This window comes from Beta vulgaris, chromosome 7, assembly GCF_026745355.1.
Source record: "Beta vulgaris subsp. vulgaris cultivar EL10 chromosome 7, EL10.2, whole genome shotgun sequence".
NCBI lineage: Eukaryota > Viridiplantae > Streptophyta > Magnoliopsida > Caryophyllales > Amaranthaceae > Beta > Beta vulgaris.
This window is the reverse complement of record NC_079208.1, coordinates 11231471-11303559: the sequence shown is the minus strand read 5'-3', so window position 1 is coordinate 11303559 and position 72089 is coordinate 11231471. Positions and strand designations below refer to the sequence as shown.

General features: G+C 38.2%; 2 protein-coding genes across 2 annotated transcripts; both read left to right on the top strand.

Annotated features, from left to right (window-relative positions):
• The first annotated feature begins 485 nt into the window (after nucleotides 1-485).
• On the top strand, nucleotides 486-10581 carry LOC104898683 (hypothetical protein). Its single transcript, XM_010685788.4, has 8 exons — nucleotides 486-749; nucleotides 5049-5229; nucleotides 5844-5893; nucleotides 6532-6619; nucleotides 6700-7391; nucleotides 7568-7780; nucleotides 7894-7947; nucleotides 9702-10581. Exons 1-8 carry the CDS (start codon nucleotides 735-737, stop codon nucleotides 9858-9860), a joined length of 1452 nt encoding a protein of 483 aa, XP_010684090.1. The 5' UTR covers nucleotides 486-734; the 3' UTR covers nucleotides 9861-10581.
• Nucleotides 10582-39626: 29045 nt separating this feature from the next.
• On the top strand, nucleotides 39627-41752 carry LOC104898682 (hypothetical protein). The gene has a single exon (XM_010685787.3). It carries the CDS (start codon nucleotides 39837-39839, stop codon nucleotides 41187-41189), a length of 1353 nt encoding a protein of 450 aa, XP_010684089.1. The 5' UTR covers nucleotides 39627-39836; the 3' UTR covers nucleotides 41190-41752.
• Nucleotides 41753-72089: the final 30337 nt, after the last annotated feature.

Sequence of the window (72089 nt, the reverse complement as noted above, 5' to 3'; positions counted from 1 at the left end):
TGGATAGTTATATGGATAGGTGGGATTGATAGTCATATGAGTAGGTGGAAAAAATTATGTGGGCTACTTGCATACATATGGTTTTGTGGCTTTTGGCTATAATTTTTTTTGACTATTAACATATAACTAACATTAATCATTACTCATTTAGCTAGAAGTGAAACATCAATATTACATAAAATTATGAAAACATATTATATTTAATATAGCTCCTCTTTATATAATTTGGTATGAAACTCAATCCATATCAATCTTGATTAATAGTATTTATCTTTCTATACACGAGTTGTTTCACACTATTGAGTAACAATTACAAAAATATCGTCGCACCTACCGCATGCTTAAAAAAGCTAGTATTCAATGATTCAGGACATCGCCCGGGCAAACAACTAGTTCCTAAAAGAAAACCGAGTACCGGCTATTACCTAGCAGGACGTAAATTTTGTAACAAAAAGACAAAGATAGGTAAAGAATCCAGGGCAGTTTTTCCCTCCTTGCTTGCTAAATGCCTATATCTCCAGACTCCAGTATCCACTTTCTCTCTCCTCCGTGTCACACTAATCGGCGGTCTGAAAGCCTTTTTCTGTTTCGAACATTCGCTCACCATTTATCCGTCATTTCCTAAGAATTCTCTCTCTCTCTCGCACACACAGTAGTCAGTAGAGAGTATATCACCTCTTATACTCTTAGCGGATTCCATTTTCATTCTTCCTCTGCTTCTCACTTCTCAGCTGATGATGATGAACGAGGTTAACGCTGCTTTCTCTGCTCTCTGAACTTTTGCTGCTGCTTATTTTTTATTATTTTGATTTTAATTTTTTAATTTTTTCGAATTGCATGATTCTAGTTATACACACTTATATGCTGTAATTACTCTCCGAAACTGCAATTTTTCAGCTGTTCTTCACCATTTCTCTTTTCCTGCTTTCGGAGTTTTTTTTTTTATCGATTTTTTTTGTAATATTTATGTGTAAGTAAATTTTTGCTGATATTGCCGTTTGTTATTTCTGTTTTTTATTTTTTTAATTCAAATTTCGTATATAGTTTTGTTGCAATTGCAACTTGCAAGTGTTCGATTGAATGCTTAAGAGTGTACTTAATTTTGTGCTTCGACTGTAGATTATGAGTTTGAGCACTTAATCTATCATGCATGAGGTTTTTCTTGACGAATTTTGAGTTTATTTTGCCGTTAACTGATTTGGTGCTGAGTTTTTATATTCTTAGGGCTGAGAAAAATGCTGTTGAGTACTTAAAAATGCTTCTCATCGTATTTGGATGTTTGTATATATTTGCAATGTGCATGTTTTCAATTTTACGTCCATGTTCAATATAGTTTAAATTGTCAATATGTAGAGAAATCTAGTTGGTGTGACTAAATCAATATTTTAAATATACTTTTGTTACATCGATGCTACTGCAACTATTCTTCTTGCATGCTTGTTTGCGTGCTAGTCTCTGATCGTTTTCACCAAATTTCGTGTGTTTTTGCCTTATTGGTGAAAATTGGAGTGTTTAAGTGAATGTATACATATTGGATTGTCGAGCTTCTGACTCAAAGTACATAGGGTCAAGTAAAGAGGGTATATCAGCACTCAGTTGATGTCTTTGTTTTGGACTAGTGTGTTTAGTTCCTACTATGTGTTGCCTTTTGATGGGAGCTTATTCCTTTCTAACAAATAATTTGATCTAAAGGAGGTCTTGGCAGTCATATGTTAGACCCTTGGCGAGACTATGAGAGGAAGCTATCAAAGAAATGATAATTGTGCAATGTTGTGTGGAAAAACATAGAATTGGTCAATAATCAATTCTAAAATTGAGAATTCTTGAATCCAATTACAATTCAAATGTTTGAAAAATATTTGGAATATATAGAACTTCTCAGCTCCAAATTTTTCAGTTGTAATTTGAGGACTACTACCTAGGCAACATAATTAATGAATATACAAAAATTTGTTGACAACAAAACCAGAGATTTTTTCTCCCTCTTCCATACCTCTCACCAATTCCCTGATCTGTTATTGATACAACAGTAGTCAATGCTATTCACTTGATCGCTGATCCATGGGGGCTGTATACATTGGTTTACTGGGATTGGAATTGAACCCAAAACATTTACTCTTACCTTTTCATTAACCATAAAAATGCCATGTGGCCCAATCCATTTCATCATGCAGTGCACATGTTGGAGTGGTTTATTGTCTCATGAAATTAATAATATGAATCTATAATGCATCTTAGGCAAGGTGATGAAAAAGAGGACGTAACCATGGTGCAAATGCGCTGTGGGAGAGGAGTTGAAGATAGGGAAGAGTTGATGAAAATGAGTGATATTAGGGGGAGAGAAAGAAGGTTTTATGTGTGTCAGTGGAAAAAATATTAGGATGATGGTCATTTGGAATTGGAGATACATTAGGTTTTCTCAAAGTGATGCTGACTTATATTTTCAGACCGTGTGTTGTAGCAATTGGCAAATATAAGATTTGTGTCAAATGCTATGCGTGAGATCAAATCTAGGTTCCATACAGATTGTCATATGGTACTGTATGTTTCCATATGTATTATGTAGTGGCCCTGCACATCTAAAATTTGAACTGTAAGAGTCCGTCAGAGGTCCTTTCTGATTGTCTAAATGAAAAGTTACTTATTGGGGAGGGAAATAGGTATAGACTGTATCTATGTACTGTGCAGGAAGTAGAACAATGCACCAGATTGCAATAAGTGTTGGGAAATGCAAAAATTTATACGAAATTTTATCTTTGATTATATTTCGTTGTATATGTGGCTTAGCATACAGAGAGTTAGTATGGTTAACTTATACAGTATAAATGATTATAGATATGCTTCATGTAGTTTATGTTCGTTATGATCTTGATATGTGTAGAGTGCTGATCTTTAGAGCTGGTTTCCACTTCAAGAAAAATTTCAGAAGTCCCTTCATGCCATGGTGCTTTATAATTGCGCTCTAATAGTGACGTGAGCAAATATGAAAAGCAATGTTGGATTGGTCGGTCTTCTAGACATTTCTGTTTGGTCATTTTAATAAATATACATAAGCATCAAGAACCATGATTTCAGCCTTTACAAAGAACATCAGTAAATATATGAAATCAACTAGCAAAATATATTTAGGTATAAGCATGACATGAGCACTAGACTATCAGATGGATCTATGCATGTACTTGTGTCTCTGATCATTGCCTTCATGTATTTTTTTATCTATGTCAAGTTTGAAAGCCTGTGATAAGGATCCTGGTAAAGACGCAAATGTTTATGAAAATGTGCTCTTGTGGCACTTGACCAGCACATTTAATTGGGTATAAGCTCAGTGTATCTGAGAATTCCAAGTGGTGTGGGGACAGGTGTTCATAAATGAAAATAAAGATACCTAGAACTTATTTCATGCTGAAACTGAAAATCGCTGGGACTTACCGTTAGTAATAGAAGATTCGGATTCGGTGTGCTCTGCTCTTTATCTGGGAATATGAGACGCATATTTTGAAGATACCAGGAAAATAACTGACAAGAGTTATGCAAATTCCTGCGCTTTTTTTAATTGTTAATTTTTGCTTTTTAACTAATGAATCAGACAAACTAAACTGAGGTTGATCAGAATACTTGGAGAAGCTCTGAGAAACTTCATTGAACTAAGAGAACTTATATCCTAGCTCTACTTGTCTGATTGAGTGAATGAATTACAATAGAGGCTAAGATATACATACTAATACTACAGTTTAATGATTGCTCTGCTGTCTTATCCAATCACCTAAACTATATGAAGAATAACCAATAGGATCTAAGCTACCTCTAAATAACTGTACCAACTTATAACAAATTTTAACAAACTGTTCTTGAGGCTGTGATGTCCTGTGTGCTGTCCATGGGAAGCTTGTGTAGGGAGTTTAGTAGCTGATGTGAACTTGATGACGGGTCATTCTGATCCAGTCTAACATTAATTGTGAAGTTTAACCCCCAAGTAGTAATCTATACAAATATATTAAAAGGCGTGCGTCACAATGTATACATGCCATGTGGCACCTATGTTACTCCATTAGAATTGTCCAATGTGTACGCAAGTCATGTCAATTAAGTAAAATTAGCTTGCAACAAGATTTGAACATGTGATCTCTTGCTATTATACATGACACAATTACCATCTCAACCAACTTTTAATCATATGCTTTAAGTACCTACATTATTATATTTGTACCTTTTAAATGTTGAGTTTTCCTTAATATATTTTAATGGGAATAGAAAAAATTACATATCAAGTTCGAAAAACAGTAGCAACCCGGAGCAACTCCCGGGCCCAAATACTAGTTACATGTTCTAATACCAGAGAACATGAAGAGTCTCTTCCCTATAATCTCTCTGGACTGGGTGGAAAAGTTTTAGCATCTTGCATTCCTTCTTATATGATGAAGCAAAAGTTTTCTGCAAAAGGCAATGTAGTTTATATGAAAATAATTGAGATTATGTGGTTACTCGATTGTCTCTGTCGTATCTATATGGTTATATCTGCCAGGTAAAGGAGACTCTTTGTATCTAGTTGAAATGTTGCAATTCACGTTACTATATGGTGTTAGTAGATCTTATAAATTGGAAAATGGTGTGAATGTAAATTGTAAAGTTCTACTTAAGAAGAAGGTAAGTAAGAATAATCGAGACTATTTTAGGTTTGTTTATATGTTAAGCAATCCGAGCGCTCAATATCATTGCTAATGTCACTTATATTCAGAGATTTAACTTTTAATAACTACTTCATGTGCTTGGGAAAGCTGTAAAGGAAAGCAGTTCTTGCTCCTCCTACTATATGAAATCTTATGATTGTAAATTTTGGCCTAATGTAATATACTCTGACCTTTTCCATGAATTGATGTTTCTTTATTGGTCACTTGAGCAACAAAAAGTTCTGATGCAGTCTCAGCTATTATGAAAACGATAAGGAAAACACAGATCAAAGAGTGCTCTTTATGTACTTCGTCCACGATCATTTTGTCTTACTCGATTGTTCGGTTTGTCACTGCTTCTTACCAATTCTTTTTTCCCAGGTTAAGGAAGACAATCATTATATTGCTGACTTTGGATATGGAGGCTCAGATTTTAGACATTTATGGGCTGAACCTGAAAAAGATCAAGCCTCTGCACTATATCTTGATGCAAGTTTTGAGAAAGCGTTCAAAATTGATGATGTATCGTCGGTATTCCATTATGAGCTAATTGCCGAAAATGGTAATGAGAAACAATATTTTTTTTTGTTTTTGTTATCATCTTCTTATTTTGTAAAACTTTCGAAGAGTTTGAGTTATATCAAGGAAGATGGAGTTCCCTTGGGTATTTACTTAGAGTGGTCCCTTTCCTTGGATTTTACTGATGAGGTTCCAGTGCCTTGGTCCCTTTTGGATGCTGTGTCATTCTGAAGACTCCTATTTAGCTTGCTCTTTCTACTGTATGCTTTGAGAGTGGAGCGTGAAATGCAATTAGATCCTTTTTTTAGTTTTAGTGGGATTCAGATTAATATTACTGATTAGAATAATATATGGTCCGCTCAGTTGGACTTGGAAGTGACTCAAGGCCATCATCAACTACGCCTCCTAAAACCTGTATAGGAAAATGAAGCACAGTTTCTGAATTTTTTGCTTAGTGCATTATAGCATATTTAATCAAGACTATTCGTGAAATTATCAATTAAAAAGAACCAGCGAACTGTGTAAATCTAATATCGTACCTTAATGGGTATCTCTGCTGTCTGTTCCCTTCTCCATTTCTATCTTGCCACTAATATAGTCCTAATCCAGTGATACTACACTATTTCTAAATTGCATGATTTCATGTGTTTCCTGAAGGTGGGCTGGATTCCTATATGACTGAAGGGAAAGGCGAACTAAGATGCAGTGTATGTCCCTATTTCTTCCCTTTTTTTGGCCGTGTATGTGTAAAAGCAATCATCATCAAATTGTGTGCTAGGGCTTGCTTTCATCTTGATATATTTCCTAGCATTAAGGATATAATAAGACTGCTTTATTGTCTTTGTGAACTCCTAAATTTGTCTTTGATATACTTTACATTGGTTTTTGAGTGAAAAGTCTTGGTTTTAACCTTCTTGCAAAACATTATTTGATCTTTTCTCTCAATTTTTTTTTTTGTTTTGATCTACTTTATTTTTTTATATCATTCTTCCTCTCCTCTAATTCCCCTCTCTGTTTTGCTGTTTGGTTTGGATGTTATTTGGATTCTTTTCAGAATTTTATACTCTTTCTGCTATCCTTGTTAACCCTGTGGTTTGTCTTCTACATTGTTTGCATGTAGCATATTGTTTTTGCATGTCGATTAAGCTGCTTTCACTTTGCAACTTTGAAGGTTATTTTTATCTATTGGTATGTGGTACTTTTATATTGCATTAATTTTTCTTCTTTTTGGAAAGCTCTGAACCACCATTAAATGTCTGTTGGATAAGGTTCTTATACATTGCATATTTTTTCTTCTTATCTTGTGTGCACATTGGTCTGTTTGTTAATGGAAGTGTACTTGTAGGATTTTGATGAAATTCTGCATGAAGATATAATAACCAACCTCCCTCTAGCAGTCAGTATCTCGCATGCATCTGAAGATCACTATTTGGGTATGTATTTGATGGTTTTCATAATAGTACTGAAATGAGACGGATAGATTACTCAAGATTATCCCTTATTATAATTTCAGATGTTGATTTTGCTAAAAAGGTTCCTGATCTGGATTGTCAATTCTGTGACGAGTGGAATGCGGATAGCTTGAGATCTGAGATCAACTCTCCAGGAACTAGCGATGAAGAAGTTGGGGCATCAGAATCATCCATTCTACCGCCCCAATGTCTTAATGATCAAATTGTGAAAATTACTTCTGATGAAATGCCTAATGACTCTGGAGGCGACTCTAGATATCAGAGACCAGTTGAGGACAAGATGGATTTAAAATGCTCACTCCTCTGTGATATTCAAGATGCTCAGGATACTAATGATGTTCGAAATACTTTGGAGGTTGGAAGTTCTTTTGCTTACGAAGGAAAGAAAGCACAATTTTGTATTACCTCTGTTAAATCACCATATACTTCCATATGTACGCATGATGAAGTTGGCGAATTGAGTCAAGGCACTAAAGAGGAAGATTTTTGCGTGGATGACCTGTCACCTGACAGCTGTGCTGAAACTGAAATAGTCAGAGTTAGGCAAAGGAGACTGTGCAGACCACCACAGAGGTATCTTGATGGATCGCCGTTGTTAAAGTCAAGACTTCATAGGGGAAAGAAACCTCCTACCAGCATGCTGAAGGATGAAGATCTTGGAGCTGAGTCTCAGAATAAGCATTGCAGGAAGGGATTGGAAATAAAAGCGTCAAAGACTTGGGCAAGAAATTTGGTATGAACCTACTTCCCTCCCGCATTTCAGATTTCCTACGCCTTCATGGAAATTTAACTGCAACTTACCCCTTCATTCAAATTTTGATTCTAATTCACCAGGAACTTTATTGCAGTTTCTTTGTGCCTGTCGCTTCTGCTTTTAGCCTAACTACTAACAAGACATGCTTCATGCAGGAACATGAGACAGATGACGAATATGAGCCTGTTGAGTCTAGCTTTAATATCAGAAAATCTAAAAGGAATGACCGGAGGAAGAACTGCAAGCCCTGGACATTGGATGAGGTAGTAGCATTAGTTGATGGTATGTCTAAGTTTGGCATAGGACAATGGACTGCTGTAAAGAAAGCCTTCTTCTCATCTTCACGTCGTACAGCTACTGATATCAGGGTAATCTGTAGTGCGTGATCTAGCTGTTTCCATTTGGCATCTTTTCCTGTTTATAATGGTTGTCTTGTTCTTGGCTTGGGAATTAACAGCTGTTTGTCGTGTGATCTTTGCAGGATAAGTGGCGAAACCTTGTAAAGACTAAGTGTAGAAGTTCAAACGGAAGAAAGGTTTGGTTTTTCATGCCTGTGACTTGCAGCCATTTTGAACTGTAGATAAAAGATGGCTTTTCCTGACTGAAGCTTACAGTGACATGCCCTAAGTCATCATTTTCTGATTATCTGATCTTTATTAACTGTACTGTTGAAATACTTTTTCTTTTTTCCCACATCTTCTGACATATAGCTTGCATTAATTATCGTCACTGGATGCAGCACTTTCGTCTAATGCTTCCAAATTCTCCGGAACCCGATCCTCCACATATCCGTCTTTTATGATAACCCAATCTTTCCTGGAAAAGATTGTATTGGTTTACCTTTAACAAAGGGCGCTTACCTTTTGCTTATGGAGAAGGGAGATGGGAGAAAGGATAAAGGGGTGAAAACAAAGGGAAAAGGGATAAGTGCCCCCAAGAGGGAAATAAGAGTTGAAAACAAAGATAACGATGAAATTGGTGGTGGGTGTAAAGAATAACTATTCATGCGGGCAGGTGGGTTATTCGTTCCTAGCCAAGAAGGAACTCGTGGTTCTAGAGGGAGAGGGAGAGAAGCGAAAGAGAGGAGGGATTCAATTTTCCTAGTTGGGAAGGGGAGCAAAAGGAATTGGAAGGATTATTTTTCCTTCCCTTCGTAATAAAACCAAATCCTTCCATTGTTGGAAAGATTTGGAAAGCGAATGCAATCTAACAATTCCCTATCCCTAACCCCTCCCTTTTCGAACATTTCCTTTCATCATTAATATCCAAACAAAATGTAAATCTTGTCTATGGCGACAATTGTGCACTAGTCCAGGGAACATAGGTTGTCATCCTTCAACGACAGAATATCTGTATGCTTTCTAGTTACTTGTCTTGCATGTTGGTGAACTTACATAGACTATCAATTTACTTTGTAGCTCTTTCCTGTACATGCTGAAGTAGAATTGCCGGTTTTCCTGTTACAGTAGCTTTTTAAATCAATATATGCACATAGTTTCTAGGTTCTTTTAGACAATTTCCTTTTTAGCTTGTCATTTTGAGAAAATCTTGCTAGTACAGAGACACAAGTCCTTTTCCTTCAGTGATCCCAAATATTTGCTTGACCCTACTTAATTACTGTTTTTAAGCAGCTGGATGATGTGGATGGGTCTGAGACCCCATTCAAAGTAGTGGAAAGGGACTGTAAATAATACATTCCTCTTCCTAATGTTTTCGCTCTTTATATGTTACTTTTGAATGATTCTTTTTTAAGAAATGACATTGAAAATTGGGGGGGGGGGGTGAGGAAGGAGGATAATAAAGATAAGGAGTACCTTAGAAGCAACCGTCTCACACAAAGGAGGCTTTTGCTTGGTTTTCTTGCAGCAGTCCTTGAAGGAGAAGTTTCTCCCGAAGTGGAGATGCGTCAAATTGAAAGCCAAATGTCTCACTTTGTGATTTAACCTCTCTGAAAATTTTAAGTCGACCAAACTCCCTTGTACATTCTCTCTCATCAAGTCTATTTGTGGAACCCTTATCATTTTAGATATTCAGTTTGGAAACAGCAGAGTTGGTTAATGTGCTGGATAAAGTGTTTCCTTGCACAATTATTTACAATTCTCCTAATAGTTTTTGGATTTCTCAAAGCATGTGTTAGACACAGTGACATACAAAATGGTTGAATTGGATGTGATACTACTATTGGCTTAAGAAGCTACATGGTTGGCAAATGTGACAAAATTCTGTTATAAATGAAATATGCAGATGCTTGTAAAATATAAGCCCTTTAACCTGTAAATTGTTTTGCAGGACGATCAGCAGAGGAATGGCGTACAACCGTTGCCAAAACCTGTGATAGAACGAGTGAGAGAACTTGCTAGTGCTCCTGTTGTGAAGTGTAGATCCAAGAGTGGGCGAAAACTTTCAGGCTCAAGATGCAGTGATATGACCCTTTTTTTGGCTGAGTAAGGCGGTTCATTTCATGTTTACTGGAAGCAGCATTTGTTGAGTAATTACAGCGGCAAAATTTTTGCAATTGTTGAACTTTTTCCAGATAAAATTGAATTGAGTGGTCTAAACTTCGACCCATATATCTTCAAACTGAGGTAACCATAGGCTGACTTATCAAGAGTTCTTAATAGCTTTTTGGCATTACAGAAAAACTAGGCAAAATTATACAGCATAGTTAAGCTCCTTTAGCAATCTACAGAGAAAGGATGTGTAAAAAAAAGTCCCGGAAAGTTGGGTGGTGCTATCATCTGCCAATTGTATGTTTCTAATCTTGTAAAGTATGTTGGAACTTGCCAAATCTGGGTTAGATTTCATGATGGTAACCGTTCTTATGCTGATGTTGCACAAATGAGCATCATGTATCTCCTTTTCGTTTTCCTCACCAGTCCACAACTCTTCAGACTCCAGGGACCTTTACATGTCCGTTTTATGCCATAAGCAGCTGTTGCTCGAAATCCAAACAACAGTAAGAAGATACTACTCGATATCGGGTAATTGATGTTAAGAATTGAGATTGATGCACAATATGAATTGGAATTGACCGATTGGGAGGTACTCCCTCTGTTTTTGTTTTTTTAAGTTTACCTATTTTTTTGGGTACATTTGTTGATGTACTAATTTGAATCTTAATATCTCTAATCATCTATAACTAAAAAATTACGAAAAGTTGATATTTGAATCTTTATATCTCTAATTAGATTTCAAATGATTATATATTTTCTTAAGTATAAATCACAAGAGATAAGCAAAGTCATGGTATGTGAGTAGTGCTAAAAGTTATAACGGGTAAACTTACAAAAATCGGAGGAAGTAATTTAATTAAAATTAAATTATAATATAAGGACCAAAGGTATTCTAGATAAACTATCTTATTTAATCGTAAGTATAAGTGTGAAACAAGCAACTAATTAATTGTTAGTTAAAAGTTGGGCTTGTTCGGTATTATTGTTGATTTTATTTTTTGGTTTTTTGTATTTAAAAGTGATATGATATATGTCCTATAATGGATAAAAATAGTCAAACTTATTAAAAATATGTTGAGTTCGAAAACTGCCAACTAAAAAAAAGGAAAACCACTTTGGTTTCTTGTTTTTTGTTTTTAGAAAAACTTAAAATAAAAAACGATAACGAACCAGTCCTAAAATATTAGATAAAAAATGTAATATAATTAAGAATTAGACATTGAAAATTACCTAATGGAGTGATTTAGTTAAGAGAAGTATGTGTTATATGCATCCTACCCATACAAAAAATTCTTCTCAAATTGGTTGATAAAAAGAAATATTCGATAATAATTATTTTACCTCAAAGTTCTTAAGGGATTCTAAAGAAATTGTTTTACTTAAATGGTATAAAATTATATATTTTACAAGTCTATATTAAGAGTTATAAGCGATTTTATTTACTTCAGTATTTTATTGTAAATCAAACTCTTTTTTATTTTATACTAAACTTTAAAAAACGTTAAGCTCAAAATTCTCAAATTAATGGTAGATAAAGTGGGCAGCAAGTCAGCAACCCTGAATTGCTTCGGATCATGCTTAAGCAAACTCCACCTTCATTTTTGTTGGAGTACAAGGTGACACTCAAGAGGGGGGTTGAATTGAGTGACTAAATTTAATCGCTTTTCGCAAAAATTCTGTTATGGCACTGTTGCCTAACACTGTACTATTCGCTCGTAATTCTCCAATTCGTATTTTTGCGAAAACTAAAACGTAACTAAATGTGAAATCAAAGATCAAACATCATATATAACGTGGTTCAATCTCACCTCTGAGATCTACATCCACACAAAAACCAAACTCTTTTATTATTTAAATCATAAAATATCAAACTCTTGATACAATAAGATTCCCCCACTACTAACCCTAGTAGTGCCCCCTAACACTTAACTCTAAGTATTGCAGCTCTCTATAATAATGAAATTACAGAAAGAAAGATCCTCAGAAGCGTGCTTCTTATTCAAGCAAATTAGAGGACAATTACAAACTTCGAATAGTTACTCAACCAAACTAGAACTCTGTGCTATACTCTGTGCCTTAGGAAACTGTTTTCATCTCTCGAAATCTCCGATTTTATTCTTTGAAAACGTGAGTTATGAAACTGAGTTTTAATTCCTTTTATATATACCTTATGGACTAACCGAAAATCCTTCTTAAGGATAGGGTTTTCTTTTACTCATAAGATTAAGGAATGAAACCTTTTCCTTTTAGAAAACAATCTTTATCTTCTTCATCTTTATCTTTTACTCTAAGAATATAAGGTTTTCTCAAATCAATGATTATCCAAACTTTGACAACCAATTTAATTTCCTTTTTATCTCATACTCCTTTATTTTCGAAATTCTTTTTCCAAAATAGTTTTCGAAAATCTTATTTTTATAAACACTATTTTAACTCGTTTTTTAACTAAATCCGTTTTTTTCGAAAACTCGTATCTATCATTTTTTGTTTTTTGGTAGTTTTTACTTGCTTACTTGTTAGAGGCTAGGGTAGAATGAAATTTCGCGAGTCGAGAGACTGGCTTGACTTAGCAACGGGAAATACAGACATCGAATCGTGATCTGTGTCCGCTCAGCTGGTACAGTGTTCAAAGACCAATCTGCTCTGGCATAGGACTAAGGAAAGAGTTGGATGAACTTGTTCAAAGACAAGGTCAAACTCTGCATTGATGAGGTTGCCTGAGCCGGACATCTAGTTTCGGAAATTTAGGGAGCTTAGCTCAGTTGATGCCTTTCCAGCCCTAAGTCTAAAGGTCAGTCAGATGGACCTGGGAGCGGAATCCTGGTACTACTTGTCACTAAGCCATGGCATAGGAGCAAGCTCAAGTTCCGTTGTTACCTAAAAAGAAAGAGTAGGTAGAGGAAGCTTTTTGCTGGCTCGACCAGCCCTTGAACCTAGCCCTCGGTACTTTGGTACATTCCTGACCTTACTTGGTATTCTCTTCAATCGGAGAAGAAAGTCTTTTTCGTACACCTGTAGAGCTGCTCATAGTCGGTATGCGGTGCTACTATATAAATTGAGTATCGGAAGGAGAAGGGAGCTCCATCATCGAGACTCCCACTCTTGGTTCTAGCTATTTGCCTTCTTTACCAGAGAAAGATTCAAAAGCAAATAGGGAGCGATCTAGGCGTCTGTGGACTTGGCTCGGAGCAGAGGTGGAAGCCAGTCGAAAGAACAATGAATAGAATTCCCTGCCATTAGATTACCTTATATCTGGTAGAGAAGGAGCCCAGAAGGCGCTTGACACAGCTTACTAACTCTATAAATGGAGGAGTCAGGATATCTCTTCTTCGTCGGCGATCCAGCGAACCCTTACTATGTCGAAACCAACTCACTAACTAGAGTTCTTTTTTCCGGGTAAGGAGATCCAATGCATTGGATTCGCTAAGATAACTAGGAGAGCTAGCGACTCTTGAACGATTATCTCCCTGATATAAATCCATTGGGCGAACTTTCTTTATCAGGAGCAGCTTTGCTTCCTATCTCTTCGCTTGCTATCTAAGGTGAGGTTAGTCTCAGTCCTTCTAAACTTAATAAAAAGAAAAAAGTGGGGGAATTTGGGGATGCTCTCAAGGAAGCTTTAAAGTACTTAGAAAGGCGGAGAATTCTTGAATTCAAGAACAAAGGCATTGCCACTAGATCTAATACATTCTTTCTAAACAATATTCATTCCAAGCCGTAAAAAGGAAGAATCTTCCAACGACTCCTCTCAGTCAGGGGCTAATCCTAATCAACTTGGTCGACTTACCTTATCTATGATAGAAGATTCCAATTGAAATACAGATGTTAAAAGGCAATTGATAGTGGTGAACGGTTTTATGCCCTGTATAGCAGGTAAGTGGATACGAACTCTTTGGCTCTCTCTAACCGACCTGGTCAATGGGACTCCCACTATAGAAGACGAAGACTAAGTCAGAACAGGATCTTTCCCTTAGCTGCAGTTGGGAAAACTAGAAATTGCATTACCTCGTCAAGGTATCCCCTGAAAGCAGGTTTTCACTATTTATGATGCCATCATGACTCGGGCTCAACTCCTAAAACAGTAGCCAGTGGGCAGACAAAGTAATCTCAAACCCAAAGCGTGTGAACTAAACGAGGTCAAAGTCCCCACTCAGGGACTCGACGTATCCATGCATGAACTCTCAGACCAACCAATAAAAGAAGAGTAGAGGAATGAGCTTTTCTATTGCTTGGAACTCTGACTCGTATGGGTTGCCTAAAGGCTCGAGACTCATTGGTCATGAAGAGGGCCTAATCCCAGGTTACTGAGTCTTTCTTTATCCCCAAGACCGGCCCACGTACCTTTCTATATTAGTAGCCACATGCCCCGTAGGAGCGGTTGATAAAGCTACAGCTACAAAAGATTGATTGGACACTAGTCCCCGTGAGAAATCAGTCCCAAAGAAAGCTCAATAGCTGCCATAGAAGACCTGCATCATTAATCTTTATTGCACTTTGTATTCGATGAAGAGTGCGCGACCGTCCGAGAAGACCTCCTTCCGATAAGAAAGTTCTATGCCTTGGTCTTGGCACGAAAGGCTCTATCCCATATGATGAGGTGACACTGTCAAATCTGGCTAGTATGAAAAGAAGTTTGTTAGACTATATGAAGCAGGACATTCGACTCCTGGGGTGTAATGCAAAAAGCTCAAGAGATATATTGGAATGTCTACAAGGTAGACATAGAAAGCAAGATAACTCTTCCCTCACTGGCTCTAAGCATCTTTCGTATGAAATACTACGATGCTGATAATTGGCCTATCCACATCCCAAATCAGAATGAAGACAGCTATCATATAATCTTGTACCGTGGTAAAGTAAGGGAGTCTATAGAAAAGGGCTTTCCCTAGCAGACGCTAACCAGCCTATATGGCGGATCAAGCGGATCAGGCATGGAATGCCCTTCTATTTAGTCCTCCAGAACTTTTTGCAGACAGAGGCTACATCGATGCATTCCTTATGAGTGATGAAGTGAGAGAGATGAATGCTCCTGCCGATTCTAAATAAGTTCTTAAAGTTCCATGCGGATAAGGAAGCAAAAAGGGTCAGATCCCCGAAAGAGGAACTAATAAGAGCTAGAATAAAGACAGCATGGGGAGCTAGACCTTCGCTTAGGAGAAGAATCCTGTCTGACTGACCCTATCATGATTGAATGACTGAGCTATGCCATGGAGGAAGTCTTTCTCTGAGCATGCCGTGGAAGAACTACAAGGCTGCTGCCTTGGCTAAGCTGCTTGCCCGAAGCTCTGTTCCTATCACACAAGAAAGTGGCATCTTTCACTGATATGGATATCTTTCGGTCTCAATTCTCGTATTTCAATAATACAAGTCGGAAATTCCATATCTTTTGACATGTCCCCAGTAAACTGCCTCGTATGGAAATGCCAAAGCGAAAGAGTAGAGCAGCGGAAATGAATTGACCAGATTGATGGAATTGCACGATGCCGAGTTCTCTCCTTTCTTGCTCTCCTCTACCTCTCAGACAGCGAAGAGTTTCATTTCAAAACAAAAGAAAAGAATAACGTAGGTAGACTAGAAGGATGAGTTTCGGGCTTAAGGCATAGTAGCTCTCTTGCGGCTACCTTTGCTATGTCATCCGATGCTGTTCACAAAGCTATAGACCCGGCTATCTCCGAGTTGAAATCGATCCCAGGAATCATTTTCTTATTCTTAATAGAACCCGTCCTCCCATTAACAGGGGCTCCAGGGAAAGGCCTTTTTCTCTCCGATCGATCCTGGTGAGAGAAAGGGTTGTTTACCCAGAATCCATAGAAGAAGAACAGGCATAGGTTCTAGTTGTTCCTTTTCAAAAGTCTGAAGCTGAGTGAGGGGCCGAGGCAAATAAGAAGGAATAGGGATTCTTCGCTATGCCAATTGCCAGTGGGGTTTTCTCTTTTAAAAGGAACTTTCAAAGGTGTAACTCCAAGGCAAAGTGCTTGGTTTGACAAGTACCAAGATCAAACTCCTAGTTGCTCGGGACAGGGACTGACCGGAGGTGGAACAGGACTGGGTTTCCTCCAAGGTTTGAAGAGCGACGTATAGTATATGCTAAGGTTTGAAGACCTGGGTTGATAGACACTGGTTCGAAGAGATTAGCCTTGAAAGGCTAAGGTTTGAAGAACTTAGTATAGTATATGCTAAGGAATGAACTAGTAAGGTTTTCTCTCTGCCTTTAGCTGTCCCAAAGGACCTTGAAAGAGGGAGAGATCCAAGTCAAAGACGGTTTTTTCTCTTTGCTTGGTCCCAGGGGGCTGACAAAAGGGAAGAATCCCCGGGAAAAGACTAGTCTCTTTCTCTTTGCCTTTCACTGTCCTGGGGGAATCCTCAAAGTTAGATAGAAAAACCTTCGAGTTAACCCCGGGGGTCTCCGGGGAGTGCCTTTTTGAACCTCCCCATGACTGTGCTTCCCATGGACCGGGGGAAGTTCAGATCTTACCAAGTTTGAACACTGTGATAGTTAGAAACCTACCGGCTTGCACTTGCAACAGCAAAAGGTCCGAAGGACGCTTAACACCTTCTTCACATCCCTCGCTGTTCAAAGTCCCATCGGGGCAAATAGAGGGAGAATCTTCGATTCCTTCTATAAGGACACCGTTGGTAGCTTCAAGTTCATATTTTCCTTTCCGTGACCCTTGCAACGGACTTAAGAGCTAGATTGACGTACCCCAGGTATGGATGGATAGAAAGAAGAGGACCGAAGGTCCCAAGTTACATGTGCCAAAGGCACTCCCAAGGGCAAGAGGACCTATGGTCGTATGGCATTTGGACTAGGAAGAGAAAGGCACCAAAGAGTGTATTTACCTATGAGCTTGAAACTGTGCTTGAAACATGCCCTTACCCGGCCCGGATTGAAGGCCTTAGCCAAGTCTTGGAAGTGAAGCCCCTGCCGACCTGACTTTGGAACTGCATCCATTCCGAGTGGCCGTGAGGTTACAAAGGTCGTGAACTTAACTTGGTGATTATGTTCACCCCATCTTGATTCGGTCTAGCTATCGGATGACAAAAGGATGCCGGACCTTCTTCTGGAAGCGGGAAGGTGAGTCACCGCATTGACTCGAATGATCTAGCCAATCATTTCTCCTAGTAGGCTATTATTCATCGCTCTTCGCTTTACCTAAGTTTCGGCTTAGTTAGGAAGAAAGAATTGTTAACAAGTCTATGAGCTTCTTCTAGGGCATGCCGCCCTTCCTTGAGGTTAAGACCTGGTTGACATGGAAGGCATTAGCTACGCCCCCTAAGCTCACTCTGGCCGGACACCTTACATCTATCCCTATATAATAGAGGTCTACGTTGTGTCGTAACAAAGGCTTCGTATTGAGACCTGATCTTCTTCCTTGGTCGATTGCTTTGTCTTCATTCATGACACCACCCCCACCGATTGGGTTGGTGTTCAGTATCATCATCTTACCTTAGGGTGATCTTCTGTCTATTTACCTAAACTCCAAAGCGATCAGAAGACACTTTCTGTTGAGGGTTTCTTTCCACTCTTGATAGCGAAAGAGAATCGAATTCTGACCTCTTGTTCACTGTCCTGCTATCCGAACTTGAAGATTAAGTTTGTGTTCCGCGAACTCAATAACCACTTATTTTCAATGCTATAGCGGATGTAGTTAAATTGGGACCAAGATAAAGGAAAGTGCTTCTATCGAAGAGGCCCACGCTTCTTGTGTTGAAGTAAGTACACCGGTAATGTATTATAAGATCAATGGTTTTCTTCCTTCTTTCCTAAGAAGAAAGTCAGTCAAAACGCATAAGAGAAGAAAGATCATAGCGTAGAAAAGAAAGGTTTGAAGAGCTTAGTATATGCTAAGGAAGAACAAAAAAGAAGGAAGATTATAGAGAAAGTGACATCCACCCCATTCGTACCATCTCAACTGCACCCTTGTTCTCAAGCTCGTCAGGAAGGAACGAGCAGAAAAGTTTTGAAGCAAGTTAGTTGTCGCTGTTAGCGGTAGTTCCTTTTTTTGTTTTCCTCTAATCGTTAGCCAGCCAATTTTCGTTGTTGGATAAGAACTATGTGTTTGATGCCGTCGAGTCAGGGAAGGGTAGAAACAAGGACATCGATTCCTTTCCTTAGTTATCTAGCCAGCATTTTATGTCTTCTTTATACAATTATCTAAGTGAATCCACTTTATAGAAGGCAATTTCTATTTTGTAAAAAGGCCAGCCAATGAAAGCTGTTTGATATAGGTAGGCCTAACACAAGTTTAGAAAAGAAGGCTTTCTTTTAGGCCTCTAGTGAAAGAGTGAAGTAATGAGTTCCAGGCGGGCGATAGGGGATTCGGGGGAGAAGATTCATCGTATAAGCCTGAACCCAATTAGTTATGTGCTTCCCCTTCATACCCTAACCCTAAGAAAGTGCTTACTAGCATATAGTAATGTACAGATTCACTCCTTATCTAATATAGTAGCTAATAGTTAATTAAGCATTAGGCGCAACTTTGATAATAGAAAGCATTCGGTGTTGATCTTATCTTTCTGTATTCAAGCTTTTGTCTAAGAGCTCGGATTCCACTTCTATCGTTAGAGGGAAGCATAGTTGGAATCTCTTCCAGCGGCGAATAAAGGAATAGCTACTTACCCATAGAGAGAGAAGACAGCTACAGAACACCATTGAAAGTGAAGAAGCCTCAGCCCGAGCTTTGACTATGACTACGAGCTGTTGGGATCACATTCGAGGAGGTCAAGTCGGGTTGAATAGATGAGTGTCACGGCTAAGTCCGGGTCTTGTCATACCAACATCGGGAAATCCGACAGTAACTTCCTTTTGTGGCTTAACGCTCTAACGGCGGGGATAAAGCCATATCTTTCAATCTGACGGAAGAACTTCTTCTTGGAGCGAAATTCGCTCAAAAGGGATGGTTTCATTGAGTGCCTTGCCGGAAAGCAGGGATCTAAAGGAAGGGCTCTTTAGCTTGCTCAGAAAGGGGTCTCCTTCCCCCTGCGTTCAAGATGTCCCTTTCCGCTACTATAAAATAAGACCTTTCGGACGTTGCCACCGCTCAATCCACCCCTGCAGAAAGTTGGTATTCAAGAGACGGAAACTATGTCAAGAAGGTGGAACTAGGAATAAGAACAGGAACCCACGTCGAGCCATCCTGACGGATGAGCAGCATCAATTGAATCGGCAGACACAAAGACGAAGGCAGAGACGAGCTAACATGTAAAGTAGTGGAATGGAAAGGGATGGTAGCCCACCCAGGACAGCACATAGAGTAAGGTTGGCTCTATGCGAGAGAGGAAAACCGCATGGACATGGCTCCTTTTGGATAGATCGTCAAGCAATTTACCCATATAGTTCTTATCGCGAGGGTGAAATACAATACATTACATCTAGATTGAAACTTGAGAACCTCGAAAACCAAAGACATAAACTGAAAGATAGAAGCTATCTAACAATTTGAATATGAATAGGAACAGCCTTCAGAGAAAAGAGACATGGACAATGTATCCTGAACAGTATGGCAATCTCTTCCTCTTTCGATTGGCAAAGAAGCAATAATAGTAAAGCGATAAAAGAAGCAACTCCTTGAGCGGCTCTATCAAGGAGCAGAGGCAAGGGATCTTCTCCAGTGGTCATTAGTAATGCACTTTGTGGTCCTTATTGGGTGTTGGCGAAGCATAAGAGGAGATTCTTAACGTCAGGAATATCGGCCTTAGCATCTTTCTTATAAAAAATGAGATTCTCTTTCTCTACTTGAGAAGGTTCTTACCAGGCATACTACTTATCGATTATTTTGCCCTTTGGGATCGAAACAACCTATTAAGGGTTGTCGCCTACATAACCTACCTCCCAGATTAAGGGAAGAAGGTCTCAGATCACTGTAGTTCGAGTCCTTTTGTTAAAGTAGTTCCTGTACTTTGAATGAATTCAAGCTAGTAAAGTAGTCCGCTTGAAGGGGGCCCTCCTCACCTCTCCCCTTCCCCTTACCATTGAAGCAAGCAAAAAACTAACCATGATACAAGGGCACAATTTCATTGCCTCCCTTCCCTTATGTTGTTGAAAGGCATTCTTCACGTCAAGTTGAAGGCAACTTTTTGTTTGATTGCAGCCAAGGCAAGAATGCCACGAATGGTGGTCATTTTAGCAACCCGGGGTAAATGTTTCTTCTATCTCTAAAGGGATTCGACTCAATATTCTTGAAGGAATCCTTTAGCTACTAATCTAGCTTTGTATCTTTCTAATGAGCTATCTGTTTTATGCTTGATCTTGTAAATTCACTTGCAGCCAATGGCTTGTTTCCCTGCAGGCAATGAGACTAAGTTTTCTTCTTTTTTTCTTGCATAGTCTTTCTTCAGCAAAGAATTCAGGTTCATGAGAAGATTGAACTGACATGAGGTAAGCTCGATGTTTTAGAGAAAACGATTCATAAAATAAGAAAAAAATCCTTCAACGGGATAAGAAACTTGAGAAGATCAACGAACGCTCCCCCTGCGCCTGTGGAACAAGTTATCCCACCTTTACTAGGTGACCCTGAGAGAATAGCTGCGTGACCGGCTCGGGATCAATTGTTTAATGGACGAGGAGTAGGAGGGAAGAACGAAATTCATGCTAGGTTGTGAGGGAATCTTTCAGTTTCCTCTTCATTTCCTCTGCATTCTCGTTTAATAAGTCCGATATTTTCAATTCAACGTTTTCTGCAATCAATAATGATTATCCAAACTTTGACAACCAATTTAATTTCCTTTTTATCTCATACTCCTTTATTTTCGAAATTCTTTTTCCAAAATAGTTTTCGAAAATCTTATTTTTATAAACACTATTTTATCTCGATTTTTAACTAAATCCGTTTTTTTTGAAAACTCTTTAGATTCGATTTTTATAAAATCGTTTTATAAATCGGATTTTCCAAAACATTATCAAAACCATTTTCTTTGATAATCCTAAATTTCGAATTACAACTTCCTTTTAAGATAGACATATAAAATTAACATGATTATTTATTTCCTTAACTCTAAGAAAATAATAATCATTCTAATTTCATATTTCTATACTTGGTACACAATATATCACATAGCTCTATTATAATACATTTGCATATAGTAACTAAACTTGGAATACAATCTTGATTATTCATTTCTTCAAAGTATTTCTTTAAAGTCTTCTTTCATTCATTCATTCATTGATTTTGAAGCTTGATAATCTTTCTTAACAGTTGTCACAAACATTCATATTATAGAACATATTGTTTATCATCATCAAAACTTAACATGCACATGCACAAAAAATTCTCCTTTCTGATGATGACAAACAACCAATATAATATTCAAGTATTCAATTATCCCCCCTCAAATTATGCACCTATCATTCATTCATACTTTAAATTGATAGCATCAATTTTCATACCCTACCACAAACACCTATTATATTCAAGCCTTTTAGCATAACATTGAGATATCTTAATGCAAAAGTAGAATATTATATGTTCCATTTTCCCCCTTTTGACATCTTCAAAAAGAGCAAAAAGACAAAAAATACTGCACATAGTCAGAATCATCCAAAATAATACCAATAGCTCAACCAAGCAAGCTAAGGATGTTGGTGCTACAAGAAACACCAGCTCACAATCAACATAAAATCCAAAAGAAGCCATAAAGTGTCACAAAAACCAATTAGAAACTACATGTTCAAAAACCAAAACCATCAGCAAAACAAAGTACAAAGGATCAAGGAGCAGAAGGCTTGGGAAGCATGGATAAGGCTGACATGATCTGTCTGTGCTGCTGGCCCACTAGTCTGTCTCGAGCCCTCTCACCTGCCAATAATTGTTGAAATTGCTTATTGATCTGAGCTATTTGATCTTGTATCTTCAAGCACCCTACACAAGCTTCCTTGGGTTGAAAGCCCAAGAAGTCCTTCTTCAGCAGCTCACCACCCAAAACACAAAGCTCCATTCTGCTAAGCATACCATCCCCCATAATATCACGACAGTTCACTCCCTTAGATGCAGGGGTCAAGATATCATACGTCCTAAATACTCGGGTGAGCCACAGGCCATAAGGGTAGAAATGTGGAGAGGGTGGCAGATTTTTCATATGGTGGTACACAAGATGAGGGAGGCTGACTGGGTGACCCTGGGATAACAATCACATGAAAACTTGATCCATAATAAGACAATCCCCTCGATTTTCAACACGGGGAAGGATGATTTTTGTAATCAGGCTTCTAACAAGCTTATGTTTGGCGGAAAGTAGGGAGGCAGAAAAAATTTGAGCCTGAGGTAGTGGTTGCTCAGACAGGGTGCGATTGATCGTAGAATTATCCACCCTAGGAACAAAGGGCCAATTTTGGGAGGTGTAATCCTAAAACCCAGCATAAGGTACACCTAACAGTTCTGCTAAGTTCTCCACACATACAGTAATTTCAATTTCATTCACAGTGGACGTTAGGGTCAAATTCTCAGAAATTACCAAAGTATTGTAAAACTGCCTAACCTCATCTTCATAGATGGCATCATTAAAATTTAACAAATTTAACCACCCCTGAGTACTAAGAGAGTCCGAAAGCAACTGAAATCCGAATCTTGATAACCAAGAATCTGAAAAAATACAACCGGCGAGAATTTTCACGCCAGAGAAAGAGGCGGAAACTCTCGGCCTCTTAGAAGTAGTAGGAGAGGATTTAGTCTTACCAGCAGAAGCAGAAGCACGACGTTTACGAGTCGACAACAAACCAGTGGGCGCGACAGTGGAATTCGACGGTGGTGGAATGTGAGATGAGGGAGGAGTCAAAGATGGTGGAGGAGAACCCAGAGTTTTTCGAGTAGTTGGTTTATGAGCAGGGGGTTTCTTTGGAGGCGGTTTAGATACAGTTGTTTTTCTTTGAGTGGCCAGATGGTTTGGAAACAGAGGGTTGAGGAAGAGGAGTGGGGTTAGGTTCTGGTGGTGGAGATGGTGGTGGCGTGGCTAAAGAGGAAGAAGAGGGAGGAGTCGTCAGTGTAGTGGTGGCAGATTTCGTGAATGGCCGGCGGGTGGTTTTGAATTTCAGCATGGTTAGGGTTTGGTTAGAGAGAGAAGTGGAGGGAGAAGGTGAATAGAAGGGAGTTTGAAATGAGAAAGAATGAGAGGGGCAATAGTTTTGGTGTTTGGGCCATACGAGTAGGGTTGGGCTGGGCATGGATTAATAAAGCGAAAGGGGAAGCTGCACAATTTCTGAGATAGGCCTTGAACATTTATTTTGTAAAACATTTGAAAAAATTTCAAAAAAGATTTTTGTATTTTTAGTCAAAGCAACTTCATTGTGATTTTTGTAAAACCAACTGTGACATATATGATTTTTCATTGAATTTCATGAAGCAACTTAGGTGTAGCTTATTAGGACAACATCCATAGCCTTTGTAGGAGTCTTGACTTATTAGTGAGATAATTTCTGACTTAGTTTAGTTATAATCTTTTGAACTCAACTGAACATATGCAAATAGGTCAATGAAACATATGATTCAACTAAGTACCAGAAATCAATCCCAATGCTACTCTAAGTTTTTCAAATCATTCACGAGCAAGTGGTTTGGTGAATAAACTCAATACAAATAAACTCAAGGGCTATGTTATCTTTTTCGACATGATCACGTAAAAAATGATATCTTATTTCTATGTGCTTAGTACGTGAATGTTGAACATGATTCTTTGAGATGTTGATTGCACTTGTATTATCACACATAATAGGCACATTATCAATGATAACTCTGAAATCTCGAAGTTGTTGTCTTACCCACAATACATGTGAACAACATGAGGCAGCTGCAACATATTTAGCCTCTACAGTGGAGAGAGCCACAAAATTTTGTTTCTTGGAGTCCCATGAGATTAAGCAAGGACCTAAAAAGGTGGCTGTTCCATAAGTACTCTTCCCATCTACCAGAAATCCTGCATAATCTGCATTAGAAAAGCCAATCAAGTCAAAAGTTCCTCCTTTAGGATACCATAGATACAAGTTATTAGTGCCCCTTAAATATCTAGGTATTTGTTTGACAGCTTTGAAGTGTGATTCTTTTGGACATGACTGAAATCTGGCACAGAGACATACACTGTGCAGAATATCTGGCCGACTTGAAGTTAAGTAGAGAAGGGAGCCGACCATACCTTTGTAGATTGTTTAATCTACTCTATTACCATTTTCATCTAGATCTAACTTGATTGCAGTAGGTATGGGTGTGGAATAGGTTTTTGAGTCCTCCACACCATACTTTTTCAAGAGCTCCTTCATATATTTTTGTTGATGTATCATTATTACAGTCTCAAGTTGTTTGATTTGTAAACCTAGGAAGTAACGTAGTTCTCCCATCATAGACATTTCAAATTCACTTTTCATCACTTCAACAAAATAATGACACAATAATCCTATGGTTTCCCCAAAGATAATATAATCAACAATTTGTACAACCAACAATTCTTCTCCCTTACTTTTCAGAAACAGTGTTATATCTACTAAGCCTCGTTTCAATCCATTTTCCATTAAAAATATAGATAGGCGTTCATACCAAGCTCTATGAGCTTGTTTTAAACCATAAAGAGTCTTATCAAGTTCGAAAACATGGTTAGGAAAATTTGGATCAATGAAGCCAAGAGGTTGTTCGACATACACGGTTTCCTTCAAGTAACCATTTAAGAAGTTAGTTTTGACATCCATCTGAAATAGCTTAATATTCTTAAAGGCAGCAAAGGCTATCATAATTCTAATAGCTTCCAAACGGGTCATAGGAGCAAACGTTTCACTGTAGTCTATTCTCTCTTGTTGGTTGAATCCTTGACACACAAGTCTGGCTTGATTTCGAACAATCATCCCACTATCATCCAACTTGTTACGAAAAACCCATTTTGTTCCTATCATGGACTAATTAGTGGGACGTGGTTCCAAGTGCCAAACTTCATTTCTCTTAAACTGATTCAGTTCATCCTGCATGGAATGAATCCAATCAGGGTCAGTCAATGCAATTTTATATTTTGTAGGTTCAATTTCAGATATAAAAGCATTGAAAGCACAAAAGTTATGAACAGATGAGCGAGTTTGAACCCCCTTTGCAATGTCCGTGAGTATTAGGTCAGTATGATGTGAGCTTTGATGTTTCCAGTTCCTCGGGGTGAAAGATGCGTTTGATGGCACAGTGCCATGCTCTGAGCTGGTACTATTATTTTCAATTCTTGAATTGTTTGTATCCTCGATAGGTTCTTCGGCAACTTCGGTCGCTTTCTTCGGACTGTGCCATGCTCCATGATCCAGAAGTTGTTCTGACTGTTTTTCAGTATTCGAATCTTCTAGTGCATTCAATGATTCTCTATATAGTCCAATAGAGAAGTCTTCATCATCATCTACCCGAACTTCTTGAGAATTTTTATCAGTTTCGTCAAATATAACATGAACATACACTCTCCTCCATACGCATTGTTCTTTTGTTGTAGACTTTGTATGCTTTGATATGAGGAGAGTATCCAATAAAAACTGCTTCGTCACTCCTTGGATCAAACTTACCCAAATCATCTTTGCCATTATTGTGAACATAACAAGTACATCCAAAACATCTTAAGTGAGATATATTTGGTTTCCTACCTTTGACAAGTTCATATGGAGTTTAATTCAGATGGATCGTACTTTAGTCCTATTATATATGTAGCATGCAATACTCACTGCCTCGGCCCAAAAAATTCTAGGCAAGCCACTATGTATAGCATGGTTTGAGACATATCTTCTAAAGTACGATTCATCCTTTCTACAACTCCATACTGTTGTGGAGTCCTTGGAGCAGAGAAGTTGTGGTCAATTTCGTTGTCATTGCAAAACTTTTCAAAATCTATATTTTCAAACTCAGTGCCATGATCAGTTCGGATAGATAACAATTTTCAATTCGTTTGATTTTGGACTTTTCGAATGTGGACTAGAAATACATCAAAAGTTTCATATTTTCCACCAAGAAATAAAGTCCATATAAATCTAGAAAAATTATCAACAAGTACTAACACAAATTTGCTACCACATCTACTCCTTATACGCATTGGACCACAGAGATCCATATGAATTAATTCCAAGGGTTTAGAGGTGCTAACAAAGGTTTCTGACTTAAAAGAGGATCGAACATGTTTGCATCTAGCACAGGCATTACAAATTGCTTCCCAATCAAAGTTTATAGATGGTAAGCCATCAACTAAATCCATTTTTCTCAATTTGTTAAGCAATCTAGAGCTAACATGTCCAAGTCTTTTATACCAAAGTAGAGGGTTATGTTATAGTGCACTCATGCATGAAATTGTATTGTTAGGTAAGGTGTTTAGGCACGTTATATAAACATTATTTAACCTCTTACCTTCTAATACTAATTCCTGAGTGTCCTTGTTAATGATTTTACATATATTCGCTTGAAACTCAACAATATTACCTCGATCACACGATTGTGAGATACTTAACAAATTGTGTTTTAGACCATTTACCAGCATTACATTCTTGATGGAGTGTGTTAGGGATTTACCAACGTTTCCAATTTCTCCCTTTTTGTTGTCGCCAAATGTAACACACCCTCCATTATGGGATACTAGTGAGAGGAATTGAGATTTATCACCAGTCATATGTCTTGAGCAACCACTGTCGAGGTACCATAGGTTGCTTCCTCTCACGTTTACATGCAAGGAGATCACTTGTTAGTTTTCGGAACCTAGATTTGCTTGGGTCCCTTCTTCTTTTGTTGAGCTTCTAATAGATCTTTCCTAACCCATATTTGAGTTACATATCTTACATTCTTTACAACACATTTTTTCTTGATTTTACAGTCATCAATTAAGTGACCATTATAGAAGTTGCAAATCAAATATTCAGGAAGATCTACGTATTTTCTTTTACGAAAGTCTCTTTCAAAGTTTCTAGCACTGTGCTATACACTGTGTTGCTGGCCCGTATATCCTAAACCAGTTCTGTTCACATTGTTTGTTGTGCTAGTCAAGTGATTTAGAGCATTTAGTCCATTAGTCAATTTTTCATATATCCTTCGAGCAATAGACAATTGTGATTCTAGAAATTTGACTGAGGTATTTAAATCACTATTTCTTTTTCTCGAAATTTTTAAATCTCATTTAACTTTATCAAGTTCTTCACTTATCTTAGCATCACTGGGCAGCATTAGTGGAACAATTTTTTATTTTTGTCTTGAATTCTTAAGTTCAACTAACTCATGATTTAGTGATTCAATTTGTTTTTCAAGACTCGGTTTTTAACTTATAATACAGTGTATGGCACTATGTCATTTACGATTTCGTTAGCAAGAGACTTTTCATATCTTAGTGCGTTTATCTCAGTGTCTTTTTCTTCAAATTAGAGGACAATTACAAACTTCGAATAGTTACTCAACTGAGTGGAACTGTTTGCAATACTCTGTGCCTTAGGAAACTGTTTTCAGCTCTCGAAATCTCCGATTTTATTATCTGAAAACGTGAGTTATGAAACTGAATTTTAATTCCTTTTATACCTTATGGACTAACCGAAATCCTTCTTAAGGATAGGATTTTCTTTTACTCATAAGATTAAGGAATAAAACCTTTTCCTTTTAGAAAACAATCTTTATATTCTTCATCTTTATATTTAACTCTAAGAAGATAAGTTTTTCTCAAATCAATGATTATCCAAACTTTGACAACCACTTTAATTTCATTTTTATCTCATACTCATTTATTTTCGAAATTCTTTTCCAAAATAGTTTCAAAAATCTTATTTTTATAAACACTATTTTAACTCGGTTTTTAACTAAATCCATTTTTTTTTCGAAAACTCTGTAGATTCGATTTTTATAAAATCCTTTTATAAATCGGTTTTTCCAAAACTTTATCAAAACCATTTCTTTGATGATCCTATATTTCGAATTACAACTTCCTTTTAAGATAGACATATAAAATTAACATGATTATTTATTTCCTTAACTTAAGAAAATAATAATCATCCTAATTTCATATTTCTATAATTGGCACACAATATATCACATAGTTCTATTATGATACATTTGCATATAGTAACTAAACTTGGAACACAATCTTGATTATTCATTTCTTCAAAGTCTTCTTTCTTTCATTCGTTCATTCATTGACTTTGAAGCTTGACAATCTTTCTTAAACAGCTGTCACAAACATTCATAGTATAGAACATATTGTTTATCATCATCAAAACTTAATATGCACATGCACAACAATTTTGTTTGAACTTTAAATAATGTACCAGTTTTTCGCTACCTTATCTTGACCTTCTCAGTGACTTTTGATGCTTTCCGTGCTAGCTGCGGTAGGGGTGTGCACCGGTCTAGGAACGGACCGGACCAGAACCGGCTGGACTAGTGGATCGAAATCCGGCATTTCCGGTCATGGACTTCTTGGACCGGAATTTTTTTTTTCCAAAAAAAAAAATCTTTTTGATTTTATTTAAATATATTTATAAATCATATACATTAAAAATTAATAATCCTAAAAGAATAAATAGTAGGTTTTTAAGTTTCTAACTTTCTACCTTTTAATGTTTTTTTAACATATTAACTTTTTTTTATTAAAATAATAGAAATTTCGGTCAGGACCAGAATTTTCTGGGTTTGGATCGGACCGTACCGATGGGCGGAATCATGATATTCGGCAGACCGGGGACCGAAATCTTCGGTCCAGTCCGAATTCCGGTTTGGTCCGGTCCAATTTCGGTCCTGACTGATTTGTGCACACCCCTAAGCTACGGTACCAGTAGCTATAGCAAAACCAACATTGAAATTTAGGTTGTGCCATTTCTATCATTTGTTTGTAGCTTGACTGAGATAGTCTTGGCCAAGTCTTAATGCATTAGTTACATGAGAATTACATCATACGAGATTTTAGAGTCAAATTTTGAGAACTCTAACCCTGAAAAAGGAAAATGGAGCAATAAATAAGTGATGAAGTCATGGATGGTGTAGAAAATAATTCTTCGCAATTTGAATGTATTACAAAAAATCATTTAAAAGAGAAAATTTATATTCGACCTGAATGTATCATGAACATGATGCACCGAACCAATTATAAGCGTTTTTACATTGAAGTACATAATTCAACCGAAACATTAAAAAAAACTAGCAAATTTTTTAAATTTGATTAGAACTTGAATGGCTATTCTCTCTCTTTCATTTTTCTTTCTCCTCCCTCTTTATCTTTTCTTTCTTTCTTGTCTTATTTATCTCTTTTTCTTAAAACAAACTCGCCACCATTTTTACGTGGCTCAAGTTCTCTTTTCTTAGATGATAGAAGAATCTGAGGACGACATTTTACCTTTTACACTTGAAACAATAATTGACTTATACCGATTTTTGGAAAAACATGGTGACAATTCTATAATACGTGAGTTTCTTGGTATTTTCTTTATTACATATTTAATTAGAATTAATTACTTAGTATACAAGAAGAATGAGCATAAATGAATTCTCAATTATATTGATAAGAGCTAAAGTCTACCTTTTAATGAAATGAGCAAATGAATCTTCTCAATTACTACTATATGAGCGCACACTTTTGAACATAATGCTAAAAGGATTTTTCGCCAAATGCAGCCTTTTATAATAGTGAGTTTGCTAATTGCAGCCTTTTCATTTCAAACTCTCCAATTGCAGCCTTTTAAATTGAATGTACATTTAAGTTGCATCCCAATTTGGAACTGGGGCCAAAAATGACGTCATGGTTAACCATGGTTAACCCTCCAACGGGAAATTTTTCCCAACCTCTTGAAAAACCCTCGATTTTTCTCACTCTCTCCTCTGACCTTCAGTTGCTTTAAGTTAATTTCCCTAGTTTTTTCTCTCTGTTTCTTCTCTCAACCATTAGCACATTTGAGATTGTTTTTCTCTCTCCTCTCCTTCAATTCAGTGCATTTTCATTTGATTTGGAGTGTTGCGCATCATAAGACAAGGTTAGTACAACTTAATTCTTGGTTTTTCCCCAATTTTTTGGGTTAGGGATTTTTAGGAATTTTTATTTCAAAATTTTTGGGTGAAACAATTAGGGTGTTGATCTCAAAAATTAGGGATTTTGATTTCAAAACCTAAATAAGTGCAATTGTAATCATGATTTGATACTTATGTGACAGGAATTATGTTTAAGAAGGGTAAGAGGTGTAATTGTGGGCTGTACATTTCAAAAACGAGAGCTTGGACTAAGGACAATCCGGGGAGAAGGTTTTAGTGGCCCTCTTTGATCTTTTGCTATTCCAGGGGCATTGACATATGTTGACACAGTAGGCAGTCAACCTACTGTTGTTGTTATGGATGAAGTAGTAGTCATAGTGGCCCTCAATAGCATGTTATCTCAATGCTTTCCTAAGTATCCTCACTGATGCAAACCTAAGCCCAGGTTTTAGATTAATAGGCTTGCTAAAATCTACACTAGGGTTGAAAATGAGATCTCTTTCTTCATCAGATCCACATAAACTCCCATTATCATCAGATCAAACTGAAGCTCATCTTCAATTCTAAACCCACCTTCTAGATCTGCAGTTAACCTATCTCTACTCCTTCTAGTTTGCCTCTCAGCTTCACCCTCAGCTGCTTCCCTCTCTGTTCCACCCTCAGTTGCTTGCCTCTCAAATTCCCCCTCTCTAGCTTGCCTAGTTTTTGGTCCTACACCTAAACTTGAATGAACTCCTTGCAGAATCCCATCACCTACTCCAGCTGCAAACAGATCCTCCTGCACAATATTATCAAAGTCCCCCTCCTGAACTGGGACATCAGATGCATACCCATCATGTTTCTCATTCAGTTGTGGCTCACCTTCACCATCACCACCTTCATTATCACCTTCACCATCTTCCTCATCAGAAACACTTCTCTGTTTCTTTTTCTTAGCACCCTTTGGCTTCCTAGGACTCTTCCCCAAGGACTGTTTTGCCTTTGGTTTTGGTTTTTTTTGGCTTGTACTTGGCTTCTTAGGACTTTGCTTAGATTCTACTCCTCTGAAAAACTCACTCTTGCCAATAATCACAGCCTCTCCCTGACTTCTAGTTTTCCTCTTCTCTGGACTACCAACTGCAGGTGGGTTAGGATTTTTTCTCTTTAAGGGTAGCTTTTCAGGTCTAGTGACAGGGGTCTTTATGTTTTTTATTGGCTGGGAAGGGGAGCTATCTCTAGGGTTGCTTTTGCTATTTATTATGTTAACATATGGTTGGTATTTGACAGTTGATAGGGGGGATAAGGGTTTTAGCTGTGAGGGGTCCACAAATATTGGATTCCCATTTCCATCATCAAACACTGCATATAAAGTCAGATACCCAGCCTTATCTATGGTCCTAAGTATGTCATCAATGTCACTTTCTGAACACAAAACCTTCCTGCCAGTGAGTAAATTCTTCCCAAACTTTCTATACCAAATCTTAAAGCTACCTGAATTTTAATTTGTCCCTCATAATCTGTTTCACATAGTTGATGGTGAAACTCCTCACAGGAATTTGACCATCCAAATACAATGACCCCCCAACCCAATTAACCATTAAGTTCTTATTCTCAAAATTCCCCCCATACAACAGCCTAATTCCAATTTCAGGAGGGAGGGGTTTAATGCCAAAATCCCTGTTCAATTTCAAATTAAATAAAGTTAAAAATTAAAACTTTGCAACCATAAACTTAATTAACAATGTCTTATATTAGTTTAGGTTTTACATTGAAATATATCTAAGTAATCACTGGAATCAAAGTGAATAAACAACAATTATTTACACCATTAAAGAATTGCAAACGGAAAAGATAAAGGAAAACTTACTTAGGGCATATCATGGGTCCATATTTCGAAGTAGAAGATGCTATTGCCACGTATTTTCGAAAATGCCAGCACGGAGAGGAGAGAGGAGAGAGAAGAGAGGAGAGAGGATAGAGGAGAGAGAAAATGGTGGTCCTGGGGAGAGAGGAGAGACAAAGAGGAGAGAGAGCAACTAAAGGTCAGAGGAGAGAGAAGGAAAAATCGAGGGTTTTTCAAAAAATTGAGGGTTTTTCAAAAGGTTAGGAAAAATTTCTCGTTGGAGGTTAACCATGGTTAACCATGACGTCATTATTGGCCCCAATTCCAAATTGGGCTGCAACTTAAATGTACATTCAATTTAAAAGGCTGCAATTGGAGAGTTTGAAATGAAAAGGTTGCAATTAACAAACTCGCCATTATAAAAGGCTGCATTTGGCGAAAAATCCATGCTAAAATGAGTAATAATTTGGTCAATTGGTAAACCTACTCATTTTATTTTCTTCTCTATGAGTTCGAGTTTCAAGAAGAATGCTAGTTCTTACTGTTCATATGTTATGATATGAATATACCAGACCAATTCCTTATATATGGATGATAAGATTCAATTGATACAAGCCAATTTATAATAGACTTATTGGAGGGTCCCATTGACGTGCATCCAGTAGGAATTGAACCTACGAATTCGCCAATATTCACTTCATATATGTTTTTACTCATTATAATTTTATATGACTAGGATGATAAATATTTGCTTAAATGAGCAAAACCATATTTGCTCATTCTTAAGTCAATATTTTTTTTATTTTTTTTTTGAGGGGAAAGGTTAGTACCACATTTTATTAATTAAGTGACATAATGTCCATCACTACATACGAGTTCACCTCAGCAAGACAGTGATTTTTCCCAATCTGTTCGACACCAAAAAATACTAACTTAGCAAGGTGATGGGGTACAACATTGTCATCCCTTTTGACATGAGACCAAAATACTGAATTAAACCTACTACTTAGCAACAAAACATCCTCTAAGATAGAATCAAGGTCAGAGAAATAAATCATGGCTCTGGAGAGTCTTGAGATAATCATGTTGCTATCTGACTCCAGTATCACATCTTGCAGCGCAAATCGGCCATCTAGTCGTAGTGCCATAAACAAAGCCTTTCCTTTCGCAATCTCCACAGGCCAAGCTGCCCACACTCGTCTTGAAGCAGCGAACAATAATCACCCTTCGTGATTTCGCGCCACTACGCCCAGTCCAATCCACCCTTCAACAGCCAAGGATGCATCACAATTTAGGTTAACAATTCCTGATTCAGGCGCTTGCCATGTTTTTGCACTCGAACTCCCCCTCACAGCTGGTGTTCCATAGATTCTCGTGGCATATATATCATGCTCATTAATCAGGCGCTGAAGTCTTATTAGTAGCAATGTGTTAGGAGTGGTGGTGCTGTTAAACACCCTTTCATTCCTCTCATACCACATTTTATTAATTAAGTGGCATAATTTGTGGCGAGCTTTCTCTCCAGTTTTTTCCAGCTCGCCATAAATTCCTTCAAGGGGGTTTCAGCCATACTTTGAAGCAGATGAGTGCATCCACTCTCCTTCCACAACTCCAACACTCGAGGGCAGCATAATAGGGTATGCGTAGTCATTTCAATGTCACCACACTAGGGGCATCGAGCCTCATTAATGAGGTGTCTGTGCATCAACAAGGCTTTCGTTGGTAAAGTATCGGTGCTCACCCTCCATAGAAATAGTCGGACTTTTGGGGAAGCTTCAACTTGCCAAATTGTAACCCACGCTGCATGAAAATTATCAAGATCAAATCCTTTTCCCAATATCTACGCTGTTTTAACCGAGTAGTCCCCGTCTTTTGTAAATGCCCATGTGATCGTATCCTTCAGTCGCCTTGCACTCAAAGGAATTGCCAATATGCATTTTTGATCTTTCTCATTAAAAAGCCTAGCAAGAAGATCCACATTCCACTCCGTAGAATCTAAGACATCAACTCGTGCACTTTGGTGACTTCATCTACAACATTACTTTGAATGAATCGACCTTCCTCGTCGGCAATTCATGGCTTGCGCCATATATTAATATCCATCCTGTTACCTACTCTCTATTACAAAGAGGATAGCAAGTTCAAAATTCTGTCTCGGTAGGACATGTATTTCTATTACTATTACTATGAAATTCATAAATGAAGTGGTTAATGGTGGGGTTACCATTATCTTTTTTGGAGTGACGAATGCGGTATGTGTTCCTAAGAAAAGCCATTTTTCCATTTTTCGGGGTTTCAAGGGGGCGTGGAAACACATAAGAACTCTTGAATGGAAATGGAAAAGAGATGGATTTTCCTTTGGAAATGGAAAATAGATGGATTTTTCTTTGGATCCCCTCTCTAACTAGCGCCTTAGCACTCTAGACCCCTTTCCACGAATAACTAGGTGAGTAGCCTAATGGTGCATCAAGTAATGAACATTTATGATAATATTTTGCTTTCATTACCTTCCTACACAAAGTGTTCTCCCCTTTCACAAGGCGCCATGCTTTTCGTTTCAAAAGTGCGTCGTTAAATATCTCTAAATTCTTGAATCCGAGCCCCCCTAGATACTTGAGCTCACACATTGATTACCAATTTCTCCAATGAATTCTTCTTTTACCATCCGATTGCCCCCAAAAGAACCTTGCCATTGCTGAAGAGATTTCATTTGTCACCGAAATTGGGAACTTATAAATTCCCATCAAGTTGGTAGGTATAGCTTGTATAACTGATTTCAAAAGAACCTCTTTTTTCCTGCTTGAGATAATAATTTTTCTTTCCATCCCTGCAACTTTTTCCATATTCTATCTAGTACTGCTGCAAAAATTGCTTTCTTTAATCTCCCCGCCATAGTAGGAATACCAAGATACTTTTCGTGCCTGTCAACTTGTCTCATGTTCAAATGACCCATCAAATCATCTTTTTGATCAGTGCTCACCCCTCTACTAAAAGAAACTTCCGACTTATCATAATTAATTTTCTAGCCAGATGCCGCTTCATACTTGTTGAATAAATCAACGACTTCTAAGCATTCCTTTCGGGTAGCTCTAGCAAAAAGTATATTGTAATCTGCAAAAAGAAGATGGGATATCTCCGGACCACTTCGACTTATTTTTGCACCATGTATCCTTTTTTCCTGAACTGCAATTAGTAGCATTCTAGATAAAGATTCTGCTACTAGGATAAACAAATGGGGAGATAAAGGAGCACCCTGCCTGAGACCCCAGGAAGGACACACTGCTCCTCTAACTCGACCATTAATGAAAAATGAGTATTTCACCGATGCCACACAATTCATAATCTAGTTCACCCATCTACCATCAAAACCCACAGTCAATAACATTTTCTTCAAAAAGTCCCACTCTACTCTGTCAGAAGCCTTACTCATATCCAGTTTCATAGCAATAACGTTAACCCCCTCCTACATTTATTCCTCTTCTTCATTGTATGAAACAGTTTCATTGCAATTAAAGCATTATCAGTAATTTGCTTTCCAGGCACAAAAGCACTATGGTTCTTAGTAACAAGTTCAGGGAGAATTGTTTTCAATCTAATCACAATTGCTTTAGAAACTAGATTATATATGACATTACACAAACTGATGGGTCTGTATTGAGAAATCTCAATAGGATGTTTGACTTTAGGAATCATCACAATATTTGTTTTGTTAACATTGTCAGGCATTTCAGTTCCATGTAATATATTAATCACAAAACCAGCCACGTCATCACCTACAATATGCCAAAATTTTTGAAAAAATATTGCATGCCTACCGTCCAGCCCTAGAGCTTTACATGGGTGCATTTATTGGAGAGCCTCAAAAATATCGTCATTTGTATAAGGTCTCATTAGTTTTGCATTCATTCCCTGCGAAATAACACATCCCATATGCTTTAGAACATCATGCATCATCTCTAGCGTAGGTTCAATGGACGAAAATGGTCCATGATAATATGACTCCACAATCGCCTCAAGCTTGTCATTGTCCTCCTGCCAAACTCCGTCATTGGTTAATAAGCCTTTCATCCTATTTCGAGACCTTCTTTGAGAGGCTTTATGGTGAAAATAACTTGTATTCTTATCTCCATCTCGGACCTCGGAGACTCTAGAGTGGAGATACCGGTAAGCTTCATGTTTATAGTGAAGGTCGATCATCAATTTTGCTTCAAGAGTATTACAGGCATCACAACTATCCTGTGATATACTTCTTTGTTGCGCTTCCTTGAGAGCTATTTTGGTATCTTTAATTTGCTTCCCCAAGTTCTTTAAGCTTTTCGAACTCCATCTAACCAACGCTCCTGCCACCTCCCCGATTTTCTCCATCATTCCATACCCCACGGCACCCTCCAAAGCCTCCTGCACAATAATTTCACATCCCTCTTCTATTAGCCATGTTGTCTCAAATTTAAAGCTCCTCCTTCCACCCTCCTCCTGGCTACGATTGTGGGTAAGTCGAACCACTATATGGGAATGATTCGACTTATACTTTAGCAAATGAGTGACCGTGGCTTGAGGAAACAAGTTGTACCACTCTATCGAAACCATAAATCTATCAAGTGTTCTCTAACCCATTTTTGCAGAGTCCTACCTCACTCCCAAGTCCACCATTGGGCTTCAAATCCCAAGTCCCTAAGCCCGCAAGAATCCACCACCTCACGAAAGTGCTCCAATTCCCTTCATTCGGAATCCATTCCCCCTTCTTTCTCTTCATATGACAATATCTCATTAAAATCACCCCCAAAAAGTATTGGAACCTCCGTTTCATCACACAAATGGCGTATTAGAGCTTGTTTGGCCCTTCCGGCCATCCATATACACCAACAAATCTCCACTCTACCACATTGTTACTCATGATGTCTCCACATATATGGTGTTGGGAGAAAGAAACGAGGTTGAAATTGATTCTTTCTTCTTTCCAAAACACACAAGCCCCCAGCTTTCCTGGTACTCGAGACCCCAAAAGCATCAGAGCACCCCCACCTTCTCTTTGAAGCTCTCAACTCTATCTTTGCTTAAGAAAATAAAGTCGGGGGCAACTTCAAGACTCCATTTGCGAAGTCTCCGAACTGAGAAAGGGTTACCCATCCCTCGGCAGTTCCAGCATAGGAGACTCATTGGGCTTGACGGGTCTGTTCTAAGACGGTTCTCGCCTCCTGCCAACCAAACATTAAAGTGTTTGCTCGTGCCTTTTTTATCTCACCATTACCCCTTGAGTATCATATTCATCCCTTCTTCGCCTCTTCTCCCCTCTTCACCGTGCATGAACGCATGCTCCACTCCCTCCATAGCCTCCCTTCCTTCTCTTTTTAATTTCCTCCACTTCCGCCCCCCATTTTTCCTCCCTTGCTGCCGTGAGAGAGGTTCAGCTACTGCTTTCATTTCTCCTTTAAACCCACCTCCACTCTTCGCTTTGTCTATGCAGTCAGTCCCCTTTATCTCGAGAGAAACAACATCTTGGGTATGCTGGCCTGGTTCCCATCGCCCACTAACCCTTCCCCTGTTTTGTCCCCCCTTCGAGTCCAACAACCACGGAGTCAGCGCTCCCACCCTTCACATTCGTACCCTTCTCCCTCATTTCTTTTTGTTTTGACTCAGCCCTCAGTCTTCCACTCATTTCATTTTCATACCCTCCTCCCTACTCCACTGAAACTAACGCCCTCACCTCAACTTGCGTTCTCCCCACTTCCGCCTTATCTTGTTTCCCTTCTACTTCCTCTTGTTTCTCATCCGCATCCCTCCATTCAGTCCTATTGCACCTCGATTTAGCCACAAACAGGTTCTTGCGGCAAGATTTCACTTCTTCTACCTCCCATAGAAGCTTTTGAACCCCCCGCCTCGGTGTTGCGTGCAGGTACTTTCCCCATCCCATACTTCTCTTTGGTTCATCATCATCAACATTGACAAACTCCTTCTCACTATGTTCAATGGTTCCACAAAGAAAACAAAAGAAAAGTAGTCGTTCGTAAGATATTGTGATGCGGAACACCTTACCATCTTGTCCTTTGATGTCTTGATATCTACAAAGAGGTTGCGAGACGTCCATTAACACTATGACTCACCTGTAGTTATCCAGGTTCAACTCGTCGTCTTCAGTAGCCATCACGTAGCCAATCTTGGATGCTATTGCTCTATAGATTTGCGTTGAACGATAATTGAATGGGAGATTTTTTAATCTGATCCAGAATGGGGAATGTGTTAAAGTTACATCCGCCGATTCATCATCTCCCGTTATCTCATTAAGTAACAAAAGTTGATTTTCAAAGCACCAGGGTCTCCCTTCCATCACTTTCTCCTTATCTCGCCAATGAAAGAATTAGAATACAAACATATTCGCTCCAATCATGCGGATAACAAGTCGTTTCGTCACCAACCATGCTTGGATCATTGTCCTCTTAAATGCCTCAACATTAAAACTTTTTTCCGTAACAACACGCCCTACGAGGACCAATGAGATTTGATCCTCATCAACGCCATCATCAAGTTCGTTGATCTCAAAAACTTGCGATTCATCATCATTTATTTTTAGGTTTTTGCATTTTTCAATCAATTCTCCTGCCATAATTAGACGAGAACGTGAAAACTAGGGTTAGTGTTCCTTTCTTTCAAGGGAGAGAATTTCCTTTCTTTCGAGGTAGTTGTTAGGCCTAACAAGTTCATTCTTAAGTGAATATAATGCTCAAACAATCAAACAATTTTGCTCATCTTATCAAATGAGCAAACACATTGTCTTATTCTTCCAAATGTTCAAACACTTTTTCTCGCTTTCCAAAATGTGAAAACACTTTTGCTCGTTTTTCGAAACGTACAAGTAATTCTTCTCATTTTACTACTGTATGAGCAAACACTTCTTTATATAATGCTCCAATTAGCAACTAGTTTTGCTCATTTTCTCAAATGAGCAAATAAAATTTCCGTGTATATACTCTGCTCATATACATTTTAATCATTATAATTATAAATGAGTACGATAAATAGATGTTTTTTTTTCAAATAAACAAATATTTCTACTCACGTTCCTACTGCCTACATAAGATGGTCCTACTTTCATAACTACTATAAACAACACTCTGTATTATTGAAAACTAATGAAGAGCGACTTTCATTTTTATCTTATGGTACTATGAAAAACAAATGAGCAAAGCTCTTTATGCTCATTTGTAGTAGTAATGAATTTTTGAACGCGTAATTGCTTACCTTCAGTCACAGAATGGAGAAGAGCAAAATAACAACATTATGTTCACCATGATTCTGTGGGCTATTTGGTGTCACCGAAATGAAATAGCTACGAGAAAGGCTAAAAGTAACCCAATGAGGATCTTTCACATCATAAGAGAAAATGTCATAAGGTGGCAACAAAAGGAAGACCAAAACAGAAGAGGCAAAGAGGAAGAAAAAACGAAGGTTTAACATACTGACCCCACATACACAAACTACATGGGCACATGGAAGAAAGAAGGAAGGACTCCACGCAACACAAGTATAGGTGAACGGGACGTGGAAACAAATAATTGGAAGGAATAACAAAAATCGAGTGTAGGTAGCTGTAGGATGAACAATGGTTCGGGAAAGTACATTCAAACAGGAAGGAGAAAGAGTTATCTCAGGCTCCCCCATTCAAACAAAGTTATTGGCAATTCTTCACGGAGACTCTAGAGTGGAGATACCGGTAAGCTTCATGCTTTTACACAATGTCAAAAAAAATTGCACCGATTGAAGTTGTATGTGCATCGAACATCGTTTGTATACTAATGTTGGTATTTTGCTTAATTAATGAGTTTATTTTGTTATATATACCATGAACGGACTCCTATTTAAACTATTTTTAATAACATCGAAAAAGATATGTCAAACATTTTGAATTACCTCACAAATGCCAAGGAGGTTATTAGTTAATGTTGGCCTTGGCAGTTAGCCTCTTAAGTCTTAAATGGCTAGTAAGTCCCAAATCCCATTCCCACCTCCATATCCAATAACCAATTATACCATCATACCATCATAGCAATCACCATAACGCAATGAAATCTACACACGAGCACTCCTCCAAAAGTTCCTTCCTTTCTTTCCTTTCCTAGCTGGACCAACAAATATTACAGAATTTACAAACAAAACAAACCCCCCAATTTCCAACGCAAACAATAATATCTCACCACACTACACCACAACCCCCTAAAAAAACATCATTCAGATGAGCACTAACACCACCAACAACAACGGCGATGACCCGCCTCTTCTCGGGTTGTCCCACCGTACAACCTCCGGCATCCTCCGTAGCTCCGCCATTATCTTCTTCTCTCTCCTCCCAACATTCTTCTTCCTTTCTCTCCTCCTCTTCTCCTTCCGCATCCTCCTCGAAAATGGCACCGTTTTTGTCACCTCCGTCATCGACCGTGACCCTTCCGTTAAATCCCTCCTCTCTCGCCTCGACATCGCCGCCAACAATCACAACAACAACAACAATAAAAACCCGTCAAGTAATTCTCTCTCCTCTTCTTCTCCTCTCCGTCACCGCCGTCACCGCCCCTTTCTCCACCTCACACGTGTCGGCACCTTAGACGACGATTTCTTCTCCGGTGACGACGACGATGATCACCGATCTGTCTTCTTTAATCACCGTAATTCCTTTTCCAATTCTACCCCTCTTACTCTCCATTATTTTAACCCTCGATTTAGGTTTTCCAGAATTCAATTGGATGAAAATGATAAGGGTTTTAATAACGATTCAATTGGTGGGGAGGAGAGAGAAAATAATGTTGGGTTTTTTTTGGCGGGTTTGGAATTGGGTCGACGTGATGCTGCTACGTTGATATTTCTAGTGAGTGTGTTATCTGCTGCTTATGGTTGGGTGATTTTAGGGTTTGTGATTACGTATTCGTGGTCACTTGGGATTGTGTTTGTTTCTGTTGGGAATGATTTGTTGGGGAGGTATACGTCCTTTTTGGGGATTGCTTGGAGTGGATCAAATTTAGGGGTGAAGAAGTTATCTGGGTTTATTCTTATGAGGTGGGCTGTGAAGGATGCATTGACGCAGATTCTTGGGTTGTGGTTTTTCGGGGAAATTCGGGATCAGTATTCGTTCTTTAAGCTGTTTTTGAGGTTGAAATTGATGCCATTTTCGGTTAATTCGCCGTGGGTGACAGGGTATGATAAGGAGGTTTCTGGGTTTTTGTTTGCTTGGTTTTTGATGGATACGTTGGTGTCATTTGTGTTTGCTGTGGATTCGTGGGTTACGATTGCAAATACCAGGAGAGGGGGTGGACGTGAGATTGTTAAGGAAGGGTGTTATTTGCTGGCAACCATGATTCATCAATCTATTCAGCTTAAGTGCTTGGAGTTGATTATGTGTGGGGCTTTTATGAGGTGGGTTTTAGCTCGATTGTTGGGGAGATCGTTTGCCGTTCTTTTCCAGGCGTTGCTTGAGGTGTATTTTATGGTGGCGTGGTTGATATTTTACTTTGCGGCCAGGTGTAGAGATGCTCGTTTGAGTGGGAGAAGGTTTGGGAGGAGGGAATTGGAAGGGTTGGTCGAGGGCCTTAGATAGTTGTGAAGTTGTGATCAGGTGAGAAGAGTCACCTGCTGGCTTCAATCTCTGTTTAGCTCTGGATCTTTGGTGCTGATCTTCAGGCTCATCTTGTAAAGTGTGACCTGTTATGCGGACATGATACAAGTGGCACCATTGGTTGATTCGGCGCCCAGCAATGTGTTGTATGTATTACATACCTTGAGGCAAGACGTTGCTCATGTACATTTTTGAGAGGGATGTTCCATGTGTATATTTCTTGCCATTATTTTAGCCCTATTTTTGAATTTCTACTTGCGATGATGCCATATATAGCTGGGTCCTTCCATGATGATAGTAACTTGTTGCCCATTGTATTCGTTCGTAGTGAAAGCTAGTGAACATATTAGGTTAATCTTTGCAACTCCTTAATCTAAGAGGGAGTGTGTGTGAAGCATTATTATATTCAGAGATGAATCAGGGTTTGCTTGCTTGACTGACAATGTTGTATCCTCAAGCTTTCACATGTTGACTAGCTGGATTATTTGTAGTAATATTCCCTTGTAATTGATGATGAAATATAAGGAAAAAAGTTTGGTTGCAAAGCTGATGATATCCAAAACGTTTAATATTGTTTTTCCTTTATAGTGTGCATAATAATTCAGGAATTTTATTGATTGTTTGGCGGTATAGGGGGCACAGCTATGGGGGGTGGAGAGCGGAAGAGCCAAGGTTTCCCTGTGTGATCATGTGGATGTAGGTATGTGGTATAATTGAAGCTTTAACCTATCTAGTTGAGGCCAAGTACATGGACTTTTTACAAATAAACTTGTTGGGAGGAACTATAAAAGATAATCCAGACTACATTATACAACAAGTGTATGAGTAATTAACTGTTTGGGTCTAATATGACATGCTCTCCTTGGGTAAGGAGCAGCTGGTAGGTTGATCTTGATGGGAGTTCGCCGTTCATTTCTTTTTCTTGTACACTATATTTTCTGGTCAGGTGGTAGATTTACTCTGATTGTAGTCTGAGATGAACTGGAACTTCTATGTCTCAATTTGTTACTTTCAGTTGTCACCCAACTACCTAGAAGATGTGGGATAAACATTGTTATTGTTGCTAAGTTACATAGATAGTTTTGATATCATGTGCTAGCTCTTTTACGTCTCCAAATGCTATTACTGTTGTGTTAACTTTGCTTGTTGCATGAGTTTTTGTTTTTCTGTTTACTTTGTAGTTGCTGGGCTACACTTGATAAACTTAGTTGCTGTCATCCTGCTATTGGGTGATAGAGGATGGTGATTCATGTCCTAGCTTGCTTAACCATCGTAGGTGCCCTTTCAATTTCCTGGAATTGTTGAGCTTAATTTGAAAGGGCTTTTTTTCCTGCCATAATCATTGTAGTCCAGTGACCAGTATTTAATATGCCAATCTGGTAGGAATGTTCTTCTTATTGATGTATACAGTATACCTCTGTCAAATTCTGCATAAAAGTATTACTTGTTTTTCATCAGCATCTCTATGCAGGGGTTTGCGGTTTGCAGTTGCAATGGTGGTAGATGATTTGCCTGGAGGGCTCTTTTGTTTTATTTAGATGTAGTCCTTGTCTTTGTTCCCTATCTTTTTGAGTGTGGCTAAGAGATTGAGTTGAATAATGGACGTTATATCTTATGGCTTAATGGAGGTGCTGAGTAGAGGAAAGATCATTTGATTAGGTGGGACATTTGTCTAGAACAGCCTAAACAGAGGGCGTTGTCCTTTGACTTATATTTTGTGTTTTTATTACTCTATAGAGAAAGTATATTCTAATTCTGAAAGAATAAAAGCACAGTTCTTGTTGGAGTTGGCAAGTGCTCTAATGCTATGAGGAAGCAAACTTAATGGAGATTCAGACATAGCGTGGAGCATTGCACTTATCATGGTGGTCGTCCTATTAGAAAAATGCTTTATCTGGGTGAAAAAGAGAAAAGCTGGCTTGGCTAGGGTAGTAACTAAGGCATGCTTACTTTTCCTTTGCAGGGACTTCATGGTTACTTGGACAAAGCTGATATTTGCCGTTTGGAAAGAGACCTTGGAGTTTTGAGGGGGTGAAATTCAAGGCATAGAGCCATTGATAATGGTATTTATACGAGGTGATTATGAGATATAGATGGGAGGCGAAATGTGAGAGTGTTTTATGCAAGTGCTTTAGAAAGCTTTGTCTCGTTTAGATTTAATTATCAAATGCATGTGCTGGTGTATCTCAACATTTACTTCATGTCAAGTAAAATATATTGATAGGTGCGGTCATTGGCACAATTCTGGTTAGCCGTTGGTTGGACATGAGTTTGGAGAAGTGCCAGATGATTCGATTTCTAAAATTTGCTTGGAGAATAATTGTATTTTGTTTTGTCCCTGCAATGGTCACTGAAGATTTTCTAATTTATGGCATCATTTCAGCTTTAATGGATATATTAATGTGCTAACTTGTGTTGACTTTGTAAGTTCTTACCTCACATCGAACAAGCACAAGCATCAGTTGATTAACCCAAAGCACTTTGGCTGTAATAAGTATAGTTGAGATGGTGAATTTAGGGACTTGGAGTAGTTGTTGGAATTGATGGTTTTCTTGCTTGTTCCACTGGATGACTCTGGCCCGCCGTCTGCCAGAGTCGCAAGTCAGGCTTGATTGTTTTCTCGCGGCTTGGTCAACATTTAGAATAATGGCATTGAGTGTCTTCCTATGTTATATGGACTCTTCATTTAACCTTAAATACCCGGTTCGGTCTCTAGACACTGTGACATAGGTGTGGATACTTTGACATTCACTTGCGGGCTAAAAGTATGGAAATCTTCTAGTCAAGATGGACTGTTCGACCAGGCCTGAGTCCGATATGAGTAACGTGAGTCCGAGTAACATAAGTATCTTCAGGTTCAGGTAGATTCTTAAAGGGTTAACTTTGCTTGCTGTTAAATACCTTTTGGCTGCTGTAGTTTGATACAGTTAAGTACCTACATCAATGCTTTGCTTGTTCTGTTGCTTTACTGCATTATGCCGTTTGCCATTATTGCTCCTTCAGTTACTTACCAGTAATTTCACCTTATGTGGTTAGCTTCTCTCCATTGTCATTATGTCTACGTGTAACGCATCTGTTTTGCTCGAGCGCATATCTTATCAGACTCTGCATTTCTGAAAACAAACCGAAAAGGATCCTGAAAACAAAAGGAGTAATACATTTATCAGATTCTACTAGTATGGCTGCATCAGTATGTAGATGTTGAACGCTTGAACCACAGAAAATTATCTCATACATTTATCAGATTCTAGGGTATGACTGCTGGTATTGTTTATTGATGCAGTACGACGTAATTTCAGTTGAAGCTACTCTGTTCTCTTTCTCATTGCTGTTAAGATCAAGTGAACTACGTAGAGTAGCAATAATTGGACTCATCTGATGGGAAATCCATAAGATTCCTTTAATTGTGGCTTATCGGTTTCTCTCAAGCATTTATGTGCTTGTGCTTTGCCGGATCCTTGCTTTAGACTGATCAGTTCATGTCACATACCCACTTATCGTGAATCTGTCGACTCTCTGGGGAATACATAGATGGCTTCTGTATACATAGTTTAGGTGCAGTTTGCAGTAGCGTCTAAGGAGTTTGTTGGATTGAGGGGGTCAAGTTGCTGGTTCGACTGGTTAATTGGTTGACTAGTTCTTGTGTGGAATTGTTGACTTTTGACAGAGCTGTTAGCTTCAAGTCTTTATTGACATACTTAAATCTTAGTGATTCTGATTGCTTATCTTACTTTTCTTTTTCTTTTGACAATGAGGAAACATGAGGGGGGGGGGGGGGGTGGTTTGTTTTGAATCAGGGATATATATGTATATATATATAGTTTTATTTAAAACAGAACGGAAGAAGTATATATATTTGATTCAATAATTTACTGGCCCAAACAGACTCTGCCCTCATGAGTTCGGGGATAATAAGGGGATCCTAACTTATAAGGGAACTTCCAGGGACTGAAAACTGAGGATTTATACCCACAAGCAAATATCCACGCAAATACCCTAAATATGGAGATGATGAGTGTCGAACTCTATAATCGGAGGTGGGAGCTCCAACCATTGGGCTCTCACATGATTCTCTTTAGTAGCAAGTATATGATCTTTGTTGAACAACTTTCCTTGGAAGTCATACCATTACCTTTTATTCAATCTCGCTGCTCATGTTATTTCTTTCTCTGCATAACTCCTCTCACTCGGTCTTCAATCTTCCTCTCTCAATCTATAAATCAATTAATGTATGCAAGTAATTTGATTTGGATTCAAAATAATTTTTTAAGTTATAAATAATTTCTTTTTTTTAAACATGGCTGGGGGGGGGGGGGGTTGGGTGTTTGTATAAAAAATGAATTAGAATGGATATGGACTTGAGAAGAAAATTTTGGATTTAACTCATGAAAAGTTTGGACGTGATTTAGACTTAATATTCATAGTCCAAAAATCTTTGGATTGAAAAAGTTCAAATCGTAACTCAAAGCGTGGATTATGCACTAGGGTGCACCATGCTCATTGTGCACCCAAAAAGAACATGCAATTTATATAAAAGAACACGAACATTTTCAACAAACTTTTCTACGTTAAAAAAGAACACACGACTTACAATTAAAGAACGTGTATATTTATATTATAAAGGAACGAATGTCATAATGAAAAGAACATATAATAAATGAACATCTACATTAAGTAAAAGAACATATACCTTTTAAATTTAAATTTGAAAAAGGATTCTTTAGTTGCAAAATTTAAGGAAGCAAACAACAATAATTTTCTAAAATTATAGACTCTAAAAATGATAAAACGACGTAGTTTAGAAAAGGGTGCACCATGCTCTACATGCACTTGGGTGTATGTACTTATTTGCGATCGTAACTCTCTTATTTGGATCCCTAATTCAGGAATCAGAGATGCGGACCCTAACCTTTTTTTTTTTTTTTTATTCTTCAACTAGTTTTTTGACCTGTGCAAATTATATAGGGAGTTTCTTGTTTTATAAATTGAAAATTTTAAAAAGTTTATCCTAAAATCATAGTGGTGATCATTAACTTGTGATTTAATTTTCTTTTTATAATAACGTATTGAGATTATTTTAAACTGACTTATAACGTTTGTGTTCAGTGACTAATGTAATCAATGTCATGGCGTATCACATAGGGCTGGCAATCAGGTCGGGTTGGGTCAATTTCAGGGTGACCTGATTTATATTTCAGGTCATTTACCCCTAACCCAAACCCGATCTGATTCTAATTTCAGATCGAAAATCATAACCCAAACTTGACCTTATTGATTTCGGATTGACCCGAAACCAACCCAAAATGACCTGAAATGCAATTCAACTACACACGCTAAGTTATGAAAGTATGAGTTAATGACCTGAAATGAAATTTAGGTGATCCAAGAAATGGGTTTGGACTTCGGCACAATCCAAATGAGAATAACAAAAGATAGGATGTATAAGTTACAAAAGTCTGGTTAATTTCAAGTTGACCCGGCCTGAAAATAATCCGACTTCTAAATCAGGTTATTTGAGTTATTTTCAGGTTCAAAAAGTCAACTAAAACCTAACCCGTTATATTTTCTGGTCGGGTTGGGTCACCCATTTTTTATTACAGGTCAAAAATCTCAACCCAAACCAAAAACTTCCAGGTTAGTTTCAGGTCGGGTTCTCGGATTGGGTCAACTTTTGCCAGCCTTAGTATCACATGACCCACCTTTTTTTTCTGAAAAAATGAGTTGATTGAAATAGTCTTTGCTTTGCCACTGGTTCCCTTATAGGCTCAGATAAAATCACAATTCGCACCACCACTGACACTCATTCATACACCCACTTTCGCTAATGAAATGCGACTTAGGCCCAATCCAAATAAGACTAAGAAAAAAATAGGTTGTATAAGTTACAAAAGTCTGGATTAATTTCAAGTTGACTCGACCTGAAAATAATCCGACTTCTAAATCAGGTTATTCGAGTTATTTTCAGGTTCAAAAAGTCAACCAGAACCTAACCCATTATATTTTCTGGTCGGGTTGGGTCAACCAATTTTTTATTCCAAGTCGAAAATCTAAACCCAAACTCGAAATTTTCAGGCCGGGTTATCTGGTTGGGTCAACTTTTGCCAGTCTTAGTATCACATGACCCACCTTTTTTTTTTTTGAAAAAGTGAGTTGATTGAAATAGTCTTTGCTTTTTCATTGGTTCCCTTATAGGCTCAGATAAAATCACAATTCGCACCACCATTGATACTCATTCATACACCCAATTTCGCTCCCGCTTCGAGTAGTCTAGCTCACCTTCTGTCTTGCCTTCTTGCACCACCGTTGCACCATATTTGACCACCCGCTTGCCATTACCCACTTAATCATATTTTTTATTTTAGACCCGTGCAAATTAAGAAAGTTAAAAAATATAAAATATATAGGGAACCAGTGACATAATAGGGTGGAAATATTTTTCCCATTAATATATAGGGAATCAGTGACAAATTAGGATGGAACTAGTTACAAATTAATGGGTTAAATATTTTCACCCTAATGTTTTGACAGAGTTGTTAGCTTCAAGTTGCTCGAGATATTACTTAACCCATTAATTTGTATATATAATAATATAAAGGTTAAGAATATAAAATATATACATATAAACATATAAGTTTGAAAAAGTAAATTTTAATCTGCTATTAATCATATACTCCCTTCGTTTCCTAAAGATCTTTCTTATTACTATTACTACGGATACCAATGGGAATCAATTTGTGTGGGGTGTGGGGTGGGTAAAGTAGGAGAGAGAAAGATGTTAAGATAAATAAACAAATAAAAAGGGGTTAAAGTAGGAGAGAAAAAGAGAGTAAAATTGAATTAATAATGTAATGGTGGACCATATGATAGGGACATGAGAGGGTAAAAGAGGGAAAAAAATTCCAAATAAGGAATAAAGTAAAAGAGGGAGATCTTTTGGAAACGCACTTAAACAAAAAGAGGGAAGATCTTTAGGAAACGGAGGGAGTACATGTTTTCTCAAATATGAGTGGTTAGCTATAAAAAATCAATTGTTGAATTCATAATTATTTACTTTCAAAAGAAAAAAATGTCTCACTCCATCTCTAATGTTGATATTATGCTTGTTCAGGGTCTTAGAGAACATATTTTGATCATCAACCTTTTGTAATAAACCTAACAAATAAACTAGATTTAGGCATATGATCTTATAAGATATTGTTAACACATATGGAGTATTAAGATAAAATTATACTTTCTCAGTTTCTTTTTACTTGCAACTGTTTGCCTGCTATGCTTGTCAATGCATAACTTCAACCATTAATATATTTAATTACCAATAATTTAAAATTATGAAAAGTAGAGATTCGAAAAATATAGATTGAGAAAAATTTAACAAGATCCCACATGAATATGTTTTTCCTTAACTATATCACCAAAATTAAACTAAGTAGAGCTGGTGAATGGTGTAAAAGACAAATAGTTGTTGTAACACTCCGTCCTTTTTAAAACATAATCTAAATAAAAAAGAATTTATTAAAGAAATGGTGGCAACGGAAATATAGCCTGACGAAAATATCATTCTAATCAAAGGTTAAATTAACCTAAATAAAAAAATAAAATCCAATTAAGATAATCCAAAACATACATAAAAAGGCAAAACAACCTCATAAACCTAATGTGAGTACGCTATAAAATTCGCATTCTCGGCGTTAAACAATGAAGCTGAGTATAAAGTAGCTATTGTCGGTCTTAGAATGTGCTTGGCGGCGGGAGTGAAAAGTGTATCTCTAAAGACGGATTCACAACTAGTGAATGGTCAACTCATAGGAGAATTTGAAGTTAGAGAGGACAAACAGATATTAAGCCTCTTTAACTTCAAATTCTCCTCTGAGTTGGCCATTCACTAGTTGTGAATCCGTCTTCAGGGATACATTTTTCGCTTCTGCCGCTAGGCACATCTTGAGACCGGCAATAGTTGTTTCATACCCAACTTCATTGTTTGACGCCGGGAATGTGAATTTTATAGCGTACTCATAAGTATTCCCATCCGGGCTTGTCATTACAATCCCGGCTCCTGCTCCGTAAACTGCGGAGAATCCATCCACTTATAGTAGTCATGTTTCTTTCTCTTTCATATCTTCTTCCTCATATGAAGCTTCCACAATGAAATCTGCCAAGGCCTACGCTTTAATAGCAGTCCTGGGTTTGTATTGAATGTCATATTCTGATAGTTCAACAACCCATTTCAGCAAATGACCTGAGCTATCCATTTTTTGCAAAGCTTTTCCTAGTGGCTGATTTGTCAGGATTCGAGTTTCCTGACGGCTATAACGACTGCCAATGCCATCTTTTTGACCAACTGATAGCGACATTCTGGCCCATTAAGCATGTGACTGATGAAGTATATAGGTTGCTGCCTATTTTCTTTTTCTACGAACAAGACGGACGCGACTGTTTTAGGAGAGGCCGAGATGTACAACTGCAACATATTTCCCATCTCGGGCTTTGTGATGGTTGGTAGGCTTTTCAAATGTTGTTTTACTGCCAAGAAGGCCTCACTTTGCTCTTCTCCCCACTCAAACTTCTTGTTTCCCCTCAATAACGCGAAGAAACGTAGGGCTTTATTTGTTGATTTCGAGACAAACCGAGTCCGGGCCGCCATCCTCCATGTCAGCCTCTAGATATCCTTCACACTTTTTGGCTCAGGAAAGTCTATGATTGCGCGAACTTTATCAGGGTTCGCATAGATTCCTCTCTTGCTTACGATGTGTAACACCCCTAAAATCCATACACGTCTACGACTACGTCGCATCGACTTTGGGAATGTTACCACCGCGATGAAACACAAGGCTTATTAAAAAGGAATGTTAACTCAAATCATTGTCTCGAAAACTGAAATGCAGCGGAAAAAAAATGTAACTACAACTCGGGAATCATCAACAGCCCCTTTTATTCAAACCACGAACTAATTAAGTAAATCATAATAGTCTTATAATGCTTAATTAAAACACTTTAAAGTTTCAAGACTAAGGACTATCCCCCCGTATGCTCAGTATCATGCAGCAGCACCAGTACACACCTAGTCTGCTCCCCATTGTAGCATCAATTGTTCATCACAAGTCAATAAATACACAATAACACACAATCAATTATGCTGAGTACGTAGTAAATCATTGAATGCATACAAACATAAACAAAACAATAATGATCATTCCTAGACATGATACTACAATAGCATAACATTCTTCACTTTTTATTAAGTTGGCAGCGAACGGGAACCGTCATCTTACTAGAATCATACGGGCTACTTAATCCATAATAGACAACTTGGTCTATTAGATGAAATGCAAATACAGTTTCGTTCCGTCTCACACCCATCACCTTAGTATGCATATCCCCAAGATCGTACGAAACCTTCTGTCTACTTGAGTTATCAAAATTTATAAGGACACTACTGTCGTCACAGTAGGCCTGCGTAGGAGTGTAGAACAAGTCCCACACTCTCCCCATTGTTCATCACTTGTAGGGAGTCCAACTACAAGTTTATTGCCATAGTCCATTCTTAGTACTGTCCATTCATACCACATTAAACATAGATTCATTTAACGTTCTTTCTTAGATACAATACTCAAATCTTTACTTCTTGTAACACTCTTGTTACACCATGGATCAAAGAATACAAATCCAATAATCATGCTCATGATACGATAGAATTATGCAATACAATGGCACATATCGATTTCCAATCATAAACATGTTACCAAACAATCTCAGCAATCAAAATTGTTCCCTATCATGATTCCAGGTTCCGATCGAATTATTCACAACCTAACATGATACTAATAATTGCAACTGAACTGGTACGCGTACGTACCTTGTAACGAAGAATTTTCGCTGCCTAATCAAACGTCCTGCTTATGAAATTGGGACCTAAACGATTAAGGAAGTATTTTAGTGCTACATCCTTGATAATATTATCAAATAATACGTGGCTAACTATATCGACTTAGTATTTCGAAGTATAAACAATAACTGATCTCGTTGTTTATAAACTTTCTTTTCTCTCGTAACTCTATCGAACTTAGCGTCTTTTAAGAGCCAATATTAGTGAACCAAACTGATTTTAGTTAACTTAACAACATAATACCTTTACCAACTTTGTTTAAGTCCTTATGTCCAATACCACTAAAATTAGATTTGAATAGCAAGGTCATTATAACGTTCCAACTAATAATTGATAATCCACTTTCTTGACTTTACACCTTACTTACTTACAAAACCCTAAATCAGATTTACAACTTAAATTAATTATACAAACTTAATTAATTAATAATTTACTCAAATTACAAATTAATTAACTTACAACTTAATATAATAAAAAAACAGATTATACAATATTAAAACTAACATACTAACATATTATACATATTATGTTTTTTATACCGCTAAACTCGCCGGCGACGTGATTCTGGCAGTGACGCAAATTCCTCGAGCCTCGCCCCTTGCTTCACACCGCCACACTTCGCACTGCTCGCACGCACGCACCAGGACTCTCGCGCGACTCGAACACTCTACTCAAGGTCTCGCCCTCGCCTTCTCGCACCCCAATCGAGCCACAACCTCGCTCGTCGCACAACACGCTCGAACATGAACCGCTCGCACAACCCCTCGCTTGTTCGCACAGCAACGATTGCGAACCGCCCGCACAACCCCTCGCTTGTTTGCACAGTAGCGATTGCGAACCGGCCGCTTGTTCGCACAGTAGCGACTGCTCGAATACCGCAGACACACACACACAAGGGAACGACAAGGAAGAAGGAGAGAAAAAAGAGAGAATCTGAGAGAGGGAGAAAACGACCGAGGGAGAGAGAAGAGAGAGTTCGGGTTTCTGAAATTCTGTTTTTTTTCTTTTCTTTTTATTCTCTCCTATTTATAGTATGGCAATCCTAGGTCTAGTAGGACTCGGTTTATTTCGTTTATCCCACAATTACAATAAACTGAACGATAATAGAATTACGTTTAAGTTGGAAGTGTACTCAAACTGTGTTATTATTATTTTATTATTGTTTTTTTTGTAAATAATACTAAAATAACTTTCAATTATATTCTTTATATTTTCTTATTTATAAAGAAGTAACTCCAAAAGTACGGAGTATTACAGGCTTCCCCCTTAAAGGAAGTTTCGTCCCGAAACTTTGAGGTAGCCAGTCTTAACGACGATCTTTTGCACTTCTAAGTCCCAATATTTCACAAGCGTTTTGTAACTTTCTCACGTCAGATAAGTAATAATTACACATAACTAACATAATTTAAAATACTTTAGGGTGGAAGGGGTACGTCCCCGTAACTCACCTACCTCTTGAAAAAGCTCAGGGTACTTCAAACGCATCGCATCTTCGGCTTCCCAGGTGGCTTCCTCGGTATTTTGATTTCTCCACAACACCTTGACAATTCTGACGTCCTTATTCCTCGTACTATGCACCTTCCGGTCTAGGATCTTGATAGGTTTCTCCTCATAGGACAAGGTTTCATCTAACTCGACGTTTTCAGGTTCTAGGACATGTGACTCATCAGGTACGTATCTCCGGGTTGGGATAAGTGAATTTGCCTACTCTCGCCAAAATCTCATATGGTCCTATGAACTTAGGGCTCATCTTCCCCTTTTTCCCAAATTGCATCACTCCTTTCATTCGAGACACCTTAAGCAAAACTTTATCCCTAACTTCGTAATTATCTTCCCTTCGCTTCTGATCCGCATAGGATTTTTGCATGTCCTGTGCAGCCTTAATCTTTTCTTGAATGATTCACACCTAATCCACTATCCCCTGAATCATCTCAGGACCTAACACCACAGTCTCACTAATGCCGTTTCAACACAAGGGGCTACGACATTTTCTCCCATACAGTGCTTCGAATGGGGCCATTTTAATACTAGCATGATAGTTGTTGTTGTATGAGAATTCTATGAGGTCCAAATGGTCTTCCCATGATCCTTGGTATTCTAAAGCAAAAGCTAGCAACATGTCTTCCAAGGTCTGAGTAGTTCTTTCTGTTTGACCGTCTGTAGCTAGTGAAAGGCTGTACTAATCAATAACTCACTACCAAATGCTTCCTGGACCTTTTTTCTAGAAATTCGAAAGGAATCGCGAATCTCTATCTGATGCTATACTCGTGGGTACTCCATGCAACCGAATGACATTTGTCACATAAGCTTTGGCTGACTTCCATACTCCACGTGTCTTTCATAGGTATGAAACTTGCGGTCTTGGTTAGTCTGTCCACTATTACCCATATAGTATTATTGCCTCCTCGACTCCTAGGTAAGACTACAACGAAGACCATGGATACCGAATCCCAGTTCCATGTTTGAATATCGAGAGGTTGAATATTTCCTTGAGGTCTCTTGTGTTCACTTTTGACTTTCTGACACGTTAGACATTTGAAAAAAAACTTTGCTACTGCCCTCTTCATCCCAGGCCACCGGAACATGTTCTTGAGGTCCTTATACAACTTATCCCCCCCTGGGTGGACGGAATAATTCGTTTTATGACCCTCACTCATTATCTTCTGTTTCAGCTCCTCACACTTTTGTTGTACATACCACCTACCCTTATATCGTACACTTCCATCTTCATGGATCTTAAACCCTTATGCTTTGACCTCTTTAAGCTTTGCTTTGACTCGCTCAAGCTTCACATCCCCAGATTGACTTTCTCTTATTTCGTCTAGAAAATTGGGCTGGATGGTTTTCGTTCCCATGCTGTTTCTTTTCAAACCTCTGAACCTCGGGGTTTGGATTCTCCTTCCGTTTCTCACCCTGCTTACCCCCTTCCTCTCGTTTCCTTATGGCATGAAGATGAGCAGCTTTGCCAAACATATGGTCTAAAGAGGTGATTGTATCTCCCCCCCAGTCTTCCTTGCAGGTCAAGGGTAAGTCCTAGTTCGAAACGTGAGGCCTTAACTTTCTCAGTAGGGGAAATTTCCGGGGCAAATCTCATAAGTTCAATAAACTTTCGGTAGTACTCCTCAACAGACATGGTCCCTTGCTCTAGCATCATAAACTCATGGGCTTTCTGCTTTTTGAGGTATGGAGGGTAATACTTGTCCAAGGTCTTTTTGAATGTTTCCACTCAAAACCAGGTTGATTTAGGAGGTTGTCCTTAGCTTGGGTCCACCAGAAATGGGCATCTCCCTGTAGGTAATAGCTAGCTAAGGGCACAGTTTTGTCATCAGGACAGGATATGGTGAAGAAAAGCTTATCGAATTCCCCAACCCAGTTCTCTAATGCCTCGGGTCCCCCTTTCCTATTCAGTATCGGTGGGTTCCTACGGGCAACCTTCTCAGACAAATCCCCATAACGGTTATGACCTTGAGCTAGGTTAGCTGTGATTTGCACCAATTCACGTATCGATTGCTCGATATTCAGAGAGGTTTCAGGTGTGCCTCCAGACCGAACCATTCTGCGTTGAAAATAATATAATGCTATCTTAGTGACACACACATCATCTTTTACTCACTTAACCATTACACATTGCACACATAACAAGTTGTTGTTGCGAACAAATATTAAGTCTCTATTGACTTGCATACAAATATCTCAAATAAGACGTCACAACCAATAATAGAGAAAAACATAAATGTATTATTAAAGGTTTTAAAACATATATTATATATATACGTATTTAAGAGATAAAACGATCATTTCAATCAATTAAATAGTTTTATCGTAAAATATAGGGTTTTAGTTCAACACCATTTTGGAAACATCCTTTATACCAACTCAAAGTTAACTTAGTCCTTTGAACCACTATACACGAACCTATCCTTGTACATCCTCCTAATCTATTCATATTTGAAGATTTCAAGAATCTTTCACAACTTCAGTTGATAAATCAAACCACACATACGAATACAAGGCACGAAACGAAATCACAAATGAAATCATTCCTATGATTTAATGCACGTAAAGTAATCTATATGTTCCTATCTTATACTACCCATTTTAAAATACTTTTAAAATATCTTTAAAAAACGGAACTTCTGGCACTGATACTAGTTTTGTAACATCCCTAAAATCCATACACGTCTACGACTATGTCGCATCGACTTTGGGAGTGTTACCGCCGCGATGAAACGCATGCAAGGCTTATTAAAAAGTGCTGTTTCATTATTTTGATAATGACAAATAATTAAACTTTATTTGATTTTTGTTTATTTTATTCGTATGTTCCTAGTTTATTTTGTTAAACCTAATTACGTCTGTTTTAATTTAGTTTATAGTGTCGATTTATTCTTTTTGTTTTAGTTAGTGTATTTACTTAAGACCTCACAAATAATATGTAAAATAACTTATGAAGAATTGATTAGGAGTTTAATCAAAATTAAGTTGTTAAATTTTATTTGTTACAAAATCGTTGATATTATGGAAGAAAAAATTATGATATGTTATGATTCCATAATATTCTGTTTAGTTAGTTTGTGTGCAGCCTTTTGATTTTTCTATAAACAAGGAGCCGCCAAAATCTAACCTAAACAAGTGCCCAAAAACAGATACGTTGAGGTAGTTCCTACAATTTAGGAACCACAACAACCAACCTATTAACAAGGCTTGTGAACGTGGAGTTGCGCATGTGTTAGTGGCTGAGATTGTGGAGCCTAACTAACCAACTGCCAACGGTAATAAATCAACGGACATATTAATGAGAGAAGTGGTTGAAGCTGTGTATGATCATGGAGAAGATCATGGAGAAGATAGTGGAGAAGGTCGTGGAGAATCAGAGAAGTTGGTTTCTACAAATAGTAGTTTGTAACGATCTTTTTATGTATGTTTCAGAATTTTGTGTAATATTTCTAGTGAAAGTATATTCGGTTTTCTTCTTCTTTATGCAATTGATGTATTATAGATTGGGTTGAGTGAATCTAAGTCTGTAATCATTTTGAGAGAAAAAGAGAAAGAGAAAGAGAAAGAGAAGAGAGAAAGAGAAAAGACTTTGAGTGAAGTCAAGAGAGAAAGTCAACTGTTCAGGGGGAACAAGCTGACTGGGAACCAGTTCCTAGTGGAACAGAGTAGGTACGAGTTTAGGTTGTACAAAAGAGATCTTTTGGCCTAAAGTTATTAAGAGAATTGAGTCAAAATCCCTCGTGGTCAAGGTTTTTCTTCCTATTGGGCCTAGGAAGTTTTCCTTGTAAAAATCCGTGTTCCTAGTTCTTTCTTATTCATGCAATTATTTTTTCTTATTCAATCATTCTTTTATTTCCGCAAAAAGTTTGAAAATCTCTCCAACTACAATTCACCCCCCCTCTTGTAGTTGTTTAAGTGTTCGTCCAAGACTAACAATTGGTATCAGAGCCTGGTTCCTCCAAAATCAGTTAACACTGAGGAGCTAGTTCCTGGAAATGATGAACACATCAGGAGAATTGGAAGAAGGTTACCCAACTCAGCGTCCACCCATGTTTAATGGCAAGTATTATCCATACTGGAAGAATCGTATGGAAATTTTATTAAGGCCGAAAATTATCAAGTTTGGAGAGTAATAGAGATTGATGACTTCGAAGTCACAGAGAAAAATGAAAAAGGTGAAGACATCCCAAACCTCTCTCCAAATATGAAAAGATGACTTCGACAAATGGAGATGAATAACTTGGCCAAAAAGATTCTCCACTGTGGCTTGGTCCCCATGAACACAATCGAATCATGGGATGCAAATCAGCCAAGCAAATGTGGGAACTTCTTCAAGTTACTCAGAAGGAACAAACGAAGTCAAGGATCAAAGATTGACATGCTCATGCACAAATATGAGCTATTCAAATGAAGCCTAAGGAGTCTGTTCAAGAGATGCTCACACAGGTTCTCCAACATAATAATGAACTTGAATCTCTAGGGAAGATTATCACTCCGGGGGAACAAGTACGAAAAGTTCTACGAAGTCTACCTCAGGATGAAAAATGGATGGCAAAGGTCACTGCCTGCTTGAAACAAAAGATTTCACCACATTCAATATCGAGCAACTTTCCGGTTCCTTGTTGACTCATGAAATCCATCTAGGAACTCATGAAGTTGACTCTAGTAGGCCTAAAGCTTTGGCTCTCAAGTCCGATGATCTGGAGGATTCAGAAACTGATGATGAAGAGGCAGCATTGATCGTGAAAAGATTCAAAAAGTTCTTCAACAAGAATTACAAAGGAAAGAACTTGAAAAAGCCAGGGAAGCTAAGTTGTCACAAGTGTGGAAGTCCGGATCACTTCATAAAGGAATGCCCTCTCTGGGAAAATGAAAAGAGCAAAGGAAAATACAAGGAGAAGGGAAAGGAACAGAAAAACCTTTCTCAAAAGTTGATATGAGAAGGGCCATGGTTGCTGCCTGGGGAGAATCGAATTCAGACGAGGAGCAGGAACAACCAGAAGAGGAGACAACTCATTTATGTCTCATGGCAAAAACAGACGAGGAAGAAGACTTGCCAAACAACAAGGTACGACATAATGTTATTGAAGAAGAGTTAAAAGAACTTTCAAAGAATCAATTAATAAAACTACTTTTGGAAACTTTGGTGACTATAAGGCCATTTGTGTTAGAGAAGAAAATTTAGAAAAAGCCTTAGAAGTCACCAAAGGACATTCAAATTGGTTTAAAAAGTGAATGCAAACATTGAGGAAAGATTCTTTGAAGTTTTGATGAAAACCGACGTATTCGAGAAGCTTTTGAAAATGCTAAAAATGAAAATTATTTCTTGAATATGGAAATGGCTGAATTGAAACTATTCGTTCCTGAAGGAACCAGTTCCTCTATAAATACCAGATCCGAGTTCGAAAAGTTAAAATTCGAACATGAAAAGGTTTTAAGTAAATATCTGGTACTTAAAGAGAAAATGGAATCTTCAAGAACGAACTCTTCCTGATCCTAGTGGTTGGATACAAAAATATAAAAATGAAGGAAGAAGTGGGTTAGGTTTCAATCACAAGAAGAAAAACAAAATGAAAAAATATGTTGATCTTCCAAGCAGCCGAATATGCTCTTACTGTGGGAACAGTGGACACAGTGTCTGACTGTTCCTCCAGAGAAGAACATATTGATGAAACACTTGATTAAGCAAGTGTGGAAAGTTAAGAGAAATACTGCCAACAGAGGAACCCAAGTCAAACTGGGTTTACCACTGACTGATTGTTTTGATACAGGCTAAAGTGAGGGGGAACAACCTGTGGTACCTCGATAGCGGTTGTTCTAAACACATGACAGGAGATAAAAAGAAATTTCTCTCGCTTTCAGCCTATGATGGAGGAACTGTGACCTTCGGAGACAATCTTACCGGTAACATTGTAGCAATAGGGAAGGTAGGAAAGTCTAAGTCACATTCCATAGACAATGTATTTTTGGTCGAGGGTTTAAAACACAATCTGCTTAGTATTTCTCAATTTTGCGACAAAGGGAACAGTGTGAATTTTACTGATGAGTATTGTGTAGTAAGTAATGCAGGAACAGGTACCAAGATTCTAGAAGGAACTAGGAAAGGAAACACCTACGTTGTTGACCTCAACCTTGTTCCTACGAATAATCTAACTTGTTTAAGTGCTCGTCGACAATGAACCACTTCTTTGGCATAAAAGTGTGGTCACGCAAGTATGGCATTACTCCAGAAGCTAAGTGGTAAGGACATGGTTGTTGGATTACCAACAATCAAAGTCTCAAATCATGAAGTTTGTGGACCATGTGCAAAAGGTAAACAAGTTAGATCCTCGTTCAAATCAAAGAATGGTAAGTACACAAAGTCCTCTTGAATTGATTCATATGGACTTATGTGGCCCTGTTCGAATCCAAAGTCGATCTGGTAAGAGATATGTGCTTGTTATAGTTGATGATTTTTCAAGATACACTTGGGTTATTTTCTTCATAGCAAAGATGAGACATTTGATGAATTTGTTAACTTTCAAAAAGAACTCAAAGAATAAGTGGTTTTAAAATTAAGCACTTGCGTTCTGATCATGGTAAGGAGTTTGAAAACTCCAAATTTGATGAGTTTTGCAGAAAGAAGGTCTTGATCACAACTTCTCAGCTCCTAGACTCCACAACAAAATGGCGTGAGAAAGGAAGAATCGCACTTTGGAGGACATGGCAAGAACAATGATCATAGCAAGCAATCTTCCGAAGAATTTCTGGCTGAAGCAGTGAATACGGCATGCTACATAATCAATAGAGTCATGCTAAGACCATTGTCTGAAGACCCCTTATGAGCTACTCAAAGGAAGAAAACCCAATATCTCATACTTTAGAATCTTTGGTTGTAAATGCTTTGTACATAACAATGGTAAAGACAATTTAGGAAAGTTTGATGCTAGAAGTGATGAGGCTGTTTTTATTGGATATGCTTTAAGTAGTAAAACATATAGAGTTTACAACAAACGAACAATTGTGTTGAGGAAAGTGTCCATGTTATTTTTGATGAAACTAACTCTTGCAGGAACTAAGTCATGAAAATGACTTTGAAATAGGACTGACTCGTCTGAGTGACATTGATGAGGAACTAACACCTGCAGGAACCGACAAAAAGCATATTCCTGAAGAAAGATAGTTGTTCCTGATCCTGTATACAGGAGAAAGGCAGCAAAATTCATCCAGTAAACGAACGAATGAAGCTCCTCAAGCTGGAGGAGTAGAGACAAGGAGATTTGAACCAAACCTGGAAACACCTGAAATCCCATCCATTGGATTTAATAGTAAGTGATATTGAAAAGGGAACTCAAACGAGATCCCAACTGAAAAATTTATGTGCTTTCCATGCCTTTTTGTCTATGACAGAACCACGAGATCACAATGATGCCCTACGGAGTCTGACTGGATAAATGCCATGCAAGAGGAACTGAATGAGTTCCAGAGGAACAAGGTCTGGCATCTTGAGACCAAGCCTAAAAACCAAAAGGTAAGTGGGCTAAAATGGGTCTTCAAGAATAAGCTATACGAACTGGAACAGTCATAAGAAACAAAGCCAGACTCGTAGCCAAAGGGTTAATCAACAAGAAGGTATTGACTTTGATGAAACCTTTGCTCCTGTAGCTAGAATAGAAGCAATAAGAATTTTGATTGCCTTTGCAATTCATGGGTTTTAGGTTGTACCAAATGGACGTCAAATGTGCCTTTTTAAATGGATATTTGATTGAAGACGTCTATGTGGAACAACCTCCTGGTTTTGAAAACCCGATCTTCCTAATCATGTCTATAAGCTAGATAAAGAATTTAATGGGATTAAGCAAGCTCCTAGATCATGGTATGAAAGACTTTGAAAATTCTTACTTTCTAATGATTTATACGAGGAAAAGTTGATAGGACCTGTTCCTTCGATCCAAAGGAACAGACATCCTAGTGGTTCAGATTTATGTGGATGATATAATTTTTGGTGCAACTAACGAATCTCTTTGTAAAGAATTTGCTGAGTTAATGCGTAGTGAATTTGAAATGAGCATGATGGGAGAATTAAACTTCTTTCTCGGTTTGCAAATCAAGCAAACTGAAAAGGAACAATGATCTATCAACAAAAATACGTAAAGGAGTTATTGAAAAAATATGGACTGGATCAAGCAAAAACAAACCATACTCCTATAGGAACAGGTACAAGGTTAGATGAGGACAAAGTGGTAAGTCCGTAGATCAGAAACTCTATAGAGGTATGATTGGTTCCTTACTTTATCTAACTGCTAGTAGGCCTGATATCTCCTTTAGTGTTGGTTTATGTGCTAGATTCCAATCAAATCCTAAGGAATCTCATTTGACAGCTGTCAAAAGGATTCTTAGATATTTGAAAGGAAGTGATGATCTTTGTTTGTTCTATCCTCGAAGTGACATCTTTGATCTAGTAAGCTATTCGATGCTGACTATGCTGGAGACTTGGTGAATCGAAAAAGCACTCGGGTATTTCCAGTTCCTAGGATCAAGCTTGGTTTCTTAGCTCAAAGAAACAGAAACACTGTTGCTCTTTCCACAGCGAACTGAATACGTGGCTACTTACTGCTTGCTGCTCTCAGGTATTATGGATCAAGCAACAGGTACGAGACTTTGGCATCAAATTTAAGTGTGTTCCTATACTCTGTGACAATACTAGTGTCATTTGCATTTCCAAGGATCCAGTTCATCACTCTAGGATCAAGCATACTCACATTAGACATCATTTCCTAAAAGACAATGTAGAGAAGGGATTAGTCAAAATTGATTTTGTCCAACTGAAAATCAAATAGCTGACATATTGACTAAACCTCTATCTAGAGATAGGTTTGAAAAGATACGCTTGGAACTAGGAATGATAAAAATTGTTTAAATGTACACATAATGTTGATTCCCCCCAATTGTTTCTTACTAAGTATGTCCTGCAACTTTCATGGATTAAAATTCATACACCTAGGGTCAAGTATAAGGACTCACATATGTCTTTGAATATTACCCTTAGTGTCCTTGCACATATTTGATACGTATGTAGTTTGTACATTATGGACACAATTTTATCATATGTAAGAGTAATTTTTGATTTTCTATTTTTCTAATTTTCCCTCCAAAGTTCCTTGTTTCTCTTTCTTTTCACACCTTTCCGTCCAAAAATTAAATACGTTAATATGAATTATAGCCACTATTATGCGTTCAATTAATCTAAGTTAAATAAAGCAACTTCATTAAATGCCTTCCTAAACCCCATAAAATCGCTTCATTAAACCTAACTCTCCACTTCTCTTTCACACGATATCATGATTACTTTATAACCCAAACCATCACATCACTGACCCCTCATAATTTCCAACTCTCACATCGACATCTCTCTCTCTCTCTCTCTCTCTCTCTCTCTCTCCTCGCTCATCTTCATCCTCCCTCCAAAACACTTTCACCATGTCTTCCAAAACACAAAATACCGGTGATCATGAAAATTTCCCAAGAGAGAAAACACCATCCCATAATGAAATCAGTGCTCAAGAATCATCCAAGAATGAAGCAGATTCTACCGGATCAAAATCGGCATCCTCTGCTCCTGTTTCTCTCTCTCTGAAAAAAGAAGATGGTGAAAACGAGGTTGAAAGCGACCAAGAAAAGGAGATTACAGTACCTACAAAGCGAGGTAAGAAAATAAAATCTTCACAATTTCTTGTGGGCTTTTGTGTCGATATTACATGGTGCAAAAAGTCCAAGTGGACTGAGTTATTGAACATTTTAAGATTTCAGAAATGGTTGAAAATTGTCAGTTTGGATGAGGGTCTTTATGAAAAAGAAATGAAAGACTTTTGTTCTGGATTTACCATAACCGAGGGTGTTTGTGTATCAGTAGTTAATGGGTTTGTGGTCACTATAACTGAGAAGAAACTGGGGGAATGGTTTGATGTCCCAATTGAGGGTTACAAGGATTACATTAAGGGTAGGGCTAAGCTTAACATAAATGGAGTTTCAAATGCTAAAATTCTTGCTTTCTTTAACGGCAATTCTAATGCATTATCTTTAGATCAAAAAGAATTGTCTCCATTCCATAAACTGTTATTCCAGTTTGTTTGGCGTTTCATTCTACCTCGTTCCTCAAAAAGAACCCAGGCCAGTCTAATGGATCTCTCCATTATGTACTGCCTTGCTAAAAATATCAAAATCAACCTTCCCTCCTTGATTATTTCACATCTCTCTCACTGCTAGTTTATTTCCTTGATTATTTTGATAATGACAAATAATCAAATTTTATTTGATTTTCGTTTATTTTATTCGTATGTTCCTAGTTTATTTTGTTAGACTTAATTACGTGTGTTTTAATTTAGTTTATAGTGTCGATTTATTCTTTTTGTTTTAGTTAGTGTATTTACTTAAGACCTCACAAATAATATGTTAAATAACTTATGAAGAATTGATTAGGAGTTTAATCAAAATTAAGTTGTTAAATTTTATTTGTGACAAAACCGTTGATATTAAGGAAGAAAAAATTATGATATGTTATGATTCCATAATATTCTGTTTAGTTAGTTTGTGTGCAGCCTTTTGATTTTTCTATAAACAAGGAGCCACCAAAATCTAACCTAAACAAGCGCCCAAAAATAGATGCGTTGAGGTAGTTCCTACAATTTAGGAACCACAACAACCAACCAATTAACAAGGCGTGTGAACGTGGAAGTTGCGCGTGTGTTAGTGGCTGAGATTGTGGAGCCTAACTAACCAACTACCAACGGTAATAAATCAACGGAAATATTAATGGGAGAAGTGGTTGAAGCTGCGTATGATCATGGAGAAGATCATGGAGAAGATAGTGGAGAAGATCGTGGAGAAAATCATGAGAAGAATGGTTTCTACAAATAGTAGTTTGTAACGATCTTTTTATGTATGCTTTCAGAATTTTCTGTGTAATATTTCTAGTGAAAGTATATTCGGTTTTCTTCTTCTTTCATTAGCAATTGATGTATTATAGATTGGGTTGAGTGAATCTAAGTCTGTAATCATTTTGAGATAAAAAGAAAAAGAGAAAGAGAAGAGAGAAAGAGAAAGACTTCGAGTGAAGTCAAGAGAGAAAGTCAACTGTTCAGGGGGAACAAGCTGACTAGGAACCAGTTCCTAGTGGAACAGAGAAGGTCCGAGTTTAGGTTGTACAAAAGAGTCTTTTGGCCTAAAGTTGCTAAAGAGAATTGAGTCAAAATCCCTCGTGGTCAAGGTTTTTCTTCCTATTGGGCCTAGGAAGTTTTCCTTGTAAAAATCTCGTGTTCCTAGTTCTTTCTTATTCATGCAATTATTTCTTTCTTATTCAATCATTCTTTTATTTCCACAAAAAGTTTGAAAATCTCTCCAACTAAAATTCACCCCCCCTCTTGTAGTTGTCTAAGTGTTCGTCCAAGACTAACAAAAAGGAATGTTAACTCAAATCATTGTCTCGAAAACTGAAATGCAGCGGAAATAAAAAATGTAACTACAACTCGGGAATCATCAACGACCCCTTTTATTCAAACCACAAACTAATTAAGTAAATCATAATAGTCTTATAATGCTTAATTAAAACGCTTTAAAGTTCCAAGACAAAGGACTATCCCCCGTATGCTCAGTATCATACAGCAGCACCAGTACACCTAGTCTGCTCTACATTGTAGCGTTAATGGTTCATCACAAGTTAACAAACACACAATAACACACAATTAGTTATGCTGAGTACGTAGTAAACCATTGAATGCATACAAACATAAACAAAACAATAATGATCATTCCTAGACATGATACTACAATAGCATTACATTCTCCACTTTTTATTTAGTTGGCAGAGAACGGGCACCGTCGTCTTACTAGAATCATACGGGCTACTTAATCCTTAATAGACAACTTGGTCTATTAGATGAAATGCAAATATGATTTCGTTCCGTCTCACACCCATCGCCTTAGTATGCATATCCCCAAGATCATGCGGAACCTTCCGCCTACTTGAGTTATCAAAATTTATAAGGACACTACTGTTGTAACAGTAGGCCTGCGTAGGAGTGTAGAACAAGTCCCACACTCCCCCCATTGTTCATCACCTGTAGGGAGTCCAACTACAAGTTTATTTCCATAGTCCATTCTTAGTATTGTCCATTCATACCACATTAAACATAGATTCATTTAACGTTCTTTCTTAGATATAATACTCAAATCTTTACTTCTTGTAACACTCTTGTTACACCATGGATCAAAGAATACAAATCCAATAATCATGCTTATGATACGATAGAATTACGCAATACAATGCCACATATCGATTTCTAATCATAAACATGTTACCAAACAATTTCAGCAATCACAATTGTTCCCTCTCATGATTCTAGGTTCCGATCGAATCATTCACAACCTAACATGATACTAATAATTGCAACTGAACTGGTACGCGTACGTACCTTGGAACGAAGAATTTTCGATGCCTAATCAAATGTTCTGCTTATGAAATTGGGACCTAAACGATTAAGGAAGTACTTCAGTACTACGTCCTTGATAATATTATCAAATAATACGTGACTAACTATATCGACTTAGTATTTCGAAGTATAAACAATAACTAATCTCGTTGTTTATTAACTTTCTTTTCTTTCGTAACTCTATTGAACTTAGCGTCTTTTAAGAGCCAATATTAGTGAGCCAAGCTGATTTTAGTTAACTTAACAACTTAATACCTTTATCAACTACGTTTAAGTCCTTATGTCCAATACCACTAATATCGGATTTGAATAGCAAGGCCATTATAATGTTCCAACTAATAATCAATAATCCACTTTCTTGACCTTACACCTTACTTACTTACAAAAACTTAAATCAGATTTACAACTTAAATCACATTAACAACTTAATTTTAATTATACAAACTTAATTAATTAATAATTTACTAAAATTACAAATTAATTAACTTAAAACTTAATATAATAAAAAAACAGATTATACAATATCAAAACTAACATACTAACATACTAACATATTATACATATTATGTTTTTATACCGCTAAACTCGCCGCCGATAATCACCGGCGACGTGATTCCGGCTGACACAAAACCCTCGAGCCTCGCCCCTTGCTTCGCACCACCACACTTCGCACTGCTCGCACGCACGCACCACGACCCTCGCGCGACTCGCACACCACACTCGCACACTCTACTCGAGGTATCGCCCTCGCCTTCTCGCACCCCACTCGAGCTACAACCTCGCTCGTCGCACAACACACTCGAACACGAACCGGTCGCACAACCCCTCGCTTGTTCGCACAGAAGTGACTGCGAACCGCCCAGACAACCCCTCGCTTGTTCGCGCAGCAGTGACTGCTCGAATACCGCACACATACACACAAGGGAACGGCGAGGAAGAAGGAGAGAGAGCATAGAGAATCTGAGAGAGGGAGAAAACGGCTGCGGGAGAGAAAAGAGAGAGTTAGGGTTTCTGAAATTCTTGTTTTTTCTTTTCCTTTTATTCTCTCCTATTTATAGTGTGGCAATCCTAGGTCTAGTAGGAGTCGGTTTATTTTGTTTATCCTGAAATTATAGTAAATCGAACGTTAATAGAATTACGTTAAAGTTTTTTGTTTTATTTATAGTGTACTCGAACTGTATTATTATTATTATTTTATTATTATTTGTTGTAAATAATACTAAAATACCTTTCAATTATATTCTTTATATTTTCTTATTTATAAAGAAGTAACTCCAAAAATACGGAGTATTACAGGCTTCCCCCTTAAAGGAAGCTCGTCCCGAAACTTTGAGGTAGCCAGTCTTAACGACGATCTTTTGCACTTCTAAGGCCCTATATTTCACAAGTTTTTTCTAACTTTCTCACGTCAGATAAGAAATAATTACACATAACTAACATAATTAACATACTTTTGGGTGGAGGCGCGAAATTCTATCACATTCTTCCCCCCTTAAAAGAAAATTTACGTCGTCGTAACTCACCTACCTCTTGAAAAAGCTCAGGGTACTTTAGATGCGTCGCATCTTCGGCTTCCCAGGTGGCTTCCTCGGTATTTGATTTCTCCACAACATCTTGACAATTCTGACGTCGTTATTCCTCGTACTATGCACCTTGCGATCTAGGATCTTGATAGGTTTCTCCTCATAGGATAAGGTTTCATCTAACTCGCTCGACGTTTTCAGGTTCTAGAATATGTTACTCATCAGGTACGTATCTCGGAGTTCGGATACATGAAACACGTTATGAACACTTTCTAACTTGTTGGGCAATTCCAGGCGATAAGCGACTTTGCTTACTCTCGCCAAAATCTCATATGGTCCTATGGACTTAGGGCTTAGCTTCCCCTTTTTCCCAAATTGCATCACTTCTTTCATTGCAGACACCTTATGCAATACTTTGTCCCTAACTCCGTAATTCTCTTCCTTTCGCTTCTGATCCGCATAGGATTTTTGCCTGTCTTGTGCAGCCTTAATATTTTCTTGAATGACTCGCACCTGATCCACTGTCTCCTGAATCATCTCAGGATCTAACACCACAGTCACACTAATGTCGTTCCAACACAAGGGGCTACAACATTTTCTCCCATACAGTGCTTCGAATGGGGCCATTTTAATACTAGCATAATAGCTATTGTTGTATGAGAATTCTATGAAGTCCAAATGTTCTTCCAATGATCCTTGGTATTCTAAAGCACAAGCTCGCAACATGTCTTCCAAGGTTTGAATAGTTCTTTCTATTAAACCGTCTGTAGCTGGGTGAAAGGTTGTACTCATCATTAGCTCACTTCCAAATGGTTCCTGGACCTTTTTTCAGAAATTCGAAAGGAATCGCGAATCTCTATCTGATACTATACTCGTGGGTACTCTATGCAATCGATTGACATTTTTAACATAAGCTTTGGCTAAGGCTTCCATACTCCACGTGTCTTTCATAGGTATGAACCTCACGGTCTTGGTTAGTCTGTCCACTATTACCCATATAGTATTATTGCCTCCCCGACTCTTAAGTAAGGCTACAACGAAGTTCATGGATATCGAATCCCACTTCCATGTTGAAATATCTAGAGGTTGAATCTTTCCTTGAGGTCTCTTGTGTTCACTTTTGACTTTCTGACACGTTAGACATTTGAAAACAAACTCCGCTACTGTTCTCTTCATCCCAGGCCACCGGAACATGTTCTTGAGGTCCTTATACAACTTATCCCCCCTGGGTGGACGGAATAATTTGTGTTATGACCCTCACTCATTATCTTCTGTTTCAGCTCCTCACACTTTTGTAGTACACACCACCTACCCTTATATCGTATACTTCCATCTTCATGGATATCAAACCCATCGCTTGTTCGCACAGCAGCGAATGCGAACCGCTCGCTTGTTTGCACAGCAGCAACTGCGAACGGCGAGGAAGAAGGAGAGAGAGAAGAGAGAATCTGACAGAGAGAGAAAACGGATGAGGGAGAGAAAAGAGAGAGTTAGGGTTTCAGAAATTCTTTTTTTTTCTTTTCCTTTTATTCTTTCCTATTTATAATGTGGCAATCCTAGGTCTAGTAGGACTCAGTTTATTTCGTTTATCCCAAAATTACAATAAACCAAATGATAATAGAATTACGTTAAAGTTGTAAGTGTACTCAAACTGTATTATTATTATTTTATCATTGTTTTTTGTAAATAATACTAAAATACCTTTCAATTATATTCTTTATATTTGCTTATTTACAAAGAAGTAACTCCAAAAATACGGAGTATTACACGATGAAACCTAAAAACTTCCGGCTCTTACTCCAAAGACACATTTCTTTGGGTTGAGCTTCATCTTGCGTTATCTCAAAGTACTGAAAGTTTCTCCGAGATCACTCAAATGTTCGCAGTCAGGTTTGCTTTTTACAATGTAGTCGTCCACACATACCTGGTCCGCAAACACTTTATTAATTAACCATCTTCTGATATGTTGCCCATGCAATGCGAAGCCGAAATCACATTGCCTTGTAATTATATACCCCACAGTCCGTGATGAATGCTGCTTTTTTTGTTGTCAGCCTCCAGCAAGCTGATTTAATGGTAACCTGAGAACGCATCGATAAAGCTCAACAATACGTGACAGCTAGTGGAGTCCACTAGCTGATCTATTCTCGGGAGAGGATAACAGTCTTTTGGGCAGACTCTGTTCATATTTTTAAAATCTACGCACATTCTCCAATGGCTCTTAGCTTTTTTGACCATGACCACATTGGCCAGCCATTCTGGGTAATCACATGGCTCAATGAAATCGGCCGCCAGCAGTTTATCTACTTCTTCCTTGATGGCTTTGTTTTTCTCAGCGGAAAAATTTCTTTTATTTTGCTTGACAGGACGGGCTGCACTGTCGACGTTCATACAATGTACCATCACGGTCGGGTCTATTCCCAGCATCTCATCCGCCGAGAACGCAAAGACATCAGCGTTTTCTCGAAGGAGAGCCACTAGGTTGACTCTGAACTTTGGGTACATGTCAGTCCCGACAATGACCGTCCTTGTCTGATCTTCAGCTAGTATCTCCTGCTTTGTTTCTCCATAAGGCTTGGGTCTTGGCATATCATCAGGCCTAGACTCCGAATCTTCCTTTCATATTTCCATCATTTCTTCTTCCCCTTTCTCAGGCTCTGGCTCACTTGCTAGAGCTTTTCTCCGAGCTCTCCTCTGCTTCTGTGTTGGCAGATTTAAATCTTCCACCAGAATTCTTCTTACGGGTTGCTTCAAGGCTGTAAAATAGCATGATCTGGCCATCTCCTGATTTCTCTTTAGCTTTGTTGTTGTCCCTCTATTAGAGACGTATAACATTGTCAAGTGATAAGTAGATAAAGCTCCTTGGACATCATGGATGAAAAGGCGTCCTACTATAACATTGTATGCTCCTAGGTAGATCTACTACTAAGAATTCTGCCGCGACATCCCTAGACTCCTCGTTTTCTCCAACTCTGACCGGTAACGTTATGAGACCTTCAGACACCCCCGACGCTCCCGTGAATCCTATCACTGGATAGCGGACAGGCTTCAAGTGTTCCCGGCCAATCATCAATTTTTCAAAAGTTGAAAAGTAATGTATGTTTACGGAGCTTCCTTTGTCTACAAGGATCCTATGAATCAGACAGTTTGATTCCTTCAAAGTGACCACCAGAGGGTCGTCATGGGGGTAAATGACGTGCTTGGCATCTTTCAAGGTGAAAGACATGGCCGGCATTGGCGACTTCCTCTATTGCATACTCTCATTGAAGTTTTCTTGGTGCCGGAACCCCTTTAAACTCGCCGTAGCTCCATTCATGCTATCACCATGAATATGGCCGCCACTGATGACATGAATTTCGTCATTCCGTGACTGAACATTCTGGTTGGTTGGCTTTTTCAGATCTACATCCCTAGTTTGAGCGTTGTACTGAGTAAAGCAAGCTTTTCTTATCCAATCTTCTAGATTTTCTTTCAAATGTCTACAATCCTCAGTCAAGTGTATGTGATCACCATGAAAATCACACCACTTGTTCTTGTCACGGTTCTTATGGAACATCTTCTTTGGACATTGCCATTTATCACCGTCTTTGTTCATAGTGTATATCTGCGGCCTAGAGGTCGAACTTCTCTTTACGTTCCCCTTTCTCGTGGTCACTTTGTATCTTGACCATATTGGATTCTTGCTTTCTTTCTTCTCTGCCACGCTCATTTTTGCGCCCCTTAGCCTTCCTTTGCTTCTCTTCCTTCCTTCTCTCAGGCTCGCGATGCTGATTGCTCGCAGCCTTGTCGAATTCTTCATCCCTGATGAAATCATTTGCTTTACCCAGAACCGGTCCGAGAGATGTAAAGATCTTGCAGCCTAGATATCTCCTGAACATGGACCCTTCTGTTAGTCTAATCATTAGGGCTAGAACAGCCACGTCCTGCTGGAGACGCGGGATTGAGATAGCTTCGACGTTAAAACGGCCAATGAAATATCACAGACTCTCTGTTTTGCCTTGCTAGATGGAAAGCAACTCCCTAGTGGTGCGCTCACGACGCCTATTACTGACAAAATGGGTACTAAATATGGAAGCCCACCGAGAGAAGCCAGAAATAATACATGGTTTTGGACTTTTGAACCAAGTCTGAGCGATCCCAGTTAGAGTACGTGGACGGAAACACCTTGCACCAAATGGCATCCACCCGAGTGTCCAAGAACATGTGGCCTTCATATGCCGCGACATGGTCATCCGGGTCAGAGGTGCCATCATACTTGCAGGATGGCATCTTGATCCTGGGCATAGGGTGATTTAAGAATTCTAGAATGAAGGGGGAGATTTTGGTTTAATCAGCAGGTGTCCACCAACCGAATAGTTACTAGCACCATTGGTGTTGTACTCACGGCGGGAGTGACCTTGGGTTTCTTCATCCTCCGAATGATAAACTTCTTCAGTTTCAAGCAAGGGTTCCTCGTACCCAGATTGGTCGAGTTGCCTCTCGAGCTGTCGTCCGTCTCTAATGAAGGTACACACCTTATCGAAGTTCCGTTAGTGTTCCTACCAGCCAAAACCAGTGGTCGGTTACGGTTTCCGACATCCGCATTCTAGGTAGGTGTGTTGTTATGCTGAGGAGTGCCCATTAGCATTTGTATGAAGGATGCTACGGTTTTTAGCTTCTATGAGAAGAATTGACTTAATTGAGCCAGATTGAATGGAACATTGTTGTTAGGAACCTATTCCTCATTCCCTGGCGTCCTGAACAGGAACTCAGGTGCTCCTATGAGTTCGGTAATAAGGGGTTGGGAAGATCCTTGCCCGATTTCAAATTCTTGCGGTTCATTACTAGTGTTGTTTTCAACACCCATGACTGTTGTCACAAAAGATAGGAGGTCCCTTCCTTCTAGCGCCAAGTTGTTTCGGTGTTGAAATGGTGGCGGACCTTTTGTAAGCCCGTCAATGATTAGGGGTTCCCGGAGACTGGTGAACTGCAAGAGAACAAACGTGAGGTACCTTAGGGGGGGATGCGAGGAAGCAACCTCCGATGCTCAAGTCAATAAGTGTCCACGAAAGATTTAGAGAGAGAAAACTAGAGAGAGAGAAGCTATTTTTATTATGTGAAAGAATGTACCTACAGAATAGTACTACTTGGCTATTTATAGGAGTACTATTTATCTAACATGATGCGTAATCCTTTGACACGTGTAAGTGTGACTGTAGGGAAGATTCCTTTATTTTGTGCTTTTCGGTGACCGCAAGCGCTATCCCGGTCCATTTCCGGGGGTGGTTTGATCCATTTTAATTATTTCGCGTCCTAAAAGGTTTCGTGCCGGACACCGAGATGTGTCCGACAGTAGACTTGGGATATTACCCATACAATAATAATAACAACCAAAAAGCAAAACTATATATTTTATAGGAAATTTTATCAGAAACAACCTTTTGAATACAACTTTTTGTGAGAAACAACTTCTTTAAAAAACTGGCAAAATAAGACCTTAAGAAGAAAATGTTTTGCTAGAAATAACCTCAAC

Excerpts from the sequence above, each read along its gene's own strand:
- LOC104898683 (XM_010685788.4), top strand. Across the intron at positions 5,894-6,531 it reads AAGGCGAACTAAGATGCAGT|GATTTTGATGAAATTCTGCA; the intron begins GTATGTCCCTAT and ends GTGTACTTGTAG. Across the intron at positions 7,781-7,893 it reads GTACAGCTACTGATATCAGG|GATAAGTGGCGAAACCTTGT; the intron begins GTAATCTGTAGT and ends TGATCTTTGCAG.
- LOC104898682 (XM_010685787.3), top strand. The coding sequence starts at position 39,837 with ATGAGCACTAACACCACCAACAACAACGGCGATGACCCGCCTCTTCTC.